This window comes from Caretta caretta, chromosome 6 (assembly GCF_965140235.1).
Source record: "Caretta caretta isolate rCarCar2 chromosome 6, rCarCar1.hap1, whole genome shotgun sequence".
Taxonomy (NCBI): domain Eukaryota; kingdom Metazoa; phylum Chordata; order Testudines; family Cheloniidae; genus Caretta; species Caretta caretta.
In genome coordinates this window covers 5080861-5149609 of record NC_134211.1, presented here as the reverse complement: position 1 = coordinate 5149609, position 68749 = coordinate 5080861, and the positions used below count along the sequence as shown (strand labels likewise).

The window sequence follows — 68749 nt, the reverse complement described above, 5'->3', positions numbered from 1 at the left end:
AATCTGAGTTGAAGTGTAGGCCAGAGTCCCAGGTAGCAACAGTTCAGAACCAGCTGCTACAGACTTCCGATTGCAGTCTCCCTACTCGCGTAAAAGTCATTGTGGAACGGAGTTGCTCTTGTTGAAATTAGAGTGCGTGTGAGCTGAGAGTATTGCAATACACCAGTTGTGGCTGTGTTACTGGCCCTAAACCACTTGTGATAGAGGATCGACAGTGGTCTCTTTCTAGACTGATGCCATGGTGTGATTGATGGGGGGGAGCTCAGCAGTAGTGGCTAGATGCGTCTGTGATGGGGAATGCATATAAGGTTCTACGTAGACCATTTACTGTCATACGAACAACTTCTCTTTTTGGAGGGGGATGTTTGCCTCTAACCTTTTGAACCCCAAATAATTTTTAGGTGACAAATCTGTGGAAGTGTCCTGATCGAGGTTTATAAATTTGTTTCAAAAATCCAACTATGTGTAAACAGTAATAATTCATCAAGACCAGCTGGCCTTCATCCAAGAGTTTTGAAGGTACTCAAATATGGAATTGCAGCACTGCTAACCGGGGTATGTAACACGCTCCCAGCAAACTGGAGGATAGCCAATATAATGTTTTTGAGTGCTTGCACATGTCCATTCCACTGTGTGCCCCAGGCTCAGTTGCTGGAAATGTCCCTCGGTGGTACTAGTGGGGTTGGGTGTGGCACCCCTGGGTGCTGTGTGAGCAGAGCACCATTATAAAGAGCCCAGCTGGTGCCACGGCTCCTCAGTTCCTTCTTACTGCCCCCGACTACCAAATTTATGGCAGTGACTGCTCTCCTTGCTCGGCCAAGCTGGTCTTCGTTTTTCATTTCTTCATATCGTGTATAACTTAGTTGGCGCTTCTCCATCAACGGAGTTCTGTCCGCTGCCTTTGCTGAGGCATGCCTCACTCATAGGGCTTCAAGGCCATGTGTCTCCTGTAACAAGGCTCTGCCTTTGGGCAACCTGCACTGGAGTTGCCTAAACTGCTTGGGTAAGGCTCGCATAGACAATCCCTGTCAGATCGGCCATGAGTTGAAACCTACAAAGGACAGGGAGGCCAGGTTAAAGTGCCTATTGAGGAGGTAGCGCTCAGACCTTCTCTGAGCTGAGATAGTCAGACTTGGCACCAAATACCTCACTGTCCGGGCAGAGCACTCCTCCCGCTGTATGGGAGTCCTGGCATTGTGTGCCATGGCTGATGCCGAGAAAGATGCTAATGGCCAGGGAGGGACGCTGTCCAACTTTGAAGAAGGTTAGACATGGGGAGTAGAGCTGAGTGCAACCACTATTAGGCCACTCTTCTGCTTCAGCATTGCAGGCTGGCATACTTTGACTACAGCCCATTCTCAGGCACTGTTGAGTCTGGTCCCAAATGAGCCATCTGCCCTGGAGGGACAGCAGGGCACCAGGGCCGTCCACTCCAGAGATGTTTCCTGCAGCCAGAGACCTGCTGGCACTTCTTGTGGCACCGTCGCTGGCAGTACAAGTCAGCGGTGCCGGCGAACAGGAGGGAACATATCCCCAGTTGCCATCCAGTTCTGGCCCCCCGCTACCATCTAGAGGGAAACCATCCTTGCTGGACCTGGTGTGGTGCAAGCCTCCCGGCTCCGCTCTCTGGCACCGGTAGGAACCACACCCCCATGGTCCCTGGAGAAAAGCTCATCTGATTCAGAGGATGGGTCATACTTCTCTTGTTCAAGGAGTCACCCTCGTTATCCCTCCGGTCTTCCTTACCCCGCCATGTGCCCCGAGTGCTGGGCTTAGCAGTCAATGGCCTATGCTAATGCAATGGCCCTTTTGGAACCCATGGGGGTTTCCCCTGATGCCAGGGCCCCATCTGAGATGATTTTACTCAGTGGCCCCTGAGGGAAGGGCACCTCTGTCCCACCGGGCAGCACCTGACCCGGACTCTGGAACAGAGCCCCGTTCTGAGCTTCAGGACCCGCATCTGTGCAGAATGAGAGGAGGGTGGTGCAGGCCACCTCCTCCTCCCTGGACAAGGCAGTGACTGGGCCGGACATGTCGCTTCAACACAAGGATAAGGTCCAACAGGAGCTACTGAAGACGGTGACCTCAAACTTAGGCTTGCAGTCAAAGAGGTAGTGAAAGAATCCTCTCACGGCCTGGTCAACATCCTGGCCGTAGTGGGCCCATCTAAAATGGCTCTATCTCTTAATGAGGCCATTATGGACGCTGTGAAAGCCCTGTGGCAAACTTCCGCCTCCCTTCCCCCCCCACATCAAAAAGAGCCAAGAGGAAGCACCTGGTGCCTGCCCAAGATTGAGTTCCTATACTCTCAGCCCACCCCACCCTCCAGGTCCCTGGTGGTCTCTGCGGCCAATGAAAGGGAGGGGCAGGGCCTATGAGAGCGACTCTCATAGCAAAAGACCCCAAGAAACTGGGCCTTTTCAGTAGAAAGGTTTATTCGACTGGGGGACTACAGCTCAGGCTCACCAACCAGCCGGGGTTGCTGGACAGATACGACTTCAACATGTGGGACTCCATGTGGAAGTTCAGAGATTGGCTTCCCCAAGAGTCCAGGCAGGTGTTCTCCTCACTGGTGGAGGAGGGGAAGGCCATAGCCAGGACCTCCTTGCAGGCAGCCCTGGATGTGGCGGACTCGGCTGCCAGGTCCATGGCCTCCTCAGGGGCCGTACCTAGGAGATCACAGGTACAGTCTCCCGGTGGAGGTCCAGCAATTGGTCTCCTACTGCTGCAAGTGCCCATTACGCAGACAAAGCGACACCACCTCCCCGACTGGCATAGAGCCACGGTCGATGTAGTTTGACACATTGCTAGTGTAGACACTGCATAAGTTATGTTGACTCAAACTGTCCTCCAGTAGCTCTCCCACAAGGCCCCACGCTGACCGCTCTGGTCACCACTGTGAACTCCACTGGCTGAAAGCCCCTCCTTCCCCTTTAAAGCCCTGGGAAGTTTTAAAATTCCTTTTCCAGGTTACCTGGCTTGGCGAGCACACCAGCAGCTCGCTGTTGTTTAGTGCAACCGCTCAGCTGACCATGTCTGGAGCCCGTGTAGCCAGCGTGGTCCTGCCCAGAGTAGACAGGAGGTATTGGATCTCCCAGGCCTGTGGGGAGAAGTGGCTACGCAGGCCCAGCTCCAAACCAGCTGTAGAAATGTTGACATCTATGAGCAGATTGCTCAGGGGATGCAGGAGAAGGGGTACGACAGGGACCAGCAGCAGTGCTGCATGAAGCCAAGGAGCTGTGGCAGGCAGACCAGAAGGCCGGGGAAGCCATTGAGTGATCTGGTGCCGAGCCGGTGACCTGCCACTTTCCCAAAGAGCTGCACGCCATCCTCGGTAGAGACCCCACCACTGCCCCTAACAGCACGGCAGATACCTCTGCAGAACCGAGTCACAAGCCCCTGCTGTGAACCGCGAGGAGGAGGTGGTGGATAAGAAATGGAGTATGGGGGATGGGCAACTGGGGATCCAGCTGTGCAGCCAGCCCCAGCACCTGGTTTTGACACCTCTGCAATCCAGCCAGTGGAGCACAGGCGAGCCTCACGCAGGGAACGGAACTTGGGGTAAGTGTGTAGATTAATTTTCCATTATTGGGATGCCCCTTCCCCCGGTAAAGGAACAGGACACAATCTTTTGACTTTTCATTCATTTTACTTGTGCTAGACAAGGTTGTGGTCCAGGGCTGCTGTCTGCTTTTCCTTCGTCTCCAGAGTTAGGCGTGAGGGCGTGCGGAGCAGTTTGCTTACGTACACAGGGATGACCCTGGAACCGTCCTGAGAGATCGCACTGGATCTTCCATGGAGGTACTCTGCAACCCTCGGCCCCACGTTTCTGCGGAAGGCTGCCTTATTTCTTCCTCCACGGTAGGAGACTTTCCAACGCCAGGCCGCGATAACTTCAGCAGGCACCATTGCACCACACGGACTAGCAGCATACAGGCCTGGGCAGAATCAGCTGTACGCTCTCTGCCTCTGTTACCCTCAGGAGCGAGAGATCAGCTCAAGTCACCGTCGCCTGTGGAAAACGGTGCCAGTGTTCGATGCCAGTGCCCTACGCTACTAGAACCATGTACATGAGCAATTCCTGCCTCATTTCCCCTGCTGCCATGGCTGGTGCAGTGACTGGCGCCATGCACAAATAATCCCACACAGGAATGAGAATGTAGTGCGGACAGGGGAACAAGGGGAGTGAGTTCAGCATCTTAAGTTTCACTTTCTGTAGCGCGTGCGCTGACCGTGCTACCTGGGTGTGACGTTGCAGCCTTCTGGGTCTCCCCCTCCACACCAGATGAGGAGGAGAAAGAAGGGGACTCGGGGTGATGTGTTGCAGGAGATCCAGCAAACCAGTGCGGCATCAGACCATGAGCAGCCTGGAGGATGAACCGTGTGGACAGCCTGGAGAAGGAAAGAGTGGACAGGAGAAAGGCCCAGGAGTCCCAGCAGGAAAAGGAGAGGGAGATGCACCAGGACATAATAGGGCCTCTCTGGCAGCAAACACAGATGCTGCAGACTCTGGTGGACCTGCTGATTCAACAATCCTGGACTTGCCTCCCTCTGCAGCCCACTGAGACCTCAAGATCAGGACCTCCCTATTCCTATCAGTCGACCCCAGGGACTATTAAAGACAATCACAGCTTCACATACATGGGCCTGTGAAAGCCACGGTGGTTGAATGGATAGCTGAAATGGACCTGAATGTTCTTTCCCAGCATAAGTTCTGTCCTCTTGTTAAGTGTGTGGTTATATACTGGGACGCTAACCAGGGTAGCAAGTGGTATGATGCTACAACCTGATGTTACTGAAGGATGTGAATGACAAAGGTGTATAAAAATGTGTTTTATTAAGTTTTTAATGTATTTGTTTTAAAATTGCATGTTTGGTGGTGTTTTGGGGTTTTTTTGCACTAATTTTGTTAAAATAAAATTCTGTTACTTGGAACATCTTCATTAGTGCAACACATATGCTACTGAGTGCTCAGCCATTCTGAAGGCGACCAATTACCTATAAGTGGATGTCACACAACTCACACGAACAAGACTGATAGTTGTAATGACAGTGTTATATCTCTGCACATACAGCAATCACCATGTGACTCCTACCAGGCCACAGAAGAGCAGGGCCAGGTAGAGCATGTTACAACAAACACCATACTGCCCTGGCTCACTGTTTAAAATGGTTTTTCAAAGCCTCCCTGAGCAGTATAGCTCTGTATTGAGCTATTCCAATAGCCCTTGTATCTGGCTGTTCAAATTCAGCAGACGGCTGCTCCACCTCCGACCCAGTGGAAATGTTTCCCTCTTTGCTTCACGTACGTTATGTGGGACATAGCAGACAGCTATAACCACTAGGTTATTTTTCTTACTGAGGTCCAATCTTGTGAGTAAACAATGCCAGCGACCCTTCAAACAACCAAAAGCATATTCAGCTGTCATTCTGTACCTACTGAACCGGTAGTTGAATCATTCCTTGCTGCTGTTGACGTGGTCCCTGTATGGCCAGGGAATCAAGGGGTTGGCTGTGTCCCCCAGGGTCACGATTGGCCTGTCCACATTCTCAATGGTAATCTACTGATTGGGAATGAAAGTCCCTACCTGCCGCTTTCAGAATAATCCTGTGAGTTTAAAGATGCGAGCGTCCTGCACCTTTTCTGACCAGCCCACACTGATGTCACTGAAGCATCCCTGGGGATCCACCAAAGGAGGCGATTAATGGCCCGGCACACTTGCCCTACAACGGCCCCTGCAGTGGATTTCCTGACTCCAGATTGATTCCTGACCAGCCAGTAGCAATCCAGCACTGCAAGTTTCCACCATTCAATCGCCACACACTTCTCCTCTGTCAGTACAGGTCTCATTGTGGGGTCGCTGCTCTGGAGGGCAGCTATGCACACGGATCCAGGAATGTGGCCTTGCACATCTGAAATTTCTGCAGCCACTGCCAGTCATCCCAAGCCCACACTGTGATGCAATCCCACCACCCAGTGTTTGTTTCTCAGGCCCAGAACCAGTGCTCCACCATCTGCAGCTGCTCTGGGAATGCCACCAACCACCTTAAATTGGTTGTCCCTATGTCCCCCAGCAAACCGTCTTCCAAGGAATCGTCATGTTCCCCACTAGTTCAGTTCTTCCGGTGGCTCCGCAGATACACCAGGATCATGCACCCTGTGCTTGCAACACCCGTGAGAATAGTGCCGAGCTCCAGGTTTCTGTCAGAGTTGGTGGACAAGCACTCCTGGTGAGTACGCGCACCACCGACACCAGGAGCCAGGTGCGGGGACAGTGTGCCGACGTACCTGAGTCGACATAAGTTTGTAGTGGAGACGTGGCCTAAATTTCCGAGTGCCAGAAGCTGGGACTGGATGACAGGGGATGGATCACCCTACATTGCCCTGTTCTGTTTATTCCCTCTGAAGCATCTGGCACTGGCCACTGTCAGAAGACAAGATACTGGGCTAGATGGATCATTGGTCTGACCCAGTGTGGCCGTTCTTATGGATGATGGTTGCAAATAGGCTGTTCCATGGAATGAGGAGGGTGCATGGAGGGATTGGAGAGGGAGGAGCTTGAGTAGTGGCAAAGGCTGTGTGAGTTGGGAGCGGGGAGGCCAGGACTGGGTAGCATGGGGGCGCTGGGATTGAGGAGCACTGGCAGATTTTGTGGGGGAAGGGGGTAGCTGAGGGCTGGGATAGTAGGTTGTTGCTTGCTAAGCCCCTGTTCCACCCCACTGTACTCCACTGGGCTGGAGATAGAACCCAGGAGTCCTGACTGACAGCCCCCTCCCACATCAGTTTTTGACATTTACTCCTGAGCTACTATCTCTCTCTCCCCCACACACTCCCCCACCGGGACCTTGTTTTTTCTCCCCTCCCCTTCCCTGCCGATGGGAGGCTTTGGCCTGCCAGGGTGGAGGAGCCTGGCTCCAGGTGGGCATCAATAGCTCCAGCTGCTTCTAGCCAGCCGGAGGAGCGGCTCAGGAAGTTGGGTGCACTTCATAAATGGGAGCTAGGGCGGTGGAGCAGGGGGAAACCTCACATCCCTCTGCTGAACTGCCTGGAGGGGTGTCACCCATCTCTGAGTGCCCGTTGATCACTCCTTCCCCCTGTTGCCACCGTTCTTCCCTGCCTTAACCTCCCCTTATCCCATACAGCAATGCTGACTTTTAAATAACCACCATTAGGTTTCAGAGTTAACATAATTTGTCTAAATGGGACAATTTGCCGCCTCTCACTCATGGCTTCACATTTCTGCTCAGGCTGCACTAATACACCTGGAACACTCCTCTTCACCCCTCTCCACACACACACTGCCCGCCTACCCTGTCCCTGAACCCACCTGCCTCTGAGTTGTAGTCCTGGTTGGTTTCAGGCTGTGTCAGTTGTGAGCAGAGGCCTTGGAGTTGGATTTTATTTTAGGAAGCACCACCTGGTGCCTTAGTCTCTGCCCTTACTTACAAGGAGTAAAGTGTTATTCAGCTTGAAACTTTAAAGCTCATCGTTAGTTTTCAAAGTTAACAATGCTATTCAGATGAGCTGGGGTGGTTCACACCTGGTAGATAATTGGCTCAGGCTCTCTGCAGACTCAGGCAGCCATTGCTACAATGGTTACGTTTTCCATTTGGAGGGCGGGAGACATAATTTTATAACAAAGGAAAGCTGAGATTCTGGAGCACAATTCCGCAGGGCTGTGACTTACCCACGTACACAGAGGGACCTGCTTGTAGGACAAATGAAGAAGGCCAGCGACATGCTTTAAGTGACCAATATACTCAAAGGCCAGCAGGGGGCAGCATGACAGAAAAGATGGATGGGAGGGCGCTGTGTGCTTCTAGGCTGTCTCATACTCACAGGCCAGAAGCGACCATCATGATCTAGTCTGTTCTCCTGCACACTGCAGGCCACAGAACCTTACCCCTCACCCCTGCTCAGTCCCGCTCCTAAGCTCTGAAGTCCTGAGTCTCTGAAGTCCTCAAATCATGGTTTAAAGACTTCAAATTACAAAGAATTCACCATTTGCACGAGTTTAAAACTGCAGTGGAAGGCGAAAACCCCCAGAGTCTCTGGCCATCTGACCTGGGGGGGGGGATAATGTTTTTGGCTGCGTGTCTGGATGGCTCAAGGGAATGGGATGTTGAGATATGGAGGCACTGTTTTCCACTCCCTGTTCTTGTGTTATGTCTGTTTTTAACTCCTCGTCCTCAACAGGGACCTGGGGCCTTTCTCCTCTAGGGGGCACCAGCTTCAATCCAGATCCAAGGCCCCACGGGGCCTTGCCCGTCTAAGCCGCTAAATCTAAGGTGACTCCATATTTTCAACGTGCTTCTGTCTGAAATGTGCTCAGCGCCCGGTGAGCTGTCCCCATGCGGCGCAGCTGTTCCCCAGATGTCTCACCCCAGAGGCAACTGCATGTCTGGTCCTTTAAGCCACCAGCCTCGTTAACCCTTCAATTATTGGCAGGGAGGATGCTCTGCCCTGGGGTAATCACAAGCTTCCTGCTGTTGGGGAATCCACGCCCAGCAACTGACCAAGGACTCACCCGGATATAGCCTGGCTGTTTATGTAGCCACGTGATGTGGGCAGATACTAGTTAGCTGCCTGCACGTTCAACCCTGGCAGCTGGGACACCAGCTCATTCCTCAGCTGTCCCCTGGTGACTAAGGGCCAAGTCACAGGAATGTGATGCAGTGCAGGTGACTGGAGGCCGGGTATGAATGGGACAGGAGGACTGGGGACCAGGTCAGAGAGCTGTCGGCTTGCCCAGCACAGGAGTTGCCCAGCCCCACAGGCAGCTGCATCTGAGTGCCTGGTGAGCCATCCCGGTGTGGTGTTGCAGGGCAGCCGTTATCCAGTTGTCCCTCCCCAGAGGCAGCTGCATCTCTGCGCAGGGTGACCCATCCCTGTATGGCAGTCTTCGCTGCAACACTCTGGTAGCAAAGGGCCAGTTCCCTGTACATAGGCTGCCCCTGGGGTGGAGGCGGGAATGAATACATTGGCTTGGTGTGTGCGTCTGGGGGAGCCAGTCCTGGTGCTGCCACCCCCTCCTGCCGGTGATGGTGAGCAGTTACACCATGGGAGGGGGTGGGTGCCATGGGTCATGGGGAGAGTGTCACTGGGGCATTGCTACCCTGCTGGGGTGGGTGTCAGTTCCCAGCAGGGCTGAGATAGGGCAGCTGCTCCTTTTGGGGTGGGTGGGGGGTGTATATCTGTCCCTGCTTCCCTCTAGTGGCTGTGCGGGGAGGAGGGTCCACTGCCCCCTACTGCACTGGCTGGGCATATTTGTGTTTATATTCACCACTGCCCCCTACCCGACTGCAATGTCCATGCCATGCCAGTGCTGTGTGTGTTCTTTCTCTTCTCTGGCTTTCCCGAAAGGGCTATTTGCTCTGAGGCCAATAAATGAATCAAGCTATAAAGATGAATTAAAAAGGAAATGATTCGAGAAGGCAGGGCCTTGCCTCCGATACCAATGATAAGAGGTAGCAGGAAGATTAGAAAATGTACTGAACTGGAAGTAGAACCCAGGAATCCTGGTTCCCAGCCTCCCCTGCTTTAATCCACTAGATCCCACTCCCCTTCTAGGGCCAGGGCTAGAACCCAGGAATCCTGTACCTCTAGCTCCCCCTGCACTACCTCACTCCCCTTCCAGAAACCCCAGCCCTGCTCCTCTAACCCACTAGATCCCACCCCCCTCCCTGAGCTGGGGATAACACCCAGGAATCCTGACTCCCAGCCCCACCCTGATCCACCCCACTAGACCTCACTCCCCTCCGAGGCCTACGGCTGGGGACAGAACCCAGGCATCCTGACTCCACTCTGCGCTGGCCGTGCGAGTTTGTCCAGGGGTGCCCTCTTCAGCCCCCAACCCCAAATCCGTGATCAGTTTTTCCAGCCCATAAACTCCAGCCACCGAAACTCAGAGAGGCCGGGATCTGGGGCCCTGTGTGCGTGTGCCCAGCCATTGTGTGTCACCTGTCCGTGAGAAGCGCTGCAGGAACCTGTATGCATTCATTCCCTGGCAACTATTCATACCCCCATCCCCCTTAGATAATGTCACATTCTTCACAGATCACTGCTTGATAAAAGCCACTGGAGTGCATTCCTGCCTCACTTATCAAGGGCAGCTAAACCGGCTCCAATGACGCTAACTAGTTACCTATTCACCTGTTCCAGACTTTATGCTTGGAGGCAGATAAGAACAGAGACTTCAACCTAGGGACAGCGGTCCAATAAGGCCCCAGAGTGGGGGAAGACATTAGCAGCTGGCTTTGCAGGGTGGGGAACGGGACATAGGGCCTTTCCCCTCCAGGGGGCCCTGGCTCCAATCCAGTCCTAGGCTGGTGGGACTGGCTGGCTTAGGGAGACAGGGAATAGGAGATGTGGCTTTTTCCCTCTAGGGAGAATGGGCTCTGATCCAGCCCCAGTGTGGAGGGCTTGGCTGGGCCAGAGGTAGGATTGTTAATTTATTCCTGGAGGTTTCATCACATGACACAATCTTTCATGAAAGATTAATCTTGGATTCCTGGAGACACCAGGACAATCCTGGAGGGTTGGCAACCCTGCCAGGGTTGGTTGTTGGGGGGTAGGGAAAGGATACGGGGCCTTGTCACATATCCCCCCAGCTTTCCTAAAAGTGAAAAGCTCATATCTAGTTCCCACACACCCCTGAGCCCAGTTAGTTGAGTTGAACGGTGTTCATCTCAGGGGAAGGCGATTTTAACAGCTCATTTAACGACACATTTGCTTGGCTTTCCCCTTACCGATCTGTGCTTTTGCCTCGTGGGCTTTCAAATTGGCTGGATGCCCTGGAAAACCACAAGCACACTCACCACACCCTTGCTGACCTAGGATAAACCCACCCAGCTCATCACACTAGCAGACTGTTTTGGTCTAGAGGAGAAATGTCACCGCAATGGGGTTGCCCCTAATGGTTGCGGTCGCCAGCAAAGTTGCAGTTGCCAAAAGGAGTAGGTGCAATAGATACTGTCAAACTCTAGGGGGAGCCAGGCGAAGGCCCCCAGCCTGCTGCCCACAGCACAGCGCCCCCGAGCGCCACCTGGGAGCGGTGGGGCCAGCCCTGACCTCATAGCTTCATTCACTCCCTGCCCCAGTGTTAAGGTCATTCACACGCTCCAGCCCAAAGGAAGTGGGGTGTGGGGGAGGGTCTGAAGGATCCCCCTCCCCATGGATCAGGGCTTTCATCCCGAGGGCAGGTGTGAAAAGAGCCAACCCACCCCCTGCTGAGCCCAATTAGCACCTTCCCTCCCTGCGCCCAGCCCAGGGGCCCTGGGAAAGGAAGTGCACACATCGCATACACACTGACACCAGCAGCTCCTCCCCCGCCCCCCCACAGCATTCACACACACACACACACACACACATCCCATTCATACGTACACACTGCATTCACACACACGTCCAATTCATACACACACTGCATTCATATCACACACTGCATTCACACACACACGTCCAATTCATACACACACACACTGCATTCACACACACGTCCAATTCATACACACACTGCATTCATATCACACACTGCATTCACACACACACGTCCAATTCATACACACACTGCATTCATATCACACACTGCATTCACACACACACGTCCAATTCATACACACACACACTGCATTCACACACACCTCATTCACACATACACACATCCAATTTCACACGCACACACTGCATTCATACACAAACACACATACATCCCATTCATACACACACACTGCATTCAGACACACACTGCATTCACACATATCCCATTCACTCACACCATTCATACACACACACTGCATTCAGACACACACAAATCCAATTCATACACACACACTGCATTCACACATACCCACTCATATATACACATTGCATTCAAACACACACACATCCAATTCATACACACACACACACGCATTCACACGCACAGATATCCCATTCATACATACATACTTCATTCAGCCTCCATTCATACATACACACTGCATTCACAAACACACACACCATTCATGCATACACAGTGCATTCACACCCCCCCATTCATCCACACCCCCATTCATCCATACACCCCTCAGTCACACACGCATCCCGTTCATACATACATGCTACATTCCACACCCGATTCGCCCGCCCACCCAGCTTCCCCCACTCCCTCCCCAGCACAGTGCGAAGGGCCCAGCGCCCCAGGCAGCCTGGCAGGGCTGTGGAAGGGGGATGGAGGGCCTGGCTGGCCTGTCAGTAGTGACCCTGCCCATGCAGCGGGGCCCCAGCCCTGGGGTGCTGATGAGGTGAGCGGGACATGGCTCACGTGCATCAAGGCAGGAAACAATTTTTCCCTTCCGGCCCAGGAGAGTGAGTCAGCCTCACATTAATGGATCGTGAAAACAGAGCCAGGAATGTCCCGGGACTCACCGAGAGACCCTACCATAACAGAGGCGTCTGATGGGAGTCCCCACAATAACAAGGTGGCATGTGCAACGGAATGAGAGACCCTACAACTACTGAGCAATGTGTGCAAGGTACTGAGAGACCCTACAAATATCAAGGCAGTGTGTGCCCTGCAAGGGGAGACCCTACAATAACGGGGGGGGGTGTGTGTGTGCAATGGGATGAGACCCTACAACAAGTGAGCAATATGTGCAGTGTAGGAGGAGACCCTACAATCATAGAATATCAGCGTTGGAAGGGATCTCAGGAGGTCATCTAGTCCCACCCCCTGCTCAAAGCAGGACCGATCCCCAATTTTTGCCCCAGATCCCTAAATGGCCCCCTCAAGGATCGAACTCCCAACCCTGGGTTTAGCAGCCCAATGCTCAAACCACTGAGGTATCCATAACAGAGCAGGGCAAGGAGAGACCCTGCAATAACAAGCATGTACAGTGCAATGGAAAGAGAAACCCTACAACTGAGCCATGTGTGCAGTGTAAGAGGAGACCCTACAATAACAGCGGGGGGGCGGTGACCGAGCGGCCGGAGCGGGGCCGGGGGCGGGCCCGGGCGGGAGGTGGATCCCGGAGCAGCAGGTTGGGCCGCTTCCCTGGCACGGGGCGCCGTGAAAAGGGGAGGGAGCGAGCGCCGCGTCCCAGTGTCCCCGCCCGTGTGGAGACAGCGCACCTGCCCGCCGCTCAGCTCCGCCGGCGGGACCCCTCGCCGCCCGCCCAGGAGATGGGGGCGCCCCTGGGGGCGCTGCTCTGCCTCCTCCTCAGCCTGGGTGAGTGCGGGCGGGGCCGCTCGACCCCTGTCCTCCCTCCCCCTTCTGCCTCTCCCCAACCCCCCCTTGTCTGGTTCCCCAAACCCCCCTTCTGCCTCTCCCCAAACCCCCCTTCTCTGGTTCCCCAAACCCCCCCCTCTGCCTCTCCCCAAACCCCCCTTCTCTGGTTCCCCAAACCCCCCCTTCTGCCTCTCCCCAACCCCCCCTTCTCTGGTTCCCCAAACCCCTCTTCTCTGGTTCCCCAACCCCCCCCTTCTGCCTCTCCCCAAACCCCCCTTCTCTGGTTCCCCAAACCCCCCCCTTCTGCCTCTCCCCAAACCCCCCTTCTCTGGTTCCCCAAACCCCCCCCTTCTGCCTCTCCCCAAACCCCCCTTGTCTGGTTCCCCAAACCCCCCTTCTGCCCCTCCCCAAATCTTTTTCTCCCCCCTCCCCAAATCTCTTTCTCCCCCCTCCCCTCTTTCCTTTGCTCCTTCCTTCTCCGAGTCCCTCTGTCTGTCCCGGTCTCCCAGCTCAAGGTCCCAGCTCCTCCGAGGGCGCTGCGGGGCTGGGACCTGGGTGGGACTGGGTCTCGGGGCGCCCTTTGGTGCCCCAGGGCCATAGATGCTGGAACTAGGGGTGCTGGTTGTGCTGCCGCACCCCCTGGCTTCAAGTGGTTTCCATTATATACAGAGTTCAATGGCGCTCAGCACCCCCACTATGCAAATTGTTCTGGGGAGGAGCGCAACGTGGGGCTGAAAATCACCTGTGTGTGGGGCGGGGGGTTATGGGTGAGTGGGTCTGTGTGATCCTGTATGTGGGGTGGGTGTTGTTGTGGGTGTCTGTGTGATGCCCGCGTGGTGTGAGCCATGTGCGGTGGGGTGAAGTGGGGTGTGTTCCTATGTGTGATGCCTGGGTTGTGTTACAGGTGTGGTATGCGCTGTGTGTGTGTCCGGTGACATTTGTGTACTGTTACAGGGGTGGGTGGGTGTGTCACGCAGTGGGTATGCGCATTTCTGCAGGATGTGTGGGCGTTGTGTGGTGGGTGGGTGTGATGCGAGTGAAAAGCACCTGCCAGTTGATTGGTTTGAGGATTTGTACATTCCTGCAGGGCAGGTTTCCCTGGTCTGAGTTATCCAGGTTTTTGTGTGTATGTGTGGGGGGGAATGGTTAATCCTGATTTAGGAAACGGTTTTGTCCGGCTGGAAAGGTTTGCATGAAATCAGAAGCCAGCAGGGCTCCTGGGGTCTGTTCCCAGCTCTTTTGGAGGAAGTGAACTCTAACGGTTAGAGCAGGAGGGACTAGCAGTCAGGACTCCTGGGTTCTATTCCCAGTACGGGGAGGGGAGTGGGGCCTAGTGGGTTGGAGCAGAGGGATATGGATGAAAGGCCCCATTGCCAGACCTCCTGAGCCTGCCAGTCCCCTTTGTCTCCTTGTACAAACAGTATTTGGGAGACTGTGAAACTCCCTAAGGTTCACCTGAAACTCCCTGTAATCAGGTTTCAGAGGAACAGCCGTGTTAGTCTGTAATCAGACACTGTGTGAAAGGCCCTGAAACCCAAGGCACACCAGCAAATGGCCCATCAGCCCCTGCATTGTGTGAGTGTCTGTGGTCAGCTTGGGTGGCACCTGGGCTGTAAACTACAGACATGAACACCTGACCTCCCCCTCCAACCCCCCAGCAGGCTATGTCTACTCCTCGTTCTGAATGCAGCAAGCAATAGGGCTCTGGGTGGCCAGGAACAGGGAATGGGCCACCGGGCCTTGCCCCGCTACGGGGCAGTGACTCTGATCCGGCCACAGGGTGGGGGCAAAAAGAAAAGGAGGACTTGTGGCACCTTAGAGACTAACCAATTTATTTGAGCATAAGCTTTCGTGAGCTACAGCTCACTTCATCGGGTGCATCCTGTGGCTGGCTGAGTCTTGGGGGCAGGGGATGGGACAGGAGGCCTTTCTTCTCTAGGGGGTGCTGGCTCAGATCTGGCCCCAGGGAGGGGGAACTGGCTGGCTCGGGACAGGGAGCAGGGAATGGGAGATGTTCCCATGGCTGAGGTATGTGAGCAAAGGTCTGTGTGAGCCTGGCCCCCGTCCTAGGGTTACACAGAGAATCCAGCCTTCTGATTTGCCCCCATGCCCAGTGCAAGGCTGTGGCTCCCTGGGGTAACGGCACAGAACGTAGTGGAGGTACAGCCTGTGGGTTGGGTTGGGTCGTGTCTAATGTTGTCCCAGGGCTGAGCCAGGCTCCCACTGCCCCTGCCAGTGTCTCTGAAGCTGGCTCAGGTTCCTCTAGCAGAAGAAGTAACGAAGTAACCTGTCCTGCAGGTCTGGCTCTATATTTAGCCTCTCTGCACAGGCTGGAGGAATGTTGGGCGGACAGACAGCCACAAATACCTATTGGTCCATGACTGGGTCCCAGGCTAATGCAGGTCACTTGAGGTGATATTAAATCCAAAGCACCCTCTCTGTGGGGAGCGAAGAAGATGGGTGTATGTGGCCCATCGAGCCCCTGGCTGAGGCTGGCTCTTGTGGCCTGCTGGGAACTGGGCTGAGACCTGTCAAATTCGCTTCACCGAATGGGACATCAGGTTGGGTGGTTTTAGAGCAATACGGGTCCAAGCAGGCTCCCCCTAGAGGGTAAAGGCCCCGTGTCCCATTCCCCACTGCCTTGAGGCAGTCAGTTGCTCTGCCCTGGGGCTGGATAGTAGCCAGCGCCCCGTAGAGGGAAAAGTCCCTGTGTCCCGTTCCCCTGAGTCAGGCAGAGCCTTGAGAAGTGAAACTGACAACTTGCCTACTCGCGGAAGAATCTGGAATGACGCTGGCAGACCAGGGCCCTCCCTCTGAACAGGGAGCAGTTTCTGGGAAAGGAGGTGGCACGGGCTGGGAGACAGAGACAAGGCCAAAGGGAATAACCCTGCCAGGCTGCAGTGACGCGGCTGTATCACGTGGACAGCTCGGAGAAACCCAGGGGCCTTGGTTTTCCCGGCTCAGAAGATGGCGCTCTTCCCTCCGTCTGCTAGGACTCCTGCATTCTAGCCCTGGTTCTGGGAGAGGTATCTAGTGGGTTAGAGCACGGTGGGCTCGGAGTCCGGACTCCTAGGTTCTACCCTTGGCTCTGGGAGGGGAGTGAAATTTAGCAGGAAGAGCTTAGCTATGACTTGATTGCTATATATCTTTATTATTGCCTACTGTGTGGGCCCTATCCCGGAAATGGAGATGCCCCTTTCCCAATTATCCCTGAGATGCTTCATTTCAGTGGCCCTGGGGCTGATGCATGTTGTCCTGGGATGCATTCCTGATGGTGCCTCTTTTTTTCCTCCTCTGAACAGGTGTACAGGAGACCTCCGGACAATCAGGTAAAGATCTGGCTCGGAACGCGGCCCGTATGGACAGCTGGTCGCTTTTCTCCTCCAGATCGTTTTCCCACAACCCGCCCTTCAGTCATGTCTTCAGCCAGTGTCATTTTCCTCGGTGGTTATTTGTGTGGCCATGTGTCAGCATCTCTAGGGGATATTTGTGTTCAGTATAACCAGCCCCCATAGTGATGGGAGGAGGATCTGAGCCCACCATCTCCTGCGTTTAAGGCATGAGCTGCTACCAGTGAAGCTAAGGGTGAAGCTAACTTGCAGCTATTGTAGGCTCATTAACCTCATATGTGAGCCAGCCGCTAGCGGGAATGATGGTGCCCCCCAGAGGGGAAAGGGAATGAACATCTATCCTCCCTTAGGGGTCAGGTCTACATTAAAAAGTTAGGTCCACCCAGCTACCTCCACCAGGGACGTGAAAAATCCACACCCCGAGCGACATAGTTAAACTGACCCAACCACTGGTATAGACAGCACTGCGTCGACAGAAGGATTCTTTCATTGACCTAGCTGCTGCCTTTCGGGGGGGTGGATTAAGTACAGCGATGGGAGAGACTCTCCCATTGGTCTAGGTAGCGTCTACACCACTGTAGCGTTTCAAGTGTAGACACGCCCTTCGTCTGGGTTACATCTGTGTTGGGAAGTTGTGGTGAAGAGGGTCTCCAAACTTTTTTGATGGCAAAAATTGAGTTTTCAACAAACCTTTTTTTTTTTTTTCTTCTTCAAAAAAGTCTGTTCTCGACAGAAAATGTAGAGGTGTTTGTGGACAAGCTGAGCAACCAAAACCCCAAAACAAACAAAAATATGTTTGGGGCTGAAACGTGGGCTTCACAGGTTCTGTTCCCAGCTGGGAGTGGGGTCTAGTGGGATGGAGCGGGGGAGCGGGGAGTCAGGACTCCTGCGTTCTATCCCCAGCTCTCAGAGAGGAGTGGGACCTAGTGGTTAGCCTAAGGGGCTGTTTCTGGTTCATTCGCTGCTGCTCTGCTCCCCTGCAGGAACATGTGGATCTGTTTCCATGGGCCGGATTGTGGGGGGCACAGATGCGCAGGCCGGGCAGTGGCCTTGGCAGGTCAGCCTGAATTTTCAGAGTGTTCATGTGTGTGGCGGCTCCCTCATTTCCCCCCAGTGGGTGATCACCGCAGCACACTGCTTCCCACCGTAAGTACAGGGCACGGAGGGGGTCATCTGGGCTGGGCCAGGCTCTGAGTGTTACCGGGGTCAGGGGGGCTAGTAAGGAGAAGCCTGTATCTTCCATCCATTTCTGACCCTACATCTGTTTGACTCTGTTTCTATGGACAGACTCCCAGCTGCCCCCACTCTCCTACCAGAACCAGAGTTAGAATCCAGGAGTCCTGACTCCCAACCCCTGCATCTCTAACCACCTAGACTCCCCTCCCAGAACGAGGATAGAATCAGAACCCAGGAGTCCTGATTCCCATATCCGTCCCACTCTAACCCACTAGACCCCACTCCCAATGTGTGTGTGTACCTCTACCCTCCACAACATAGAATCTGCCCCCGCATGGCATGTTTCCTTGCCCCTACACTGCTGCTATCTAAGGGAGATTCCCCATTAGTTGAAGCTTTCTGCAGCCTGAGGTGCTGGCTTCTCTTCTTGCTGAAGGCCTATGTCTCTCTCCCCTACCTTGCAGGGAAAACCCCATCGCCGACTATGAGGTGACGCTCGGAGCCTTCCAGCTGTCCAACCTCCTGGCTGACATCGTGGTGGTTGGGGTGGAGCAGGCCATCAAGAACCCCGACTACACGGATGAGGGCTCCGGCGGGGACCTTGCGCTGGTGAAATTGAAAAGGCCCATCTCCTACACGCGTAGCATTCGCCCCATCTGCCTGCCGTCCGCTTCCGTCAGCTTCCCTAGCGGCATGACCTGCACTGTGACTGGCTGGGGGAATGTGCTTACTTCTGGTGAGTGAAGGGTTAACACAGCCACCTCTGGGGCGAGGCAGCTGGGTAATGATGTCGCACCTGGGGATGCAGCTGTGTCTGGGGTGGGGCAGCTGGATAACAGCGGCCAACAATTTTGGAGAGGAAGTGCAGGTGAATTGTGTGTTCAGTTGACACTGCAGGGAGGATTCTAGGGCCCGACCAGCCCCCTGAACCTCGCTCTGGGATCTGGACTCACATCACTCCCCGCTCCCCACTAAGCCTGGCTTAGAGCCTGGGCTGCTGTGGAGTGAGTCTCTTGGCCCATTCCCCACACCACAGCGCCCCCTGGTGGCTCCCTTTCCCCCCACCTGAGTGAGGAGTCAGCTGCCCACCCGGACTTGGCTGATTTCTTTCCCCCCATGCAGTCAGCCTGCCCAGTCCCAAAACCCTGCAGCAGCTGGAGGTGCCCCTGATTGGGCTGGAGACCTGCCGCTGCCTCTACAAGATCAACGCCAACCCAGCGGATACCCACGTGATCCAGGACGACATGATGTGTGCGGGCTACGCCGAGGGCAAGAAGGACGCCTGCCAGGTGAGCGGGGTGCTGGGGGTCCATCTGTCCATGGCACTAAGGGTGGGGCTACTGGGAGTCAGCGCTGGGTACTATGAGCACTGGCCCAATGACTGGGCCGTAGATTTCCTATCTCTTCTGGGCTTAGGTGCCACTCCTTGACCTTTAACCTCAAGGCCCCCACCCCCACTCTGCCAGGCTCCACCCACCATGGCTAAGCTTTGTCGTAACCAGCCAGTTGTATCCCACTTCACCCACCAATCCCCCTCCTAATGCCATTTCCCTCTCCCCACCCTGTTCTTCCAGGGTGACTCCGGGGGACCCCTGTCCTGCCGTGTGGGCAGTGCCTGGCTGTTAGCTGGGGTGGTGAGCTGGGGGGACGCGTGCGGGTCCCCCAACCGGCCTGGCATCTACACCCGCACCTCGGCCCACACAGCCTGGATTAAACAGATCATCCCGGCGGTGGAGATGAGCGACGTGCGCGTGAATCAGGAGCCAGTCTCGGAGGAGGGGCTGTGCCCCAACACCACCAGTCGGCCTGGCCCCTATGATGGCATCCAGCCCCATCCTGACTGGCCCCGGCCAATCTCCCCCAACAAGCCACTGGACCACGCTACCTCCCACATCCTCGCTTCCAGCCTGCTGTTCTTCTGTCTGCTACTTCATGTACTCCCTGCCCTATAGCGCCCCTACTCTCAAGGTCAGCTCAGCATGAGACCCCACCCCCGATGGCAGTCCAGGGGCATCCTGCCCCCCTCCCAAACTGAGCAGGATGGTCCCAAGATTTCAAAGACTTGGTTTCCCGCCCCATCCCCTTATTGTCCCCGTTTGTGTCCTGTGTTGTGCTGCTCTGTCACGACCAGGGCACCGAGCTGGCAGCAGCCCTGTTCATGGCAACGTCATTTCTGCCTCCGGTCCTGCAGACACCTTAAGTTTTGGCCAACAGGGTCCTGCAAACCTCTCCCAAGCCTCGCTCTGGGATCGAGGCTCACGCCAGCCCCTGAGCCTCGCTCTGGCATCCGGGGTCACGCAACGCCTCCAGCCTCGCTCTGACCCCCCCCAGGGCCCCACTCTGGGAGAATCAGGGCCCTAGCAGTAGGCAGCTCCCCGACCCCTGTTCCCAGGCCTGGTTCTGTCACCACGACACCGCCTAGGGCAGCCTAACAAGCTCCCAATCTCCCTCTTCCCACCCTGATTTTTCCAGGGCGACTCCGGGGGACCCCTCTCCTGCAAAGTGGGTAGTGTCTGGCTGCTAGCCGGAGTGGTGAGCTGGGGGGATGCATGTGGGGCCGCCAACCGGCCCGGCGTCTATACCCGCGCCTCAGCCCATGCTGCCTGGATCAAGGAGACTGTCCCAGAAGTGGAGCTGAGCGACGTGAGGGTGGATCTGGAGCCAATCTCTGAGGAAGGGCTGTGCTCCAGGGCAGCTGCTCATCTCCTGGCCCCCTGGCTGCTCTGCTGGGCCTTTCTGAGCCTGGTCCAGGCTGGGTAACCCCACCCTCGCCAACTCCCAAGTGTAGAGATGCAAGGGCGGGAGGGGAACTTGGGGGCACGGGATCCGCCACTGTTGTCATAGTGACTTGGTGGCAGATACCCCAGTAGAACTGGATTTTGCCCCCTACTTCCCCTCCCCACAAAGCTATTTTCAGGGTACCTGCCCTGGCAGCCCTTTGCCTGTGGTTGTCCCCAAAGGATTGTGGGAGGAGGCAGATTGGCCCCAGAAGAGGGGTGCTCTGGGAAACGTTCCCCTCGTCCTTACACCTGTGTCACGCAGAAACAGCCGGGTTTCAGTCCTGGCGTGAGTCAAGCCGATGGGCTCTAATGTGACACGTCTGGCAGGACACTCTTGGCTCCTTAACGTCAGCCGAACCCCCAGGGCTGGGCCAGGTGGCACCAGCAGAGCTGGTTTTTCCACCTCTGGAGAGTCACTGAGTGAGGGCAGGTTCTAAAGGGATCAGAGTTCATCACACGCGTGAGCAAGGGACTGTTAGCACATGGGACTGTGTCTGCCTGTCTTTTATCTGGGGCATAAGGCCAGACCTCCTGCTTGTTCTAAATCGGGTGGGGTATGGAAGGGCTGTTTGACTCCAGATGAAGCGTTTAATAAAGAGGGTATTAGCCCTGTACTATGGGAAAGGCTCTGTTGTTTCTTTAAAAAAAGGGTTTTGTGCTGTTCTAACCACTAAACCCTGCTCTCCTCCCAGAGCCGGGGCTAGAACCCTGGCATCCAAAGTGAACAGAATGCTGGGAATAATTAAGAAAGGGATAGATAATAGGACAGAAAATATCATGTTGCCTCTATATAAATCCATGGTATGCCCACATCTTGAATACTGTGTGCAGATGTGGTCGCCCCATCTCAAAAAAGATATACTGGAATTGGAAAAGGTTCAGAAAAGGGCAACAAAAATGATGAGGGGTATGGAACAGCTTCCCTTTGAGGAGAGATTAATAAGACTGGGACTTTCCAGCTTGGAAAAGAGGCAGCTAAGGAGAGATATGATTGAGGTCTATAAAATCATGACTGGTGTAGAGAAAGTAGATGAGGAAGTGCTCGTTACTACTTATAACACAAGAACTAGGGATCACCAAATGAAATGAATAGGCAGCAGGTTTAAAACAAATAAAAGGAAGTATTTCTTCACACAACTCACAGTCAACCTGTGGAACTCCTTGCCAGAGGATGTTGTGAAGGCCAAGACCATAACAGGGTTCCAAAAAGAATGAGATAAATTCATGGAGGATAGGTCCATCAATGGCTATTAGCCAGGATGGAGTCTCTAGCCTCTGTTTGCCAGAAGCTGGGAATGGGTGACAGGGGATGGATCACTTGATGATTCTCTGTTCTGTTCATTCCCCCGGGGCACCTGGCACTGGCCACTCTCAGAAGACAGGACACTGGGCTAGATGGACCTTTGGTCTGACCCAGTATGGCTGCTCTTATGTTCTCCCAGAGCTGGGCCTAGAACCCATGAATCCAAGCTCCCAGCCCCGCTTCCCACCCAGAGCTGGGGCTAGAACCCAGGTGTCCAGACACCCAAAACTCAGTTATAGGAGCCCTGCCCCACAAAGCAAAGGATGGGCCAAATCTGGCTAAAGCTTGTTTGCTGGCCAAGAGGTTGGGTGTTGGGAACAGTTAATCCAGGGCTGGGCAGTGCTAATATACTCGGTGAATCCGGGTTGGACGCGCTCCAAGGAACCTGCTGGCAGGGTCAGGGAGAGGTGCCTCAGTGGGGAGGCACCTGCACTGAGCAGGCTGGGTGTGGGGAGGTTTTAACTCTTAGGGGAGTGGCTGGGACAGAGATGGGGAGGCTGAATACAGCCCGGAATGAATTTCTGTTTGGCCTCCCTCACTGCCAGGATCCCTCCAAGCCTGTGCTTCCCACCTGCCTGGATCCCTAGCCCAGCCTGTGTGCCCTAGTGCTAGGATCCCTCCCTGATCCCCCTCAAAGCTTGTTCTCCCCACACTGTGCACCTGCCAGGATTCCCCACCCCAGGGCAATCCTGCTAAACTGCACCATACCCTGTGTGTGACCATTCCCAGGCAGACTTCCTGACAGACATGGGTTGTTCACACTTTTCCTTTTTATTTATGAAAAATACACTTCTTAAAACAGAAAAAAATACACCTGTAGGCAGCCAGTAAGAGTGCAGGGAAACTGTGGGGACTGGCTTGGGGGCTGTCGGCGCCAACCGTTCCCCCACGCTCCAGCCTCCCGGCAGCAATGCTTACTTGCACCTCCAGCTGGTGGCACCAGCCTCGGAATTGGAGGAGTGCAAGATTGGTGCTGAGGGAAGAGGCCCGAGACAGTATCCTCTGTGTATCCTTAGACTGGGGTGTCCCAGCCCTGGGAGAATCCCATACACATCTGCCCCATGCAGAGCTTGGCTTTGTGGGGGTGGGGGTTCAAGAACTGACTTGAGACCAGCCAAACTCAGCAGACATTCCTCCAGTCCCTTGTGGGGATCCCAGGATCTCTGGAATGGGAGATCAGGGAGGGATCCCAGCAGTGGAGGAGGGGGGACAAGAGAACTGGGACAGAGATGCCAGTAGCAGGAGGGGCAGGTGGCGCACTGGATGGTGAAGGGAATCCTGGCCTAAGGAGTGCAGGCCAAAGGGGCAGGTCAGGGGGAAGAACCCCAGCAGCAGGGTGGCAGCTGGGGCGTGAAAGGTTCCAGAAGGGACCCAGCTGAGATCCTAGTGGGGAGATGCCCACATCAAGGAGGCCTAGCAGAAGGGGCATCGTCATGGCCAGAGTGGGCTTTGCCTGCAGCAGCTGGGGCACATCGGTGGCATATGTGTGTGGGCTGGTAAGTCAGGGCTATGGCATTCTGCTCCCCCCCTCCCCGAGACCCCGGCTCAGGGCAGGAGGGGCACGGTGGCAGAGCTAAATGTACGTTAGAAGGGACTCTCACAGTGCCCCTGCCCTGTTCCAGCCTCCTGGTGCAGCTGTCCCAGTACCTTCCCCCAGTGCCGCTTTCCTATCTTGCAAGCCCAGGGGGATCAACTGGACAGGGAATGTTTGCCCAGCAGAGAACACACAGTGCCATCCTGCCATTAGCAACCCTGGGCATCTCTTCCCCCTCCCCTGCCAGCTGAGTACCTCCTCCTGCCCCAGACTCAACTGCTGGCTGCCCAGCAGCCCACCAGGGACAAATTAGCCAGTCCACCAAGGTGATATTGACCAGGGTGCAGCACGCAACTGACTAGCGGGGCAGCAGACACTGGCAGTGGTGCGAGGAACCCCCTTTACTAGTGCTGTTCGGGAGGGCAAAGCTCAGCCGTGGGCCTATTCTGCCATGCAACGCTCAAGGGAAATGAGATGCGACAGGACAGGACACCAGCCCTGCTCAATCGCCGCTGGCCTAATGAACAATGTCCAGCCCTTCCAGCTGGTTGTTTGCTCCGGTGCTCTGTGGTCAGGCGGGGTACAGACCAGATCCTCATGTGACTGAGGGGTCATTTGGACTCCTGTGTCCCACCGTTCCTTCACTTCTTGGAGATCTTGGCCTGCTTGTGTTTGGGGGGTGCCCACTTGAGACAGATGGAATCCACTGAGGAGGGAAAAAGGGGAGGGGGTGAGTTTGCCAGAATCTATGAACATCCCCACCCTCCATTGCTTTCAGGCCAGAAGGGCCCGTCCGATCTCCACTCAAGCACCAGCCAGCAACTCTCAGCCTGTTACCCACCCCTGTGTCAAACCCAGCAACTAAAGCACCCTCAAGAAAAGCCCCTAGCGTGGACTGGAAGCCATTAAGGAACAGACATTTCACCATTGCCCTGGGGAGTTTATGGAGGGGATGGCATGACGCTGCCTGCATGTAGCCGATCCGCAACTGCTACCAGCAAATATCCCCAATGGCCAGTGACAGGACACTACATGGGGAGGTCTCTGAGTTACTACAGATAATTCTTTCTGCCTGGTGGGTCTCAGTCACATGCTCAGGATCTAAGGGATCATCATATTTGGGGTCGGGAAGGAATTTCCCCCCAGGTCAGATTGGCAGAGACCTGGGGTTTTTCGCCTTCCTCTGCAGCTTGGGGCACAGGTCACTTGCTGTTTTAAACTAGTGTCAATGGTGGATTCTCTGTCACTTGAAATCTTTAAATCCCGATTTGAAGACTTCCGTGACTCAACCAGAGGTTAGGGAGCTATTATAGGAGTGGGTGGGCGAGGTTCTGTGGTCTGCGATTTGCAGGTCAGACTAGATCAGGATGGTCCATTCTCAGTGTAAGTTGGTTCCAAAAGTTCATATCTGCACTGTTAAAAACTGGTTCCTTATTTCAAATTGGAATGTGTCTGGTTTTAACTTGCAGCCCTTGGTTCTTGTTCTGCCTTTCTCCACTAGATTAACGAGCCTGTAAGCACCCGGCATTTTCTCCCCAGGGAGGTACTTTTACACCAGGATCAAATCACCGCTTGGTCTTCTTTCGATAAGCTAAAGAGATCACGCTCCTTACGCCTCTCACTTTCTCCAGCCCTCCATTCTTTTTAGGCTCTTTAAAGGCTGCTACAGGGAAGTGGTGGACTCTCATTAAGGCTGCTGTATAAATGCACTTCAAGTAGAGGTTTATTCCAGTGATTTTATAAAGAACCCCAAAAAATACTCTCTATACAAACCCTCAGCCAGTTACCATAGGGAAGCAAACTGCACCCGTGGGAAAGCAGTCGGTGTTGGAACACAGTGGAAGCACGCACCCAGATCTGAGCTCTGGGGTGAGGCAGCTGGGTAACAGCAACACTGCAGGGGCATGGTTCACCCGGCACTGAAATGCAGCCATCTCTGGTGTGGCAGCTGTTTAACAGCCGCTCCACAACTCTTCAATGGCATTAGGGGATTCCAGGATAATCAGTGTCTCTTGTCCAGTTTCCAAGCAAAATTCATCCTCTTCTTCCTCCTTCAATCCCACTTTGTCATTTCAAGCCCAGAGGTAGCTGGGTGAGCTGTGCAGCGTTGCTGTTAGCCAGCAAGTCCCACCCCAGAGTGGTCGCACTTCAGTGAGGGGTGTGCGATCCCTGCATTTGCAGCTGGCGAAGAGCTTGGAGCTTTCCCTGGGAGAGAGGGAAGTGGAGATCTGGCTTGCTGAGAGTGCCGTTTTCCCAGCCTCTGGTTACATAACCCGATGTGCCTGTCTTCTGCCCTTGGGAAAACAATGTCCTGCTTCAAGAGAAGCCCGAAACCTGAACGCAGCCAAGGAATGTTCAGTGGGGTGTGTATACCCTGGCCTCTAACAGGGCTGCATTGTGTTTGGGCTTAAGGACTGGTTTGTGTGGAGACGAGTATGAACTTATGAGATTCTTTAGAATCATAGAATCTCAGTGTTGGAAGGAACCTTAGGAGGTCATCCAACCCCCTGCTCAAAGCAGGACCAATCCCCAATTTTTGCCCCAGATCCCTAAGTTGCCCCCTCAAGGATTGAACTCACAACCCTGGGTTTAATGCTGCTTTGCTGCTCTCTGGGCCACCGCACGCAGAGTAGAAACATGCCAGGGACCTCAACAGCCTTTCCAAAGGGGGCAATGTTCCCTCCAGGGGAAAAAGCCCTATGTCCCATTCCCCACCCCCAAGAGCCAGCCAGAGCCCCCCAAGCTTAGGGCCGCATCAGAGCTGGTGCCCCCTACTGGGGGAAAGCTCCTTGTCCCACTCCCCAGCCAGTCGCCCACCCTTGGGTGGGATCAGAGCCAGTGCCCCCCAGAGGGGAGGGACCCCATGTCCCATTCCCCACCCAGTACCTGTGATGGGAGGCTTCTTGTACTGGGCGCTCTTCAGATGCTCCTCCACGAGCTTGGGCGTGACGCAGATGACGTGTTGCCCCTTCCAATACTTCACCATGTTGAGGGACTGCAGCGTGCTGATGATGTCGTTCTGAGTGATGCTGGTCATCTGGCTGCACAAGAAAGGGGGGGGCAGAGGCGTCGGCAGCAGCTGTGGTACCAGGGTGGGGCTGAGTGCTAAGAGGGAGGGCTGGTTCAAGGCTTGGATGGGAGAACACAACTGCGGGTGTGGGGCTCAGTCAGGGGTACGAGCCCCTTGCAGGCAGAGCGGGCCCCAGTGCGGTGCTAGGGGGCGCTGTACTGCGCTGCAGAGAGTGGGGCGGGGTTCAGCAGGGGGCGCTCTCCCCGCTCAGTCAGGGCTGGCCCCAATGCAGCACTAAAGGGCTCAACGGGGCGTGCTCTCCAATCCGAGTCCCTGGTGCGGTCTGCCCCCCTGCCCCCCTCACCTGAGGTCTTTGATGGACAGGGTCCCTCGGAAGTCCCTCAGGATCTCCAGCAGCACCCAGGACCAGTAGCTCCGGTAGCTCAGCTTGCCCAGGTCCGAGAGGGGCTTCTCTGGAGAGCCCACCGTGCTTTCCAGCTTAGACAGCTCGTAGCCTATGGGCATGGAGAAGGGGGTGGGGAGAGATCAGAGCCCCCAGCCTTGGCATGCAGGGACCCTACCCCATTCCCCTCCAGGAACTGTGTGAGTGCAATGAGGTTGGGGGGAGAGGGGCGTCTCAGGACAGAAATCATCCTCACCCTGTGCTGCTGGGATCTCCTATAGGGGGCAGCAGGGAGTTCACTTCCTGGCTGCCCAAAAGGGAAGCCAGTTACTCCCATTCGAGAACGTACCAACTCATTGCACACATGGCCGACAGCACAACAAAGGCAGACACCAGGGCTACTCACTGAAAGCGATGAGAAACTTGCCATAGCCCCGTCTTTGGTAGGGGGGCAAGGTGAGGATACAGGCCACGTTGTTCCCGTCTGGAGACTCCTTCTCCTGAGCACAAAGAATGCACAGACACAGGGTTACCGCAGAGCCACATCGGAGCTCCTAGGAGTGGGGGAGGACAGGGCAGCGTACCGAGGTGGAGAGGGGCTGGGCACAGACTGGCACAGGAGGGGGAAAACAGTTTTCCACATCTGGGCTCAGAGATGACTCAGATCTGTCCAAAATCGCTGCAGAATGGGGGAGGACTGGTGCAAACTGACAAAAGGTTGTTCCGATTCCCAATCCGCTTGACTCCCATCCCAGGACTGGGGATAGAACCCAGGAGTCCTGGCTCCCAGCCCCCCTGCTCTAACCCACTAGACCCCACTTCCCTCCCAGAGCTGGGGAAAGAAAACAGGAAGAACTCAGCTCCCATGCTCTATGCTGGCCTCTCAGCATGGGCTCCAGGCTGTTACCTTGGAGAAATAGCCGACGATGTGGGCGCCCTGCCTGTCGACCTCGGTGAGGATGTAGAAGACAAAGGGCTCAACATCAAAGTAGAGGGTCTTGTGGTCTAGGAAGAGCTTGGCCAGGAGACACAGGTTCTGGCAGTAAATCTGAGCACGGACGAGAAAAGCAATCATCAGACAGCACAGGACTTGCCCAGCTTGGGGCACCAAGGACAAACAGTGAGCCACAGGGAAGGAGTGGGAGCCCAGAACGGGGGAGCCCTGGGGAGCAGACCGCTGGGGATGATCCTGTCCTGGGTGGGATGGGTTCAGGTGGGCCCTGCCGGAGAGACTGCATCTCTGCTGGGGAACCGAATGTCAGGGGTGCTCCTGCCCCGGGTGGGGACAGGCTAGACAGGCCCAGATGGGGAGTTCTGATCTATAGCCCTGCAGCCTTTGTTTGGACAGAGACGTACTGGGCTCCTCGGAGAAGGACAAAGGTCCCGTGGTAGCAGGGAATTCCCCAGTGGCCACACATGGGATGGCCAGCAGCACTGCCTCACCTTGTGATCTTTGCCATCCACTTCATAGACAGAGATGTTGTTCTTCCTGTAGATCTCCTTCCCCGGGGGCTGCCTCCACTGGCATTGGCCCTGAGACGGAGAAACTCTCAGACGCTGGCCAAGCCAACACAGTGCTGCCGGTGCCCCTCAATCCCCACACGCAGCCCCCTGCTATGCCAGCCCTGGGTTAGTTCCCCCACCCAAACCCTGCCCCCACTCTCCCCAGCCCCTCGGCTGCCCCTCTCCCCGAACAGATACACCATTGCCCCTCAACTCCAGCCCACAGCCCTGGGCTCCCCCCCTCCACAGCTCCGGCAATACTGCGACTTGGTCCTTACTTACTAGGTGGTACCTGTAGCTCTTCTCGAACTTCATGTATTTCAGGCAGTACTCGCAGATCCACAGTTTGGGCTGCTTCCCATAATCCTCCGGGAAGGGTGAGAAATACCAGGCGTCGATCTCATAGTGGCCGATGTGGATCTTATCTACGTATTTCACCTTGGTGATCTGGGATTGGGGAGAGGGAGGGAGGACACTCCCGGTTAGTGATCAGAGCAAGGAGCCAGGGTCCTGTCCATTTAGATGCCAGGCCATGCCATTGCCCCAGGGGCACTCACCGCCTCATGCTCCTTCTCCAGGGCAGCTGTGGTAGGATCCATCTCTGCATACGTCTGTGGGAAAACAGCAGAATATCAGGTAACTTCTCTGCTGTAGCACAGACTTTAGTTGAATCCTCACTGAATCTTCCACCCCTAGCACTGCACAGGGTCCAGGACTGACTGCAAGAGGAGAGCACCCCTTACTGAGCCCCCACAACCCCGATCCCTGCCACACAGCACCCCCTGATGTACTTACCTTCTGAACATGGTTGATCTCGTCATGTTTGCGCTTCTGGTTGCGGGTGATCTTACGCTCGGGTTGCTCTGACAGCTCGTTCATGTACTGGTCTGTGTTTTTCTGCACCGCATCTTTGACTGTCTTGGTGAGGGCCAGCCGGTTCTTATCTACCCACTCATCCAGACGCCGGTTGACTGTGGTTAGGGTTGGGCAAGGGGATAGGATGGAACCTTGAACAAGTCTATCCAGCCTCACGGTGCAGAGTGACTTTTTCACCACGTCCCCAAACACTCAACAGCTGGTCACTGGAACCAAGCAGTCCTGACCCCCAGGTGTTTTAGCCCTCTGGAAACCACACCCCTCCCAAAGCCAGGCAGCCTAGACATACCCTTAGATCTCAGATGCTACAGAAGAAAATCCTGCAACGGGGAGTTCTGCAGGCTAATTCTCCATCAATTTGGGGGGTATGGGTGAGAGACTCATTTTAAAGGTGAAAATGAGGCAGTTACTGAACATAAACTACGGTGGGAAAGGAATTAACACCGCCACAATCCTAGGCACTACCGTAGTGCGCCTAATAAATAGCCACCTACATTGATCCCTCCCCCCAGGAACAGAAAACTCAGGGCTGCACTCACATCCGACATAGTGCACGTAGTATTCCTCCCGAGCCTCCTGCTCGTTGAGTCGTGACTGGATGACCTCGGCCGAGTCTGCAAGGCAATCACCAGGTTAGCACCAGCCTAGGTGCTTGTGGAGAGCAGGAACCGGTTAGGCGCAATGATGTATGTCCTTGAAAATGATAACCCCGTTCCGCTGAAGGGTAACCAAGTACTCTACTCAGGGCATGCCCCCCTGGCGGGGGGAAGAGCATTCTTAGTGCGGAACAAGAGCGTCCACCCATGGAGCTAGTAGGGAATAATTGCTGCGCTTTAAATTTACACTCTGGCTTATTTTGCAATAGCTTCCCCATGAAATCTCTGTGCAGGCATGTCCTAAATCTCACAACTGCTTGAAACAGGGGATGCTTAAAATCCGTTTATACTGGTGTAGTGAAACAGGGGTGGGCCTGGGACATATTGCGAGGGGAAGGCCTTATGCCAGGTCCTGTGGGCACATGGCTGGGTACAGGGGCAGGGGAGGTCTGATGGCAGGTGGCCCTGGGGAACAGAGAGATCAGCGAGAAGTATCACAAGAGGGGCAGGTCTCTCACCCCAGGTCCCCTCTGTGCACCAGCACAGGGATGGGGAGAGCTAGAGGATGGCGGGGGAGGGCTGGAGGGGCTCACAGCAGGGGCCATGGAGTGGGGGCGTGGGGTGGTGCTGAGGGGAGGGGGGACAGGGCGAGGGTCGGGGTCTGGGGGGATTGTGAGGGGCAGGGTTTGGGGGGGGACTGCGAGGGGCGGGGTCGGGAGGGGTCGCGCCGCGGGGGGGGGAATCGCGAGGGGCGGGGTCGGGCCGCGGGGGGGGTCGCGCCGCGGGGGGGGGGAATCGCGAGGGGCGGGGTCGGGGGGGGGGAATCGCGGTGGGGAATCGCGAGGGGCGGGGTCGGGGGGGGGGGAATCGCGGTGGGGAATCGCGAGGGGCGGGGTCGGGGGGGGTCGCGCCGCGGGGGGGGAATCGCGAGGGGCGGGGTCGGGGGGGGGAATCGCGGTGGGGAATCGCGAGGGGCGGGGTCGGGGGGGGCCGCGGGGCGGGGGGGGGAATCGCGAGGGGCGGGGTCGGGGGGGGTCGCGCCGCGGGGGGGGGAATCGCGAGGGGCGGGGTCGGGGGGGGGTCGCGCCGCGGGGGGGGGAATCGCGAGGGGCGGGGTCGGGGGGGGTCGCGCCGCGGGGGGGGAATCGCGAGGAGCGGGGTCGGGGGGGGGAATCGCGGTGGGGAATCGCGAGGGGCGGGGTCGGGGGGGGCCGCGGGGCGGGGGGGGGAATCGCGAGGGGCGGGGTCGGGGGGGGGTCGCGCCGCGGGGGGGGAATCGCGAGGGGCGGGGTCGGGGGGGGGGTCGCGCCGCGGGGGGGGGAATCGCGAGGGGCGGGGTCGGGGGGGGGTCGCGCCGCGGGGGGGGAATCGCGAGGGGCGGGGTCGGGGGGGGTCGCGCCGCGGGGGGGGAATCGCGAGGGGCGGGGCCGGGGGGGGCCGCGGGGCGGGTCTCTCACGCCAGGTCCCGTCCGCCCGCCGGCACAGGTAGGTCTCCCCGATCTCCACGGTGACCTCGGCCTCGCGCAGCGGCCCCGGGCTCGGGGGCCGGGGCCGGGGCCGGGCCGCTCCGCGCCCGTCGGCCTCCCGCTCCTCCTCGCCGCCCGCCCCGCGCAGCGGGTCCAGCCCGGGGGGGCTCCCGCCACCTGCCCCGCCCTGCTCCGCCGCCATGACAGGCCGGAACTGCGTCACCGGAAGTGACTTGGGACAACAAACCGCCCCCCCCCCCCGCAGCCTGCGCGTGGCGGGCGCCCGGAGGTGACGTTTCGCCCGCGTCACGTGACCGCGGCCGCCGAGGGGAGAGCGAAGGGCCTGGGAGGCGCCCTAGTATCCCATCATGCCCCGCGTCCCCGCCGCCGTATCCCTGCGGCCCCCAGTTTCCCAGCATGCACCGCGCCCCATCCCTCACCCCCGTGTCCCTGCGTGCACCGCGCCCCACCCCCCAATATCCCTACGTCCCCCAGTATCCCAGCATGCACCGTTCCTCCTCGCCCCATCTCCGTGCGCCCCAGTTTCCCAGTGTTCACCGCCCCCCCGCCCCCGCATCCCCCAGGGGTTGCCGACTTTCTAATCCCACAAAATTGAACCCCCCCAGCCCGCGGCCCCGCCCCCACTCACTGCATCCCCCCCCCCGGTGGCTCGCTCTCCCTCCCCTTCCCTGGGCTGGGGCAGGGGGTTGGGGTGCGGGAGGGGGTGCGGGCTCCGGGGTGGGGCCGGAAATGGGGGGCTGGGGGGGCACAGGGTGGGGGCACAGGCCTACCTGCGGCCACTCCTGTCAGCAGTGCAAGGAGGGGGCTAAGGCAGGCTTCCCGCGTGTCCGGGCCCTGCGGACAGGGCTGCGCCCTGGAAGCAGCTGGCAGGTTCAGCTCTTAGGCGGAGGCGCGGCAGGCGGCTTTGTGCCACGCGGCTCTCGCCCGCAGGCACCCCCCCTTCCCCCCCAGATCCCACTGGCCGTGGTTCCCGGCCAACAGGAGCGTGGAGCCGGTGCTCGGGGCGGGGGCAGCGCGCAGAGCCCCGCGGCCGCCCCCCCCAGCCGAGGCGCCAGACCTGCTGGCTGCTTCCTGGGTGCAGCATACTGCTAGGACAGGTAGGGACTCGCCTGCCTTAGCTCCACAGCACCTCCGTGCTGACCAGAGCCGCCAGGGTCCCTTTTCGACTGGGTGTTCCAGTCGAAAACTGGACACCTGGTCACCCTAGTATCTCAGCATGAATTGCTCCTTGTCCCAGTGCCCCTCCGTGTCGCAGCATGCACCACTCCCCATTGCCCAGCCTGTGCCCCTCCCTGTCACCCCATCCCCCTGCATAGAACCCAGGAGTCCTAGCTCTCCTCCCACCCTGCTCTAACCCACTCGACCCCACTCCTCTCCCAGAGCTGGGATAGAGAACCGACAAGTCCTGATTCCCAGCCTCCTGTGCTGCAACCCTCTTCCCGTTCCAAAGTGCCTATAAAACACACTCCCAATCCGATAAGGATTTTGAAATATATATGATTTATTGAGGTTTTACGTCAATGAAAACGTTATCAGTTAATCAGGAGTACAGTCAACACAAGACAATCACAGATAGGGAGGAGAGAATCTAGGACAGGACACAATAAAACTTTATTCCAACATAATGACTCAAGTACGTGTATAAAATTGTTGGCTTCTATCCATGGACCAGCAAACAGTATATCAGAACTAGCTACAGTGAATCTTTTATATTACCGTAAGCATAGTCTTTAGGCCTTTGATTTGTGTTGCCAACAGCTATGGGTATAGTTTGGCCAATAACGAGAACATCTGTTTGGATTACATTTAAATTCACAAAACTAAAACCCACAAGGCTGAAATTCACAAAACAGAATTAGGATGATCCAAGGCTATAGCCCAGTATTCCTAGAATAAACAATATGATCCCTTACTATGTGACCACTGGACAATGGCCCACTTGAGCATAGCACTCGGCCAGACAACACCGGACTGTACGTAACACTAGGGATGTGCATCTTTTTTCCATCATAGCCTCAGATGCAAGGAGGTAGTAATTTGAGTCACTGTCTATTGACCCTAAATAACATCATAATTCATCCATATAGTGTACTGAATGCCCTCTAGTGGTAGGTCTATTTACAGTACTAATACTTCTATCGTGCTTATAAATATTAACTAATAAAAACTCAGGTCAGTAGTGTTATCACCCTATTTAAGAGTGGGGAAACTGAGAGCGAGGAAATTACTTGTCCCCTAATGGTCAGCAGGAGAGATAGCAATAGAACCCAGGTGTCCTGACTCCCAGTCCTCTCTGCTCTAACTAGACCACACACTCCACCCTTAGAGGAGAAGAGACACCAGGAATACTGGCTCCCAATCCTCCTTTTAAGGCTTGTCTATATGGGGAAACTGACCAGAATCTATGTGGAATAAGATCCCCACATGGCCACTCTATTCTGGAATAATTAGTGAGCTTCTGAAGTGGACCACTTTCTCTAGAATCAAATCCCTCTTCTCTCAGAACAGAGAACCCACACAGGGAGCTACTGCAGTCAATTTGCCAATGGAGATACGCTCCTCCTCTCATCTGCTGCAATGGATGGACCCTGTTACAATGACTTGGTGCAATGAGGTTAATACTGAGGAGGGAAGTTTAGACTTTAATTCCCCCCCGCCCCCGACCTCCCTGCAACTATTTATACGTCTCAACCTTAGCACCCTATCAGTGCAGGGTTGGTATTTTACCAATACACACAAACACACAACTAGTGCATACAAACCAATATAACACAGCCAAGAGACCGAGAACACTCCCTTTGGAACTGTTTAGAGTCTACAGTCTGTTAGTCGCCATAATGGAAGGGTTCTCAATTGTATAAAGTGAAGCCTACTCTAAAGATCTTTCATCTAGTGTGACAATAACTAGTGTGTAGACTCCCAGCCTGGGAGCTCTGACCCAACCAGGGGAGTCATGAACAGGTGTGTGACCACCATGCCCTAGATGGGAGGGGAATCCCAGGGCAGTCTTGCTGTGGGAAAGGTTCCAACACACTGAATTAGTATCTCTTAGGCTGGGAGCATCTTGCCTCAGCTAGATTGGAACCACTAACCTGGAGGTTAGCTCTGGTGATGTCCTGGTAGCTTAAACCAAGGCTCACCATAACATCAGTTTTCAGCTACTCGCAACCTCTTTCCCAACAAATTCCCAAATACACAACCACAGCTGGGAACGGAACTCATTAGTGCTGACTCTTGGCCACCCTGCGCTAACCCACCAGACCCCCCCCCCCAAGAGCTCTGGGTAGAATCCGAGTCCTGTATACCAGCCCACCTGCCCTACCCCCAGAACTCAATCCCCTCCCAGATCCAGGAAGAGAACCCAGGAGTCCTGCCCACCTGCTCTAACCACTAAATTCCACTCCCCTTCCAGAGCCATGGATTGAACCCGGCAGTCCTGACTCTCAGCCTCCCTGCCCCAGATCCCACTCCCGGAGCTGCAGGAAATCAAGAGGAGGAATTCCCGTGCTCCAAGACAGGAGGCCCGAGGAATTCCCGTACTCTAAGTCAGGAGGACGTTGACCCCACCCAGGGTCAGGACAGCCACAGGCTCCTCCCCCTGGTGCAGCTGCTGGTGGCGGGTGAACTGCTGCTTGTAGCGGAAGCTCTTCCCACAGGCGCTGCAGCCATAGGGCTTCTCCCCAGTGTGGATGCGCCGGTGTTTGACCAGCTTGGAGTTGACGTAGAAGCCGCGCCCGCAGTCGGGGCAGCGGAAAGGCTTCTCGCCGGTGTGGATGCGCTGGTGCTCGATGAGGGTGGAGCTCTGGCTGAAGCGCTTGCCGCACTCCGTGCACTCGTAGGGCCGCTCCCCGGTGTGGGTGCGGTGGTGGGACACCAGGTGGGTCTTCTTCTTGAAGCGCTTGCCGCACTCCCCGCAGGCGAAGGGCTTCTCCCCGGTGTGGGTGCGCTCGTGCTTGATGAGGTTGGAGCTGAGGCTGAAGCGCTTGCCGCACTCCCGGCAGCCGTAGGGTTTCTCGCCCGTGTGGGTGCGCAGGTGCTTCACCAGGTTGGAGGTGCGGCTGAAGCGCTTGCCGCACTCGGGGCAGTGGAAAGGGGTCTCCCCGGTGTGGGTGCGCTGGTGCTCGGTCAGGGCGGAGCTGCGGCTGAAGCTCCGCTGACACTCCGGGCAGGTGAAGGGCTTCTCGCCCGTGTGGGTGCGCTGGTGGCCCAGCAGCGTGGAGCTCTGGCTGAAGCGCTTGCCACACTGGCCGCAGACGAAGGGGCGCTCGCCCGTGTGGATCCGCATGTGCTCGATCAGCACCGAGCTCTGGCCGAAGCTCTTCTCGCACTCCGTGCACCGGTAGGGCTTGTCTGCTGGCCGCCGGGCGGCAGAGTGGGGAGGTTCCAGGATGCCCAAAAGGTTGATGAAGCCCGGCTCGGCGCAAGCGTGTTTAATCCGTCTCCTCCTGGGAGGGTCTCTCGGCTGGTGCCCCGGGACACAGACCTTGGGGGACGTCCCACGTGGCTCTGCTGAACTTGCTGTCCCAACACCTGCCAGAAGAAGGATTAACAGATTATCAGGATAGAAGGGATCACTGTGATTATGTCTTCCGACAGCCAGCAAAGCGCTTGGATTGTCAGCTCTTTGGGGCAGGTACTCTGCTCTGTGTCTTTACAGCATCCAGCACAATGGTTCCTAAGCACCACTGTAATACACAATGTACTGCACCTAGCCCCGGGGGGGGGGACCCCTGATCCACGACTGGGCTCATAGGGGCTATCGTAATACACCTAATAAATCATCACCATCATCGGTGATCCCTTGATTCAAGGATGATCTACACAACCTGCTCAACAGCTGGGGAAAGGCATTCCTACCCTGCACCAGGAAGAAAGGGGATGGCAAAGGGGTATAAGACCCTGATCAACAGGGACCAAATCCTGGATAGACCTTTCCCCAGAGGAGAGTCTGGTTCTGCCCCAATATCCCCTCTGAGTTTGGGGGGCGGCGGGGGTCCTCAGGACAGGCAGGAGCCTACCCTAAGGTCCTGAGCCAGACAAAAAGGGGGTGGGGGAAGCCTTGCTGGGGCCGCAGCTTTTCCCTTCTCCCCCGGACCCTGTGAGCCGGTGTCACTGATTCATCACCTGGGCTCTCCCTTTCCGCAGAGCCCCGCAGAGCCGGGCCACGCGGCTCAGCCCCGCGCTCCATGGGGGCGACCGGGGCAGGCTCCGGGAATCCCGCTCAGCGGGCGAGTCAAGGCGGCAGCCGGGGCTCCCCGCAGAGACCCGTCCATCGGCTCAGCCCAGCGTTCCAGGGGGAGCCCGGTGATGATGTCATAGCCCCGGGGTCACGTGACGAAGCGGAAACCGGGCGGGGGGAGAGCAGCTGTTGCTAGGAGACAGGCCTGGAGGGCCCCTGTGTTTTGGTTCCTGCAGGATACACTGTTCTTAATAAAGATGAGCTGTTGCCCCATTGTCAGCTGGTATCCCAGCATGCACCATTCTCCTCCCCCCCCCCCCAGGGTCCCCTCCTCCCTGTTACCCTTGGCAGCATGATTTGCCCCTTATCACCACCTCCCAAAGCTGGCAGGGGAAATCATGTATCCAAGCCCCCCCTTTTCTTTAGTTGTGAGTTCCCACTCCCCTCCCAGAGCTGGGACAAGAACCTAGGCAGGACTCCTGGCTCCCAGCCCCGCCCTGCTGTAACCCACCAGAGCCCGCTCCCCTCCCAGAGCTGGGAGAGAACCCAGGAGTCCTGGCTCCCAGCCCCCACTGCTTTAACCCCCCAGACCTCACTCCCCTCCCAGAGCTGGAATAGAACCCAAGAGTCCTGGCTCCCAGCCCGCCCCCCTGCTCTAACCCCCCAGACCTCACTCCCCTCCCAGAGCTGGAATAGAACCCAAGAGTCCTGGCTCCCAGCCCGCCCCCCTGCTCTAACCCAAGAGAGCCCGCTCCCCTCCCAGAGCTGAGAACAGAACCCAGGACTCCAGACTCCCAGGCCCACCCCAGCTCTAATCATTAGGAACCACTCCCCTCCCAGAGTGCGCCACTTTCACAACACACTGCAAGACAAAGCTGACATTTCAGGGACTTTCACATTTATTTTCGGTGACAGTCTACTGATGTTTTACAACAAAGAAAGAAAACAGTAGGAGTTAAGCAGGAATACAGTCAGTACAAAACAACCAGACACAAGAGCAGAGAACCTGAGTTATGTCTGCCAAAACAAAACGACACAGTAACATTTGATTTAATGAATCAAGAGCATCTCTGACACAGAAGTCCTACAGTAGCCAAGGCACAGAGAGATTAGCCCTAGTAGTATTGACAGTTAAAGCTAAATCTCCTGCGTTGTTATCATAAGCCTCTGAAGTGGTTCTGGAGTTAGATTGATTTTAGATTCATATAGTGGATGTTTCATGTATGTAGTGTTGTCATCTCTTGTGATTTTATTGCAAGTCTCACAATACTTGTTGTTTTTCCTTAGCATCTCACCTCCTGAACCCATCTGACTATGTGAAAAATCTCAGGTTTCATTCCAAAAAATAAGTTTCTAGCCCTTGTGGTTACAGAGAAAAGTGTGAAAAGGCGGCCTCTAAAGGCTCAAAGAAAGCAAAGAAAACGAACCACAAATTTTTCATGTTTTAAAAAAGTCATGATTTTTAAAGCCCGTCTTTTGGGGGATGGGGGGAGGGAGGACACTGATTCATGGACTTTGAACACATAGGGTTGGCAGTACTGCATGTGCAATCTGGCTAGCCAATAAGAAGTCAGCATAGTTTACATGAAAATTCACAAAAAGAAAATCTGTTACATTTAAATTTACAAAACAGAATTAGACAGAATGACCCAGACTTATGTGGTCAGGTAAGAGCTCCCTATTATCAAATTAAACAATGTGATCCTTTATTACATAATCATTCAACACTGGGTCATTTCCCATGGCATTCTGCTAAATGATACTATGTGCTAAATCACTACCACAATGGATATGCGATGCCATTTAATATCAGGTTGCCATTTGTGTCACTGCCTATAGACCCTAAGTAATGTAGCAATTTGTCCATGTAGTGTTTGGAATGTCCTCTAATCGCAGGTCTATTTACAGTACTCTTTAGTTTAGGAAATGCGTGTTGGACTGTACTACCCAGAATATTTAGTGAGGAACTGGATGTTCCTGTGATTTGAGAATGAAATATAAAGAACTGTGCATTGCATGGATCAAATCTCAAGGTCTCCACGTCTGATTCTGCTCTCACTTACACGAGTGTAAATCAGGAATAACTTAGTTGAGATAAGTCCTCTGAAGTCACACTGCAGGTAAATAACAAAACTGGAAATACAACATAGGAATCTTTATCCTGCTACCACCTAGCTCTAACCACCAGACTCTATTCCCTTCCCAGAGCTGGAAATAGAATCTGCGGGGCCTGAATTCCCATCTTCCCCTCACCCTTCCAATTCTAGTCACCACTCCCCTCCGAAAGCCGGGAATTGAATCCAGGGATCCTGATTTCCAATTCTCCCTCCTCCCCCCACTGTAACAACTAGATCCCACACCTCTCATCAAGCTGCGATCAGAACCCAGGAATCATGATATCCAGTCCTCTGCTCAGACCACCTCTCTTTTCAACATGTTAACGGAAGGACCCTATTTAAGTGTCTATTCATAATGAGTAGAGTTAATATTCAGGATCAAAAGCTTTGCTTTTGAATGTCAACCTGGCTTCTGTGCGAGAATTAAAATCTCAGCTCTCAACATTATCTCAAAGTAGGGCTGTTAAAACACATGAGAACTAGTCTATATGGCAATGTAACACCACAATCAAGCACCTAAGAACGTTGTCTTTATAACCATGAAGAGTCTAATATAGTAATCCCTCTTAATACAGGGGTTTGAAACCATATACAGTAAAGCCTACACTAAGAGTCACCTCCTATCTACCTACCTACCTCTGTGATCATCACTCCAGAATCACAGGGCTAACTCTTGTCGGAAGCAACCTCTTTGAATTATCCCTAGTTTACATTTTGCTTTATTAAAAATAATATTGAGTTTATATTTGGGTGTGAATTTAATCCCAGGTAAAGGTGCCCTGGGAGACTGGATTCTCTAGGCACGTTCATAGGAGCCTGGGAAGTGGGAGATGGAGCTTGCCCAACACACACACCCTGTGCCCCTCCCGCTGTGCCTCACCCTGCCCTGGAGACTGGATCCTCTGTGTACTCCCAGAATGGGTTCAACCCTGCCTGAAGGGATGTCTTGAGAGGGGAAGAGGGGAGAAAGAGAAAGGAGCTTAGTCCCCGTGGTCCATTCAGTCCTCAGCCTTTCTGCTGGGGCTAAGGATTAGTGCTGATGATTAAGGGATGTGGATGCTCGCCTGCTGGGAAGCAGACTGAGGCTCAGCAAACTTGTTTCATACAGGGGTCACTGGCATGCTAACTGCAACTGTCCTAGGCTGATTTGCATTAGTGACCTACAGGCTGAAGGTTTAGGAAGGCAGCTAAGAGAGCCAATAGGTGACCTCAACATTCAGGCACTCCCCACTACAACCCTTCCCCCCATTCAAATAGAGATTAATTTCCAAGCTTTACAGGGAAAGAAAAAAAAAAGGAAAATAGAGAGACATCTGTCCAGATCAAATCCATCTCCCCGTAATTCACAGGCTCCCTTGGCTCTCACACGGCATCAGCATCCTCTGCCTAGTCATGCACCACGTTCTTAGCCTGGTGGGACACAGAACTAGTGCAGTGTACAGGCAAAAACCTTTATACTTGCTCCATCTTGGCAGGTGCCTGTGGGTTTGTCCAAAAAAAAAAAAAATAAAATAAAATAAAATCATAGAACCACAGGGTTGGAAGAGACCACAAGGGTCATCTAGTCTAAACATCTGAGACAGGAAGATGGTTTATTTCCCCCAGTGGCCGATGTCTAGAAGACAAGAGGACACTTGTCTTAACATATCACTCCATCTAATTTCCCAGGAGAAGCAGTGAGTCTCCTGGCCTCTCCTGAGCTCCTGGGGATCCCAGTCCAAGCTGGAATCTGAAATGCTCCTTCTGCCCTCTGCCTCGCTCCCCGCAGCTTTGTGAGCCTTGGTCACATCCTGCTCCAGCCCCATGTTTGGATGAAACAAGACGAAATGGAGGGCACCGGACCGAAGCTCTTGGCATATCCCCCCGAATGGGTAGCACAGGAACACACAATTCCCTTGCGCCTCATATTGCGATACCGCCTCTGTAAGGGGCAAAGGTGAGTTCGGCCCCTTTTCAGTCTTTAACCTTACTGCCAACAAGGGAACTGTTAAGTGCCAATGTAATGGTGATTTTGTGGCAGACACACCCACCCTGCTAAGAACAAGACTGAGACCCAATCGACTGGTTCCATGTAAGGGACTCTGACACCATCAAATGGTGATGGCTTCAGGCCACGCTACCTACGCAAGGTCCCCACCTCTTGCAATAACTAGAATGTCCATTTCACAGGATTTTTTCCCCACCCAATCTCTGATCTTTCAGACATTTGCTCCTTTTGCAGTGGCATGAGGCCTCAAATGCCAGTCCAGATCCTGCAAGAGCTGGGGCTGCCAGCTTTAGGACTTGCTGTTCACAGTCTAAGGGTTTGTCTACACGAACATTTAGTTTGTGGCAAGCTGAGTTGTGAATCGACTCCACACTAGCCTGCTGCAGACTAAATGTTGGCAGAAAGTCTTCTTTGAAATTGGACTAGATCAAAGTGCATTAATGAACTGTTAATATGTGTCAGTAGGGTCCACAGGGACAGCTAGTCTGTGGCTGGCTAGCACAGAGTAGACTGACACCCCGCTTGCCGCAAGCTAATTGTAGTCAAGACCTAAGGAACAACAGCCTTCCAATGGTCTTAGCCTGCTTTGTGGGATTTCCTCCGCTGTATTGCCAGGGAATGGCAATAGAAAGTGACATTGTTAACCTGTGGAATTCCCTGCAGCAGGATATTATGGAGGAAAGTATCTCACTAAATCATAAAAAAAAAAAAAAAAAAAAAAAAAAGGATTTAATGTTTGTAGGAATAAGAATAGCACCCGCAGTGACACTGGACAGGATAAACACTGAAATGTCAAGGACATTTTACCCTCATGATCCACCATGGAAGCCGAGAGCCAGTTGCAGTCCGGAAGGAACTGCTTTCTCCCTCAGTGGTACACAGCACAGTGAAGTGCGTTCAACATTTCCTTTGCAGCATCTAGCATTGGCCACTCTTGGAGGTAGGATACTGGACCAGATGGACCATTAGTCTGAACTGGTGCCACAGTGATGGGTGTGGGAAATATTGGGCTAGATGCGTCCGTTAGTCTGACCCAACATGGCAGGGAGTAGGGGGGATATTGGGCTAGACAGTCCCATTGGGCTGACCTGGGGGAGCAAGGAGCTGAATGGGAAACTTTCAGTTATTTTGATCCACCAGGAAAGGGGGAGGATACTGGACTAGACAGACCTATTGATCTGATCTGCAGAAGCAGGGAAGGGGGCATATCAGGTTAGATGGGCCCATTAGTCTGATGTGGAATAGCAAGGAGTGGGGATACAGGATTAGATGTAGGAAAGCAGGAGGAGGAATACCACATTGGTCTGCACTGGAGTGGCAGGGAGTGTTGGGGGTGGAATGCTGAGCTAGACACGCCCATCAGGAATTCCCATATTCTTAAAACAGGAATCAGAGAAACTCCAGCTGCAAGTGAATCAGAGCCGGGCCGAACAGCTTAGAGAAACACACGTCAATTCCAGCTCAGCGCTCGACCCAACAGAGCTCAACCACACGCTGGCTCTAGTCCCTGATCTCCCTCATCCCCGGGGTGGGCGCTTGCCTGCTTTAAACAGTCTCCGTGATCTGTATGAGTGGGGCTGCCGCAGCCCACGGCCCCAGGGTCAGGACAGCCACTGGCTCCTCTCCCTCCCCCTGGTGCAGCTTCTGGTGGCGGGTGAACTGGGGCTTGTAGCGGAAGCTCTTCCCACAGGCGCTGCAGCCATAGGGCTTCTCCCCAGTGTGGATGCGCTGATGCTTGATGAGGTTGGAGCTGACGCAGAAGCACTTCCCGCAGTCGGGGCAGCGGAAAGGCTTCTCGCCGGTGTGGATGCGCTGGTGCTCGATGAGGGTGGAGCTCTGGCTGAAGCGCTTGCCGCACTCCGTGCACTCGTAGGGCCGCTCCCCGGTGTGGGTGCGGTGGTGGGACACCAGGTGGGTCTTCTTCTTGAAGCGCTTGCCGCACTCCCCGCAGGCGAAGGGCTTCTCCCCGGTGTGGGTGCGCTCGTGCTTGATGAGGTTGGAGCTGAGGCTGAAGCGCTTGCCGCACTCCCGGCAGCCGTAGGGTTTCTCGCCCGTGTGGGTGCGCAGGTGCTTCACCAGGTTGGAGGTGCGGCTGAAGCGCTTGCCGCACTCGGGGCAGTGGAAAGGGGTCTCCCCGGTGTGGGTGCGCTGGTGCTCGGTCAGGGTGGAGCTGCGGCTGAAGCTCCGCTGACACTCCGGGCAGGTGTAGGGCTTCTCGCCCGTGTGGGTGCGCTGGTGCTCAATGAGGGTGGAGCTGCGGCTGAAGCTCTTCTCGCACTCGCTGCAGGTGAAGGGGCGCTCGCCCGTGTGGATCCGCTGGTGCTCGATGAGATTCGAGCTCTGGCTGAAGCTCTTCTCGCACTCCGTGCACCGGTAGGGCTTGTCTGCTGGGCGCCGGGGCTCCAGAATGCCCAGCAGGTTGATGAAGCCCCTCTCACGGTGCGCAGACCGGCGACGCCTCATCTTCGGAGGGTTCACACGCAGCCTCCCTGGTCCACCCTGGCTCTGGCAGGCTGGAACAAGCCCCGGGACTGTCCCACACGGCTCCACTTCCTGCTGAGGAGTCTCCTCATCCTCACTTGCCGCCCTGTCACCTGCTGAGAGAAGAAGAGAATTAAACCACAGTAGGTAAGCGTGGAAACCAGGACTCAAATCCATCCCTGCAGACTGTGGATTCTGCTCCAATGTCACTCAAGGAAAGGATGGGACAGGCTCCTACCTGGGATCAATCTAGATGGGCACTGAAAGCCGTCACTTTAAATTGCCTCAGGCCTTGGCCTGCTGTGAATTCCATTCCTACTTCCACTTGCCAACAGCCACTTTTAAGAATCATTGTGGAAAACCAGAGTGAACCTGCTACAGCATCCAAGGTATCATCTATTTAAGGAATCCTTTGAAGTGGTTTTCTATCATTCACACAGAATCTGATGCTGCCATGTTTATTTCTTAACCAGCATTATGGGTGAGGCCCAAGAACTGGTTGAAGGCTCAGTTATGTCTTCCTGATACATTTCTTCAGTGGCTTTTAAAACCTCTTCCCTTTTTGTTTCTGGTAAGTGGTTAGGTAGCTGTTAAATGTCAATCTTGTGGTGGACCAAGGCAGTACAATCTATATCTTTGTAGAATCAGAACAATTTGATTCCTAACCAGAAAGTCTCTTAGACCATTCTGCTGCTAGTCATTAAAATGTACAGCACTGCATTGGAACAAGGTCAACAGAAACTCTGGGAAGGTCTACACTTGAGCCAGGATCAACGAGATCGATCCACCGGCTGTCGATTTAGCAGATCTAGTAAAGACCCACCAAATCAATTACAGATCGCTCTCCAGTCGATTCCTGTACTCTACCCTGGCAACATCCGATGGGAGATTTTCTCCTGTCGACCCCCTGCAGTGTAGACCCTGTGGTAACTTGACCTAAGGGACGTAGCTGGAGTTGCGTAGTGTAGGTAGACTTACCACGGTAGTGTAGACATAGCCTCTGGGAGCTCACCTTCACCCCTTTCTTCCTATACCAGCATTTACTCGATCTACATGTTCTCATTTTGCCACCATGGGTCCCTTTTTGTACTATTTGCTGTTTGTCTGAAACATTCATTCAGCAAATGAACAGAGATCCATTTCTGCTTCAGTTCCACAAGAACTATAGCAGCTAAAATTCCCCTTGGGTCTCAAAGCAGGTCTCACTACTCCCTATCTTCCCCTTGCTGGAAAGCTACCACCACATGCAGCTCTTATTATGATTTTTAGCCCCTCAAGGTAAGACAATTTGCTAACAGCAAACCAGTTGCTTACAAACAATTTGTTTCACCTGGGCCACATCTTTCAAGGGAATTTCTACAGAATGAATTTGTAAGACAGCTTTCCTGGTATTTATTATAGTAATTAGCCATAATGAAATCCAAACCAACTGTCAGATTATCCACTCTATTGGCTATTCACTTCTTGCTCAAATTCCCAAGGTCCAGTTTTCAAACCCAGTTTTCTCTACTTTTGGACTGGTGCATGTTCCCCAGTCTCTGTCTCCATTTTGGACCACGTAGCTGGTTCAGTTTTGGATCCTATATTCCGTAACATGGTTAACACGTCTCGTCTAACAACTGTTATCTTTGAGCCAATATCCATTATTCTTATGCATTTCACAGGTCTTATTACATATTCATACGAATATGTAATAGGATTATATCACACGTTCATACTCCCATTGTTGTTGTTTAACTGCCCAAATCTTAGCACACACTCTGGAGCTGATCCTTGTAGTTCCAAGCATTGCCCCTTCATCTTGGTGCTTCCAGTTTCCCAATTTGGATGATGGACTTTCACTAAGTGCTTGGGACGCTCAGTTCCGTCTTGCCTTAAATTTATAACACTTCTTTTTGTGGGTAATTTTTTTTCCACAAGTTCAAGCATTTAAATGAACTGCTACCCTTCATTTTTGCAGTATTACCAATTTCCATTGGTGTACAAACTGGATTGAACAACTTTTTCAATCACTCAAAAATGTCATGAACCAGATTAGAATCCTCTGTTCCAGCAGGCACATTAGACACAGAGCTGTACTTACAAAGCTCATGGAAGCATCTTCCATCTTCCGCTCTAGTTGCTGCTTCCTGGTTTGCTGCAAGGAAAGATTCAAGTTCTGTGGCAAATTCCACAGCCTCTCTGAGCATCCTTGGCCTGCTTTTGCTGATCGTGATCTGCAAGTCCAAGTCCATCGCTAATGTATCCTGAAAGGCCTCACTGGTATCTGGGTAAGCCAGGAACACAAATCTCTGCAAGTCCTCTGTCAGCTCAGGTGGAGTTTCTTCTTTCCCTCTTCTTCTAGCCCTTAGCTATGCCCTGGCTGGCTCAGATCGATGGCTAGCCCCAAACCGCATACCAAGGGCTTGTACCAAATCTGGATAACTCAGGCTCTTCTCTGGGGTAAGTTCTGCCGCACCATCAGAGCTGGACCACTCAAGTCCTTGCTGTAGTTCATCTCTGTTAGCATGTTCCAAGCTGGCCGTAACTTCCTTGGTCTCCTCTATTTCCTGAAAAACCTTTTGGTTTATGATAGTCAGTTTGCTGATCACCTCACTGATCTGTCTTGCCAGTCTGGAGTGGATGTTTGGTTGCTGGGCTTTGAAATCTGCTCGAACGTGTTGTAACTGCTGTACCAACAAAGATACTATCCTCGAATGCAGGTCATTTCTCAGTCCTTTCTGGGAAACCTCTAGATATTGCTTCAATTTCTTCTGAGAAGTCTCCAGCTCCTGTTTTAGGTCTTGTTTTAATTCCTTCTAGACATTTTTGATTTCTGCAAGCACCTCCATTATCTGTTCCATCTTGTTTTAACAGGAATACAACTCACAATTTCTCTCCTGGAAAATTCATCCATTCACACCTGTGTGGCCCCTTTGGCCTGACCAGATAGACAATATTCAAGGTTTTGCCAGATTCCATTAGGAGGAGAAATTGATCATATGAGTCAGGTATATTCTTTAATTTAATCCACTTTGTTTACAAAGAATACACATGAAGTCTTGTTTCCCTGAAAACAAACAACAGTAGGCACTTTCCTTGCTCACTACTTCCAAGTCTGCTCCTCTAGTCCGTTCAGTGTCATGCATATAACTTCTACTCTCCCTAGAATCATAGAATCATAGAATATCAGGGTTGGAAGGGACCCCTGAAGGTCATCTAGTCCAACCCCCTGCTCGAAGCAGGACCAATTCCCAGTTAAATCATCCCAGCCAGGGCTTTGTCAAGCCTGACCTTAAAAACCTCTAAGGAAGGAGATTCTACCACCTCCCTTGGTAACGCATTCCAGTGTTTCACCACCCTCTTAGTGAAAAAGTTTTTCCCTGTCAGCTGGCTTTCCACCTCTCTCTCACAGAGCTAGCCAAACAAACCCCTGGCCACTGCGTTTACCACCAATCCCAGGGACCACTCAGCTCAGCCCTGCTCAGGCTTCTCCATGCGGTCCAGTGCATGCAAAATTCATTATTTATTTTCTTAATTTAATTAATTGTAAAAGGACTTTAAAAAAATGTATTAGCTATGAAAAGAAATAATCTAATCCCCCTGAGTTGTTTGTTTAATTCCACTTTTTTCAGTGTGGGAAGTAAGATTGCAGGCTACGGTAGATGGGTAAAGGCAGCTGCAGCTTTTGGAGAGTCAGTGGAATAAGAACACTAGCTGGATGTTTCTGTTAAAATGATCAGCAGTGAAATGGTGAACAGTCTGAATAGTTAAATTGCCATTGTTAGGTTTCAGAGTCAATGTCCCTTTGTAATGAATGGGGCAATTCACAAACACACAGTTGTTTCATGTTGTCGACAGGGTCAGGTAGACATCACCGCATCAGTACAACGGGGTTTGTTTTTAAGAATTTCTTTGCAACTGTACGAGTGACAAAAAAAAATTGGAACCTGAAGCATGATTTTGTGTCAATGCATGGACGCCATGGCAAAGTAATATAAAGGGGCCTATGCTGTGAGTGCCAGGAGGCTAGGACACCTGCTTGGGTGATACTTAGTGAGATGAGATGAGAAAAAAACAGAACCAGGGAGGCACCCAGTGGCTTTGCAGGGATCCCAGCTTTCCTCTTCACTCCCGGACAGTCTCTGAGCCAATGTCACTCATTCCTCACCTGTGTGTGTCTCTCTCTGGGTCTCCCTTTCTTCGGAGCCCTGGAGATCCAGGATGCACGGCTCTTCCTCTTGCTCCATCCAGGAGATCACAGGATGTTCGAGGATTGGAAATCCTGCTTGTGGGGAAGAAAATAGGTGAAATCAACATCCATCGAAAGCTGTACAAGAAAGGAAACAAGCTCCACCAGAATAAGGACTTTAATACTGGTATAACTTCATTTATCCTAGAGGGTATACGGATATAATTATTTCAGTGAAAAAAAAAATCACACTACAAACCACAATAGTTACATCAGTACAAAATCTGTATGTAGGCTAGGCTTTAGACAGCAAGTTCTTTTACTATATGCATGTACAGTGTCCTGTACCATGGTGCCACGTTCTCAGTTGAGGCTTCTAGGTGTTACTGTAATGCAAATAATAGTGATGATAATAATAATAATTAGAGCCGACTGGATAATATTTACTAAAAAAACTAGCTGGCTAATTTATCCCCCATCAATTAGTGGAAAAAAATGATTGCCCACTCTTTGTTTTTCATTGTGTGACTAGCCCTCAAATATCCAACCAATTTTCCTGTTCGCCACCACAGGAATTGCCAAATTCATTTCAATTTCATGTACCAGATTTACCTTCCTTTATTGATTCTGGGTCAAATGGACCGCGTTTTTCAAGTCAGAGGAGCTAGACTCTGGCGTTGGGATAGGATATAGAGATAGCCCAGCATAATAAGATCTGGGGATGGAGATATGGAGAGAGGTAGAAAGAGAAAGATGTGTATGGGAGAAGGGGTTTGTGGGGGGCAGAGAGTGAGATGTATGGAGCTATATATATATATGGGGGGGTGTATGGGAGAAGGGGTTTGTGGGGGGGAAAGCATGAGATGTATGGAGCTATATAGAGGGCGGGATGTATGGGAGAAGGGGTTAGTGGGGGGCAGAGCCTTAGATGTACTTCTATATATATGTACAGAGCTATATATATATATAGAGAGAGGGGTGTGTGGGAGAAGGGGTTTGTGGGGAGCAAAGTGTGAGATGTACAGAGCCATATATATATAGAGAGAGAGGGGTGTGTGTGGGAGAAGGGGTTTGTGGGGGGCACAGCGTGAGCTGTAGGGAGCTATATATATATAGAGGGAGGGTGTGGGAGAAGGGGTTTGTGGGGAGCAAAGTGTGAGATGTACAGAGCTATATATATAGAGAGAGAGAGGGGTGTGTGTGGGAGAAGGGGTTTGTGGGGGGCAGAGTGTGAGATGTACAGAGCTATATATATAGAGAGAGGGGTGTGTGTGGGAGAAGGGGTTTGTGGGGGGCAGAGTGTGAGATGTACGGAGCTATATATATATAGAGAGAGAGGGGTGTGTGTGGGAGAAGGGGTTTGTGGGGGGCAGAGTGTGAGATGTACGGAGCTATATATATAGGGGGGGGGTGTGTGGGAGAAGGGGTTTGTGGGGGGCAGAGCATGAGGTGTACAGAGCTATATATATAGAGAGAGGGGGTGTGTGTGGGAGAAGGGGTTTGTGGGGGCAGAGCATGAGGTGTACAGAGCTATATATATAGAGAGAGAGGGGGGTGTGTGGGAGAAGGGGTTTGTGGGGGGCAGAGTGTGAGATGTACGGAGCTATATATAGAGAGAGAGAGGGGGGTGTGTGGGAGAAGGGGTTTGTGGGGGGCAGAGTGTGAGATGTACGGAGCTATATATATATATACACAGAGAGAGGGGGGTGTATGGAGATGGGGGGCTGTATGGCGCGAGAGAGGGGGGCGTATGGGGTGGGCGAGAGAGAGACAGGGTCTGCGGGGTGTGTAGGGGGATGGAGGGGTGCGGGGGGGGGGTGCGGTGCGAGACAGAAGCACTGGGACCTAGGGACAGAGGGAGGGATGGGCGGACAGGCAGGCACAGAGAAGTCTCCCCCATCACAGACAGCCCGGCATAAACTCTGCCCCACGCACCCCAGCAGCAACCTACCCTGCCCCCCCCCCCGGGGGAGCCCGCCAGCCCCCCCGCCCCCTTCCCGGACAGCCCCCTGGGCGAGTGAAAAGCCTCGCGCCGCCGCTGCCCCTTCACCCGCCGCTCTGAGGGGCGCGGGGCTGGCTGGGGGGGGGGGGGGGCGGCTGGGGAGACGCGCGCGCGCCGAGCCCGTCCCCGTCCCCCCCCCGGGGCCAAGGCGTCTCTCACCCGGGCGCCCGCAGCCGCCGCTCGGCCCCGCCCCGGGGACAGGAATCGGCTCCGCCGGTGCCCCAGGAAGGGCCTCCCCGGCAACATTCCCCGGCCCGATGGTTCCCGGGCGGGCAGGCCCCTTGCAGCAGGGCCCCGCTCTGCCCGCTGATCTCTTCAAGGGGCCCCGCCCGGCGACCCAGCCGCATGGGCCGGGGGGCTCCTTCGCCTGCCCATCCACCGCCCGGAGCTGGGCCAGCAAGGCCCCTCTGCCGCGTACCTGGGCCGCAGCGGGCACCGATCGGGCATCGGGAAGCATAACGCTCGCAAACCAGGGGGAGAACACGTCGCCCTCGCTGGTCGCTCAGTAAGAGACCGGCACCAGGCAACTCTTCAACAACAAAACCTCCAAAACCAGACTCCAGGGGGAGGCTGCAGAACTGGAATTAATTTGCAGGCGGGACACCATCAAATGCGGCTTGAATAAAGACTGGGAGTGGCTGGGTCATTACACAAACTGAAAACTATTTCCCCATGCTACGTTGTCCCCTACTGTTACTCACACCTTCTCCTCAACTGTTGGAAATGGGCCATCCTGATTATGACTGCAAAAGTTTTTTTTTTTCTCCTGCTGATAATAGCCCACCTTAATTGATTTAGTCTCTTAAAATTGGTATGTCAACCCCCATCTTTTCATGTTCTCTCTCTCTGTGTGTGTGTGTGTATATATATATATATATACACACACACACACACAATCTTCCTACTGTATCTTCCACTGCATACATCTAATGAAGTGGGTTTAGCCCACGAAAGCTTATGCCCAAATAAATTTGTTAGTCTCTGAGGTGCCACAAGTACTCCTCGTTCTTTTTGTCTTATCTAGGTGGCTATTACCCCCCCAAGCCCTGTCCCGATTTTTCAACTTTGCTGTCTGGTCACCCTACCTATACTATAAAATTAAGCAAAAAGAAAAGGAGTACTTGTGGCACCTTAGAGACTAACCAATTTATTTGAGCATTAGTCTCTAAGGTGCCACAAGTACTCCTTTTCTTTTTGCGAATACAGACTAACACGGCTGTTCCTCTGAAACCTATAAAATTAAGTCAGCTTAATTTAAGGCTGCGTCTACACTGCTGTAAGATCTGCCCTGTAGCCGGCGGGAGAGAGTGCTCTTAGCCACATAATTAAACCACCCCTACGATCCGCATTAGTTATGTCTGCGGGAGAAGCTCTCCCATCGGTATTGCGTTGTGCTCGCTACCTCTTATGCCGGCGAAATGTGTGTCGCTCGGGGGTGTGGGTTTTTTCACACTCCTGAGTGACGTACACTTTGCTAACAGGTGGTAGTGTAGACATGAACAGGAGAATATTCACTGGGAGGGTGGGGAAGCACTGGAATGGGTTACCTAGGGAGGTGGTAGAATCTCCATCCTTAGAGGTTTTTAAGGCCGGGCTTGACAAAGCCTTGGCTGGGATGATTTAGTGGGTGTTGGTCCTGCTTTGAGCAGGGGGTTGGACTAGATGACCTCCTGAGGTCTCTTCCAACCCTAATCTTCTATGATTCTATGATAAGAACATAAGAACGGCCCTACGGGGTCAGACCAAAAGTCCATCTAGCCAGTATCCTGTCTTCCAACAGTGGCCAGGGCCAGGTGCCCCAGAGGGAATAAACAGAACAGAGAATCATCAAGTGATCCATCTCCTGTCGCTCATTCCCAGCTTCTGGCAAACAGAGGCTAGGGACACCATTCTTGCCCATGCTGGCTAATAGCCATTGATGGACCTATCCTCCATGAATCTATCTAGGTCTTTTTTGAATCTCTGCCTAACATTCCGCAGTAATTACATCATTTGTGTGTATTTACTTTTTGCTTCTTGTGTTGGCAGTACACGTCCTCACTAGGAGCTTTTGTATTGATTATACTGTCAGCGTGGGGCATTGTGGGATGGCTTCTGAAAGGCAGCAACAGTTGGTGTAAGCAATGCAGTGTCTACACTGACACCGTGTCAACCTAATTACATTGACATTGACTCTATGCCTCTCATGGAGGTGGAGTTATTAAGGGTGTGTCTACAGCACAAAATTATGTTGACCTAAGTTACGTCAACATACAGCCACTGCAGTAATTAAATCACTTTTGCGTGGCCACACTATGCTCCGTGTGTCAGTGGTGCGCGCCCTCACCAGGACTACTTGTCTCTATTATATTGTCAGTGTGGTGCATTTTGGGCAGTTTCTGAGAGGCAGCAACAGCTGATGTAAGCAATGCTGCGTCTACAGTGACACTTCGTCGACCTAACTACATTGACGTAAGTGCTATGCCACTCGTGGAGGTGGAGTTATTAAATTGGTGTAGTGGGCGAGTTACATAGGTGGGAGCTACATTTTAGTGTAGATGCTTCCAGACTTAGGTCAACATAAGTTGCCTTACATTGACCTAAATCTGTAGCATAGACCATGACTAAGTTGACGTAGCGGGGCAGTTACATTGGCAGGAGCGAAATTTAAGTGTAGACACTTCCATAGTCAGGTCAACGTAAGCTGCCTTGCATCGACCAGGCCTATATTTCTATCCCTCATTTGAGGGGAGGTTAAATCAAAATAGGATGTTCTTAATCTGAATTAAGAGTGACCACACACAGAGATTTACACTGAAATAACAAAAAGCAAGCAATTTCAATTCCAGTTTGTGTGTAGAAAAGCCGTGAGAGGTTGACAATTGGATGCTGCAGTCACTGCTCCCTGAAATACCAGAGAGAGATGGATTAGAAAGAAATACACTAGAATGTGGAAATGTAGATAGATAGATAAATGCTGTAGGGATATGTATGGAGGGAAAGCGAGCAGCTTCCTAGGCTTTCGAAGTTGTGCTGGTTTTTATGTCTGTTTTTAAACCAAATCACAGTGTGGATACTCTTCATTCTATTTAAACCTGGCTTCATATCAGTTTATCTTAATTCAGTAAGGAATTAATTTAAACTAAATATATATATATATATATATATACACACACCAGGTTTAGATCAGATTAAGAGGGTCCACACTGTTTCGCATTGGTATGAGGCCTGGTTTACACACCGTTTTTGTACTGATTTAACTATTTTGGTTAGGGGTAACATTTTTTCATTCAATGAAATAGTATGAACCCTAGTGTGGATACATTTATACAAGTATAACTGCATCTTGTATCTGTATATCTTATTCCCTTGAATTTACAAGAATAAACTATACTGGTATAAAACATTTATTCTGGAATAACTGTACCCACTTTAGGAAGGTGTACTACTTTAACTAGTCTGATTTCAAACTGATATAGTTAAAGTGCTATAAAAACTGTGTAGACAAATGCTAAACCAGTTTTTAAACTGGTTTAAATTTAAAATTTAAATTAAATTTCAACTGATTTAAACAGGTGCAACTTTGGCCTTGTCTATATGGGAACTTTCTTTTGATATAAACTAAGGTGTGAATTTCAACCAGAATGGTTATAGCAGTATAACAGACCATGTGGACGCTCTGCTAATGTCTTCCATTGACCTAGCGAATGTCTCACGGAGAAGTGGATTAAACTACATTGATGAAAACCCCCCTTCTGTCTTGTAAGAAGCACCTACATTAGTATGGTACTACAGAAGCACAGCTATACTGCCATGGTTGTGCTGCTGTAGTGTAGACATAACCACTATCTCCCTGAACAACATTAGCTAAGTTGATAGAAACTTCGTTCTGTCAACATAGTTGTGTCTACACTGGGGGATTTGCTGGGGGATTATGTTGGCTGCGAGTGTGATTTTTCCACTCTCCTAGCTGATATAGCTATGCCAACATATCTATTTAGTGTAGACCAGGCCTTTTATTCCAGAACAAGAGTACTTTTTTCAGTTTAGCTTATGCTGCTTGGGAAGAAGTGTAAACTGAACCCCCCAAAAAAGTCACTCTTATCCTAGAATAGGGCTTGGTGTACACTTAAAAGTTTTGCTGTTATAGCTTTATTTCATTTTGGGGAACTGGTATATAAACTGTACCAGCAAAAGAACTCTTGTTCTGCAAACCCTTTCTCGTGTAGACAAGGCCTAAGGCTTTGCCTATACCGACACTTTCGTCACTAAAACTTTTGTCGCTCAGGGGTGTGAAAAAACACCCCCCCCCCTGAACAACAAAAGTTTTAGCGATGAAAAGAGCCGGTGTGGACCGTACTTTGTCGGCAGGAGCCGCGCTCTCGTCAATGAAGCCACCGCCCCTCGTTGGGGGTGGTTTTATTTTGTAGCCAGGAGAGAGATAAAGAACGGCCACATAGTGCACCATACAATGGCGTGGCTGCAGTGGTGCAGCTGAGTCTGTTGTAAGGTGCGCAGTGTAGACATAGCCTTAGTGTCCACACAGGGGGTAATACCGGTATAACTACAACTGTGTAACTATATCGTTATAACCTTTTCCCTGTAGACAAAGCCTTTGAATGTAGACAAAGCCTTAAGGTCTGGGAATGGAGACAGATACATGCTTTCATTATGTGTATTTGAATTGTACGTGCAGTTAAATTGAGGAATCAGTTAGATCCGTTCACTCTGATATATTGTTTCTTTCCCCCTCCCTGTGTGGTCTGCTTCACCTCCATCTGTCTCCATTTCTCACTAATTCATTTTCTCTGCATTTTGTTTTTCTCTCTAGAGTTCTCTCTTTTCTATTTCTGGAAGAATTCAAACTCTCCCCCAATTTCCTTTTTTAAAAATGTAGACAGAGCCCTCTCGGCTCCTCTTGTTTTGGCCTCTTTCCTTTTCCTCTTGTTCTGCCCCCCCCGCCCCCCCAGTTTTGCATCTTAAGATGCACCCAGGAACCTCCTCATCCCCACTATCCCACCCCGATATATCCTGCTCAGGGACTCCCCCAATATTCCTCCTCGAAAGCCCCTCCATTACCCTCCTTTATGGATTCCCGATACTGAACCCTCTGACACCCCTAAATATACCCTTCTTAGGGTCTCCCCAATATCCCTCTCAAGAATTCCCCAATATTGACTTCCCAGAGACACTTCCAATATTTTCCCTGGATGGATTCCACCAATATCTGCCCTCATAGATCCCCACATATTAACCTCTCAGAGATACCCCAATACCTCCCCGCATGGACTCCCCCAATACTGACCCCTCTGAGACACTTCTTTAAGCCCTTCCCCACAAATCCCACTCAGGGCTTCCCCCAAAATTCCCTTCTCAAAGACTCCTTCACTATCCTCCTTCATGGATCCCCTTATACTCACCACTCTGAGACCTCAAACATACCCTCCATAGGCCCCCCCATGTCTCTCCTCCTGCACCCCCAAAATAAACCCCTCAGGGACAGCCTAAATAGCTCCCTTAGGGCCCCCAATACCTTCTCCTCATTTACTCCCCAACATAGACCCTTCAGAGCTGCTAAATAGCTCCCTTAGTGTCCCAATATCATCCGCTCATGAACCCACAAAACAGATCCCTCTGAGAGCCCCAATATTCCCACTCATGGACCCCCTGAGAGGTTACCCCAGTGTGTCCCCCCCAGTCAGCCCCCTCTTGACCCCAGTGACAGTTGGGGCCATTACTGCCCCTCCCCCCTCTGACTTGCACTGCAGGAAGGAGTTCCACAGGGCAGGGGAGGGGCAGTTTAACGGTTTTAACTGGCAAGGGTGGGACCTCGGGGGAGAGGGGAAGGCCCCTGAGGGAATATTGTGGCCCCCCAAGGGGGGGCTATTGGAGGGTCTCTGAGGAAGACATTGGGGACCCCTTCAGATGGGATTTGGGGGTTGTTTGAGGGGGTTAGGGTCCATGGGGGAATATTGGGTGCCCCTCACTGGGGATATTGGGGGCATCTTTGAGGGGTTGGGCACTCAGGGAGCTTTTGAGGGGGGGTCTCTGAAGCAGATATTAGGGATCCATGGAGGATTGTTGGGGGTCCTTAGTAGGGCTAGGAGGTCCCTCAGGAGAGCTTTCAGGAAGCCCTCATGTGGGTATTGGGGTGGTCTTTGATGGAGGCATTGGAGTCTCTGAGCGGAGATATCGGGGGCCACTCAAGGTTCCTATCATGAGGTCTCCCAAGGTTGTATATTGGGGTGTTTCTGAGAGAGATATTTTGGGGTGTCTCTGAGGGGGATATCTGTATGCAAGAAGCACTAGACTCACACAACAGTGTAAAGCATAGGGTCTGGAGGGGAGCAGGATGCAGTAGTTACAGCAGGGGGCTGGGAAGGGAGGGAGTTGGGAATCAGGACTACTGGGTTCTACCCCTGGCTGTGTCAGGGGAATGGGGTCCAGTGGTTAGAGGGAGTCACGACTCAGCCTCAAAGATAAGACTTGTGGCTTTGTTGGACAGAGCTTTCTCCCCAGCCATCCCATGACTGTGACACTCACACCCTGACCATGAACCTCACTGTATGCAAAACAAAATGCAACTCGGTGGCTTGATTTAGCAACCAAATGAACCACCACAACAAAATCTGAGGGGAAGAAACGTAAAATATGTAAGATGCACGGGAAAAAAATATACACACTTGGATTGTGTTCAGAGCTCAACTGCGTAGGTGAGTGTAATATAAAAACTCTGGGTTCCATTCCTGCCTCTGAAAGCCGGCCTGACCCCGCCAGTCCCTGCAACATCTAGGAGATATGGGGATTGGGAGATGGGGCTCTTGAACTCTAGGGCACTAGTTTTAACCCAGCCCCAGGTTGGGGGGACTGGTATGCTTGGGGGGAGGGGGAATGGGATATGGGGCTTTTCCCCTACTGCGTACCAATCTACCTACAGGTTGGAAGGGCTGGCTGAGGGAGCAGCAAATGGGATACGACCCATTCGCCTGTCCATCACCAGCCTCTAATGTAACTCTAAGCTGGGAGACTGGTTAGCTGGCTGAAGTAGGGAATGAGATCAAGGGCCCTTTACCACAAGGGCCCTTATTCCAGTGTTTCAAATCTCCCATACAGCAGTTGGGGACTGAAAGCTGTTCCCACTGGGAAGTCATTTGTTGTGAAATGAGTACAGGGGGCCTACTTCCTAGCAAAACAGGAGTCCACATCTCTATTTCCCCCCTACTTGCAATCAGGCTGAGGCACTGAACAGGCCACGAGCGCTGAACTCCCCTTTCCCATGATTGATGTCCCTCAAGGGCAGGCCTGAGGCGTGGTGGAGCAGAAATTTTCCCTGCTGCTGCCAGGCTGTACTGTCTCTGGGCGTACACACAGGATTCACTCTCCAGGGTCTGCCTTTCCCCAGCGCTAAATGGACCATAAAAATAACAACGGTAAGTAACAACTGTAAAAATATCTCTTTATTTGTTCAAAAATAGGAATGGTGGAAATCTGTGGTCATCCCGAGCAGGGAAAGGCAAAAGCCGTAAGATGCCGAGACAGGAATTGGAGCATGGCAGGAGTGGCAGAGAAAGGTGTCTGCGATGCTTCTGTGATCTTCATTGTTGGCCATGGGCATGTGCAGAGAGACCCCGGTGGGTGGCAGGATCATGAGTTTTCTTTCTTTCTGTGTGGCAGGATTTGGAGCTCTTTAGAGGGAAAGTGCATTTTGTTCTCTGGGCTGTTTTCTTTTTCATTAGATTCCCCTGTAGGGAGAATTTGGTAGGAAGTGATTAGCAAAGCATTTTTCATTGTGCAAACCACGAAGCACTTTGGAGTCATAAAGTCATAGAGTTTAAGGCCAGAAGGGGCCACTGGATCATCTAGTCTGACCTCCTGCTTATCACAGGCCACCAACACCAGCCAGCACCCAACAACTGTCATTAGACCAAAGTATTGCAGCCCTCAGGAGACTAGACTATTATATGCCAGAGGCAGAGAATAGAAGGGATTGAGATGCTCCAGTGCCCGAGGCCCCTGCAATGACAGGGAAATTATTTAAGTGAGATGTACCCAAATAATCAGGTATATCCAGAACAATCAGATGCACGCATACAAAATGGGAAATGACTGCCTAGGAAGAAATACCGCAGAAAAAGACCTGGGGGTCATAGTGGATCACAAGCAAACAAGTCAACAATGTAACATTGTTGGAAAAAACAACAATAAAAACCATAATTCTGGGATGTATTAGCAGGAGAGTTGTAAGCAAGACACGAGAAGTAATTCTTCCGCTCTACTCCGTGCTGATTAGGCCTCAACTGGAGTGTTGTGTCCAGTTCTGGGTGCCACATTTCAGGAGAGATGTGGACAAATTGGAGAAAGTGTAGAGAAGAGCGACAAAAATGATTAAAGGTCTAAAACAAGAGCTATTAGGGAAAATTGAAAAAATTGGTTTGTTTAGTCTGGAGAAGAGAAGACTGAGGCGGGGACACAATAACTGTTTTCAAGTACATAAAATGTTGTCACGAGGAGGAGGGAGAAAAATTGTTCTCATTAACTTCTGAGGTTAGGACAAGGCCTTGACTGCAGGGGTCTGGGCTAGATGACGTCTCGAGTTCCCTTCCAGTCCTACGATTCTATGATAATCCTGGCAAGTCACTTGTACTCACACACTGCAGAGGAAGGTGAAACTTCCCCCAAGGTCTCTGCCAGTCTGTCCTGGGGGAAAATTCCTTCCTGACTTTCTCTATGGTGATCAGTTAGACTCTGAGAATGTGAGCAAGAACCAGCCAGCCAAGCACCTGAGAGAGAGAATGTTTGATTTCGCCTCAGAGCCTGGGCCCTCCCCATTCCGTTTTCCATCTCCAGCTTTGGCCATCCCTGATGCTTCAGAGGAAGGAGATAAAAAAAACAACAACTCCAGAATACATTGGGATGGGGTGTGGGGGAATGTCCCTTCATGACTCCTGCAGGAGACCGTTTGAAACCCTGAAGCACGAGCTTTTTAGGAGCCAAAAATTAGGGAACTGTACTGAAGTGCAGCCACCTCTGGGGTGGGACATGCAGCTAAAAACCAAGTACACAGCAACACTACACAGGGATTGCTCATGCAGTGCTGAAATACGGCCATTTCTGGAGTGAAACTGTTTAACAGCCACATGGCCATGCTATAGGAAAGAAGTGAAGGAGAAGCCTATATTTCGGGGAAACTACAGGAAGAGTTTAAGAAGTCAAAATGAAAATTCCTGAGCTGGGATCTGACTGGGAGCCTGGGCTTTCAAAAAAGTGTCACAGGATTTTTGTATGGCCACGGGTGATCAAAGTCTTGATTTTAAATCTCATCACACAAACACCTGCAGAAGCAACCAGCCTTTAACACTAAAGGAGTATGGTCCTCAAGAGTGGGTAAGTAAATAAACTTTTTTGGGGTCCATTCAAAAGCATCTGGCTGTCCAGATTTGGCCCATGGTCCACCTATTGACTACCCTGGCACTAGAAGCTTGAACTAGGACAACCTAAGTATTTTCTCACCGTTTCCAAAACTTCACATGCGAATAACTTTCTGAACTAACAACGGGCCAGCTTGGAACTGGTACCACCTTGAGGGGAAATGACCCGGTATCCTATTCCCCAACACCCATAGCCACATATTCCCCCTGCCCTGGGGCAGGATTGGAATTGACACCCCCTAAAGGGAAAAAGCCCCGTATCTCATTCCCCAACCCCCATAACCAGCCAGTCCCCCGATCAGGGGCTAGATAGGAACTGGCAACCCCTAAGGGCAAAGACCCCATATCCCATTCCCTGCTAAGCCAGCCAATACCCCTGATCTGAGATTGGATAGGAGCCAGCACCCTCTATAGGGAAAAGTTTCTCAGAACCCAGCCAGGTTTCAGAGTAGCAGCCGTGTTAGTCTGTATTCGCAAAAAGAAAAGGAGGACTTGTGGCACCTTAGAGACTAACAAATTTATTTGAGCATAAGCTTTCGTGAGCTACAGCTCACTTCATCGGATGCATCCAATGAAGTGGGCTGTAGCTCACGAAAGCTTATGCTCAGATAAATTTGTTAGTCTCTAAGGTGCCACAAGTACTCCTTTTCTTTTTGAGAACCCAGCCAGTTACCCTGCTTTTAGCAGAGATGTTCCCTGGAGCAGGGATCAGCTTGTCAGCATCGCCCTCTTGAGGCCTTCTTCCTCCCTCCCAGAAATCGAAAGTGAAAGCAACAAAGCCTTTGATGAGCCAGAGGTGGGCAGAAATTACGCTGGTTGTGGGCCCAATCCGGAGTCAGATCCCCTCACCTCTTATACCCCCTCCAGCCTGGCAGCCAAGTGCCTCTGGTTGATGTCCTCCAGCACCTGCTTGGCCATCTGTATGGCTCCCGTCTCCAGGTAGTAGCTGATCATCAGGCTGCATACATCTAGATAGTCTGCCCGCTCCAGCCGACCCCGTGGGATGTTGCTGCAGCCCGAGGGCGGCTGGGCCTGGTTCAGCTTCACCTTGAACTTCTTGAAGTCCATCTCTTCCAGCTCCTCCAGGACATTCTCCAGCCGGTCCCGTGCGCTCATTCGTATTGCAGTGGCAGCCAACACAGCTTCGAAACTCTCCTTTTTCCTCCTCCTGTGTCTCCTCCCCTGTCTCCTCCCCTAGCCACAAGGCAGGGCAGCACTGAGAACCAATGCTCTGAAAAGCAAATGATTTCCTGGAATCCAGGGCATGTTGGCTTTCTGTAATGCGCTCCAAATCCCTGTGGAAATGGCACCATGTACCTTATCAGAGACTCATCAGCCCCTTAGGGAGCTGGGGTGGGGTGGGGTTTGAAACTGCCTTCCTCCTTTGCCCTCTCTCTTTCTGACTAGTTAGCCTTGGCAGACTCTGTGAGCTATCTGAGCTCTTTTAAAGCTATCCGCTACCCAGACTGATTTCCTAGGGAAATGTGATAATTTAGGGTTTGATGCTAATTTTTTGTTTGTTTGTTTTTTACCCAGGGGAGCAAAATGTACAGGCACAAGCTGAACGTTTGAAAAGCAGCTCCCTGGGTAAAACGTCTTCCCCGGGCTGAGTGGGCCACAGAGATTGACTATCCATCTGATGGGCACACTGAGAGAGAGAGAGAGCGTGTGTGTGTGTGTCTGTCTGCATGCACCCATTCTGCAGGATACACAGGAGTGTCAGGTATCCAGAGCAGGTTGAAGTGCATGGGCAGGGGAGGGTGTGGAGTCCTCCCCTCTGCTGCCAGGACTGCACCCACTCTGGGTGACCAGATAGCATGTGTGAAAAATCGGGACAGAAGTGGGGGGATAATAGGCGCATATATAAGAAAAAGCCCCAAATATCAGGACTGTCCCTAAAAAATCAGGACATCTGGTCACACTAGTGGGGACACACTGGGGGACTTGTTCACACACAAGAGCTGTACCTTTTAAACTATACTGGTATACTTAAACCTCACTAGTGTTGGGAATGTTTTATCAGTGTAAAGGCGATTGCAGTGGTATTGTTTATTCCTGTATGGGAAGGGGAATGTATAACTGCATCCACGCTAGAGGTTGTACCAGGATAACTATTTTGGTAAAAAATCACCCTCCTAACTGAAACAGCTAGCCCCCCTCAAAATCTTTGAGTAGACCAAGCCTCAGGCTATGTCCACACTATGGACCTTACTGCGGCACAGCTGTCCCGCTGCAAGGTCTCCCGTGTAGCTGCTCTGTGCCGGCAGGAGAGAGCTCTTCCGCCAGCGTAATTAAACCACCCCCAGGGCGACGATAGCTACATCAACGGGAAAGCATCTCCTGCCAACATAGTGCTGTCCGCACCAGCACTTTGTCAGTGAAAATTTTGTCGGTTGTATGTGTGTTTTTTTTCACACCTGACCGACGAAAGTTATACCCACAAAAGTGCTGTGTAGACATAGCCTCAGTTTCCAGGGTCCACCAATCTGGTGCTAAAACTTGCGAGAAAAAGAGAACAACAAGGGGAAACAATTTGAAAATTTTAATGGTTTTGTATTCGAATCAGAGAGAGAGAATTCTTTGGGGATCCTGGGGCTCGGGAAGGTGAATGAGGAATGGCCCAGTGACCTGTGCTAGCTGTGGTCTGTCACAGCTGTTGCTGAAAACTGCTGCTGTCCCATTCATGTACTGGCCACTCTCAACTCTGCGTAACTTGTAAAATCCACAGCCCTTCAGAACAGCCTTATCTTCCCCAATTTTCCCTAGGTACTAGGCTCACTACACTGGCTTTGATCCTTGCAGAGCAGAAAAGCATAAGGAAGGTTTAGGAGAAAGAAGAAAGGAAATATACATAATTAGCATCTGAGAGGAGCCCTCACTAGAACTTCTCTGTGTGTATTGATCTGAACTGCTATCCATTACTTTGGTGTGAATCTGGAGTGACTCCATTTAAGTCAACTGATCTAGGTTATACCAGGGCAAAACTGGAGTGACACTACTGAAGTCAGTGATTTCAGTTACACCCTTCAGAATCAGGCCCTAAACCAACTACTGCTCTACAGTAGATAATTCAATTACATTCTTCTCCCATCTCCCAGATCATTTAGCAGCTTTTTTACTGACACTGCGAGTTTGAGGGTTTTCAGAGAGAGGAAGTATAGGACCCTTGGCAGTGATTAACTTTCCATAGAGATACAGGTGTCCAAAGCACTTTTGCCAGCAAAGCCCTGGGGAAGGAATATATGGGAACACACTAATAAGGGTATGTCTACGCTACCCACCGGATCGGCGGGTAGTGATCAATCTATCAGGGATCGATTTATCACATCTAGTGTAGACGTGATAAAAATCGATCCCTGATCGCTCTGCCGTCGACTCCTGTACTCCACCGCAGCGCGAGGTGGAAGCGGAGTCGACAGGGTGCGGCGGCAGTCGACCCCGCGCCATGAGGACACGAGGTAAGTCGACCTAAGATACGTCAACTTCAGCTACACTATTCTTGTAGCTGAAGTTGCGTATCTTAGGTCGATCCCCCACCCTGCAGTGTAGACCAGGGCTAACTAACCCATCCACTATGCCACAAGAATGATTACAGGCCTAGAAAACATGCCTTATGGTGAAGACTCAAGGAGCCTGTGATAGGATACACTCCCCCACACTGGTTCTGAGAGGGCTGAGGTGGGCCAGGCAGGCCCTATCAGCCAATTAGGTAGCAAGATGAGGGAATTAAGGGTGAGAGGAAAGTCCTAATTAGGAGGAAGCTCACCTGAGCAGAGATATGCAGGGCTAGAATAAACTCCGGAAGCTGGCCACAGTAAAGGCTGTTGCGAGGAAGTTTGTGGTTGCCTTCTGGGTAGTAGAGAGGGAAGGAGGGAACCCAGGGAAAGAGTAGGTCCCTGGGGGCCTGGCGGGAAGGGAATCCTGAAGACAGTAGGGTGGAGAAGAGCACATTGTGGGAAGCAGCTTTGGGGGGAAAGCAGCAAGGTTGGTGACTGAACCCTGGCTGTGTGTTGTAGGGTCCCTGGGCTGGAACCCAGAGTAGAGGATGGGCCTGGGTTACCCTCCCTGCCACGGGGCGTGGCACCAGCAGGATAGTGAATTGGAAGACTGCCTGGGCCATTGTGGGAATGACAGTGTGAGAGGACTTCTGGATGCCACTGGAACAGAAGAAACTTTGAAGGACACTACCCTGGAAGGGGGGAACGCTGAGCACCCTCAGGGCAGAGTCATAAAGAGGCAGCAGTAGCTCCTACAGCAAGAGAGGGGCTGCAGACTGAGAGAGAGCAATAGCATGCAACTGCAGGAAGGAACGTAGGCCTTGCAGAGCTAATCCCCAGAGCGACCAGGAAGAGGCATTCTCCTGTGGTGAGTAGAGCACCTTGCCACGGAGCCTCATCTAGTTATCTTAACAAAGAGGGGGTTAAAGGGTGACTTGATCACAGTCTGTAAGTTACTAGATGGGGGACAAATGGGCTCTTCACTCTGGTGGACAAAGGTAAAATATGGCTGAAAATTGAAGCTAGACAAATTCAGACAGGAAATAAAGTCTCCATTTTTAACTGTGAGGGTGCTTAACCATTGAAACAATTTGCCAAGGGTCATGGTGGATTCTCCATTGCTGGTAATTTTAAAATCAGAATGGGACGTTTCTCTAAAAGATCTGCTCTGGGTCAAACAGGAATTATTTTTAAAGAGGTTGTATGGCTTGTGTTATACATGAGTTCAGACTAGACGATCACAATGGTTCCTTCTGGCACGGGAATCTATGAGACAATAGATACAGCAAAGGGAGGCTCAAGGAGAGATTACAGAGAGGTAGTGGGATCAGACTCTGGAGGGGGTAGCATTAAGAACTGGGTCACGATAATTTTTTGGGATGTGAGAAACAGCCTGGGCTATTTTTACCCATCGAAAGATGTGGATTCTTAAATGTAGAACATCAAGTTCCGCTATTAAAGTGGCAGTGTCCGATAGTAGAAAGATGGTTTATAAATATAGAACAGTGGGTTAGAACTTGTTCTCGAGTTAGAAGTGTAGAGTGGCAGTTTCTAAATTTCTCTCTCCCTGTTTTCTTTTCTCTACCTCTTTTTCTCTGTGCTCTCTTGTTCTGATCCCCCCCCCCTCGTTCTTTCTCTATTTCTCTCACTATGTCTCTGTGCCCTGGTCTCTTTCCCCTCCCAATCCCACTTTAGCCAGCCTATACGCAGTGGAACCAGACCTGCCCACCATGACTCCTTTGCGCTATGTTATTCCATCATTTGGTTTATCTGGAAGCTTTTGGTGCCTGAGCAGAGACAGGAGCTGTGGCTTGCAGCTATAGGTGTAGTTTGACTTCTGTGTGTGTGTGTGGGGGGGGGGGGGGGGTTGACTGGCTGGCAATTCATGAGGGCCAGATTCCATGCATGCCCACTGGGGCACCTTTTCAAAGTCTGCTGCAGTTTCCACGGTAAACATCTGATGAAGTGAGCTGTAGCTCACGAAAGCTCATGCTCAAATAAATTGGTTAGTCTCTAAGGTGCCACAAGTACTCCTTTTCTTTTTGCGAATACAGACTAACACGGCTGTTCCTCTGAAACTTTTCAGATGTTGTTGTTTCTTTTGGGGGGGAGGCAACTTTAACTATGATTCCAGGGGCTACTTAGGCAACTGAAAACTCTAGGGTTGTGTGTTTTCTTTGCAGATAATTTCTCAGGTATTATCTGACAGGAGCACTGTATTTAATTCTTATATCAAGAAAGATTTAAATAAATATTAGACCCACTCAGCTCTAATACTAACATGTTCTGACATCTTGTGGCAAGCCACTTAAGAGACACTGGTTAGATTTAAAATTGTAATGTCTATTCTTACTCAGATACTCTTACTAAAGTCAGAAGGGACCATTGTGATCATCTTTCTAGTCTGACCTCCTGCCTGCTACAGGCCACAGAACCTCACCCACTCGCTCCTGTAATAGACCCCTAACCTCTGGCTGAGTTGGTGAAGACTGTGGGCAGGTCTACACTACAAACTCTGCTGGGGTGCTTTGAAGACGATGCTCTAAGCCTAGGGGAGAGAGCTTTCCTGTCGGCGTAGTTACTCCACCTCCGCGACTGCCTACAAGGGGAGGCTAAGGTATGTGGATTTTTCTCAACCCTCAGCGATGTAGATATACCGAAGTATGTGTGTGGTGTAGACCTGGCCGGAGTCTGCACTACAAGCTGGGGGTGTGATTCCCAGCTCACACTGACACTCACTAGCTCTCTTCAAGCTAGGGTGAGAAGAGATCCCAGTGCAGCATGGACGGCAGCAGCCGCAGAGGCAGGGCTTAGCCGTGCTGAGCACCCGGGTACCCATTGGGTTCAGGCGGGTTTTACTCGGAACAGCTGAGCGATGCCTAAGCTGCCCTGGCTACACTACTATTTGTACTCCCGCTCGCTGGATGAGCACTAGTGCGAGAGTGTGTGCACCAGCTGGGAATCACCCCCCCTAGCTCAGGGGGGTCGACGTCGCCATTGAGTGCCGAGGCAAATGACTGTCTGAAAGACATCCTATCTGCAAGCCGTTGGGCCACAGTGAGCCTCACCAAAGGCCACGTGTGTGAAGCTGTGTATCATTCCCTCCCCCTTGCTATAAATGCCACCATGTGGCTCAGACCTGGATGGAGACTCGGGGGCTCAGGGGTTCTTCCCTGGGAAATAACCACTCAGTACAGTTTCCTGCCCTGGCAAAGATTTTAAGATATTTCAGGAGAGGGATTTTATGCAGCACATATGTACTACACACTATTATCGGTTTCAGAGTAATAGCCGTGTTAGTCTGTATTTGCAAAAAGAAAAGGAGTACTTGTGGCACCTTAGAGACTAACCAATTTATTTGAGCATGAGCTTTCGTGAGCTACAGCTCACTTCATCGGATGCATGCCGTGGAAACTGCAGCAGACTTTATATACACACAGAGAATATGAAACAATACCTCCTCCCACCCCACTGTCCTGCTGGTAATAGCTTATCTAAAGTGATCATCAGGTTGGGCCATTTCCAGCACAAATCCAGGTTTTCTCACACACCCCCCCCCACCCCCATACACACACAAACTCACTCTCCTGCTGGTAATAGCTCATCCAAACTGACCACTCTCCAAGTTTAAATCCAAGTTAAACCAGAACATCTGGGGGGGGGGGGGGGGGGAGGAAAAAACAAGGGGAAATAGGCTACCTTGCATAATGACTTAGCCACTCCCAGTCTCTATTTAAGCCTAAATTAATAGTATCCAATTTGCAAATGAATTCCAATTCAGCAGTTTCTCGCTGGAGTCTGGATTTGAAGTTTTTTTGTTTTAAGATAGCGACCTTCATGTCTGTGATTGCGTGACCAGAGAGATTGAAGTGTTCTCCGACTGGTTTATGAATGTTATAATTCTTGACATCTGATTTGTGTCCATTTATTCTTTTACGTAGAGACTGTCCAGTTTGACCAATGTACATGGCAGAGGGGCATTGCTGGCACATGATGGCATATATCACATTGGTGGATGTGCAGGTGAACGAGCCTCTGATAGTGTGGCTGATGTTATTAGGCCCTGTGATGGTGTCCCCTGAATAGATATGTGGGCACAATTGGCAACGGGCTTTGTTGCAAGGATAAGTTCCTGGGTTAGTGGTTCTGTTGTGTGGTATGTGGTTGTTGGTGAGTATTTGCTTCAGGTTTCGGGGCTGTCTGTAGGCAAGGACTGGCCTGTCTCCCAAGATTTGTGAGAGTGTTGGGTCATCCTTTAGGATAGGTTGTAGATCCTTAATAATGCGTTGGAGGGGTTTTAGTTGGGGGCTGAAGGTGACGGCTAGTGGCGTTCTGTTACAGGCCTAACAAAGAAAATAACAGAACGCCACTAGCCGTCACCTTCAGCCCCCAACTAAAACCCCTCCAAAGCATTATTAAGGATCTACAACCTATCCTAAAGGATGACCCAACACTCTCACAAATCTTGGGAGACAGGCCAGTCCTTGCCTACAGACAGCCCCGAAACCTGAAGCAAATACTCACCAACAACCACATACCACACAACAGAACCACTAACCCAGGAACTTATCCTTGCAACAAAGCCCGTTGCCAATTGTGCCCACATATCTATTCAGGGGACACCATCACAGGGCCTAATAACATCAGCCACACTATCAGAGGCTCGTTCACCTGCACATCCACCAATGTGATATATGCCATCATGTGCCAGCAATGCCCCTCTGCCATTTACATTGGTCAAACTGGACAGTCTCTATGTAAAAGAATAAATGGACACAAATCAGATGTCAAGAATTATAACATTCATAAACCAGTCGGAGAACACTTCAATCTCTCTGGTCACGCAATCACAGACATGAAGGTTGCTATCTTAAAACAAAAAAACTTCAAATCCAGACTCCAGCGAGAAACTGCTGAATTGGAATTCATTTGCAAATTGGATACTATTAATTTAGGCTTAAATAGAGACTGGGAGTGGCTAAGTCATTATGCAAGGTAGCCTATTTCCCCTTGTTTTTTCCTCCCCCCCCCCCCCCCAGATGTTCTGGTTTAACTTGGATTTAAACTTGGAGAGTGGTCAGTTTGGATGAGCTATTACCAGCAGGAGAGTGAGTTTGTGTGTGTATGGGGGTGGGGGGGGGGTGAGAAAACCTGGATTTGTGCTGGAAATGGCCCAACCTGATGATCACTTTAGATAAGCTATTACCAGCAGGACAGTGGGGTGGGAGGAGGTATTGTTTCATATTCTCTGTGTGTATATAAAGTCTGCTGCAGTTTCCACGGTATGCATCCGATGAAGTGAGCTGTAGCTCACGAAAGCTCATGCTCAAATAAATTGGTTAGTCTCTAAGGTGCCACAAGTACTCCTTTTCTTTTTACACTATTATCGGGCTCTCCCTCTGAGAAAGGGACACAGGTTGGGGAATCCTGGCTAGGGCATCTTCCCCTATTAGGTGTGGCTCTTGCTGCTCCACCTACAGAGGGGAGAGGTTAGGAGCCACAGAAACAAGTCCTCCCAGAAACCACTTCCACCTGCTGCTCCCATTTCATTTTCCTGTCTGGTGAGTTTTCATTTCAAGCGTGAAGGGGGAGCTCTCCTTGCGCTTTGTGCAGAGAAAGGGGAGCTGAGGGGCTCCAGGCTACCCACTGCTTTAACCCCTGATCTCCCTCCCCCAGCATGTCACTCATTCATCCATGGCACGTGCTGTTCATCCATGCACTCTCTGAACCAGGCCACTCATCCAGGCCGCCCAACCAGACCATCCACCAACCCCACCACCCGCTCATGCCATCTGTCCTCCTCCACCATCCTTTTAATCCATGCTCCTATTCATGCATCCCCACTATCCTCTCACCTATAGACATTTTGAATGAAAAACAGAGCAGACAGTTACATCATCCTTCTCAGACTGGGAGGCACTTCTAGCTTTATTTGTGGACATAGTTTCTGGTTTTCCATTGTATAACAAAATATAAACATATATATATATATATATATATTTAAAAATATAGTTTGGGCAAAATCCCCTTTAACCATGTTACAAGGAGGAGGGTGAAAAATTGTTCTCCTTAACCTTTTGAGGATATGACAAGAAGCAATGGGCTTAAATTGCAGCAAGGGAGGTTTAGGTTGGACATTAGGAAAAAATACCTAACTCTCAGGGCAGTTAAGCACTGGAATAAATTGCCTAGAGAGGTTGTGGAATCTCCATAATGGACTTTTAAGAGCAGGTTAGACAAACAGCTGCCAGGGAAGGTCTAGATAATACTTAGTCCTGCCATGAGTGCAGTAGATGACCTCTCGAGGTCCCTTCCAGTCCCCCCAAACAAAACCACCTTTCCAAGAAAACAGGCCCCTGAGTTCTTGGCAGCTGGTGAGGAAGGTGGTAAGACGAAGTCAGAGCCTTGGCAGGAATTCTGAGGTTGAATTTGGTCCAGCACAGCGATCCTTTCGGTAGATACTTGAATGAGATCTTCTTGTGGAAAAAGACCGATGTTCTATACACACCGCAGCGTACGTCGGTATGAGTTATGCCTCTCAGGGGCGTGAATAAACCACCTCCCCGAGCGATGTAAGTTGCACGCACCTAAGTGCCGGTGTGGACAGGGCTATGTTGGCAGGAGAAGCTACTGCCGCTAACTCCTGTCCACTTACAGCATCTACACTAGCCGGGCTACAGTG

General features: G+C 52.3%; 5 protein-coding genes across 11 annotated transcripts in view; 1 reads left to right on the top strand and 4 right to left on the bottom strand.

The window, feature by feature from the left end:
• Positions 1 to 12365: 12365 nt before the first annotated feature.
• PRSS8 (serine protease 8) lies at positions 12366 to 21138 on the top strand. Of its 4 annotated transcripts, XM_048853801.2 has the most exons (7): positions 12366 to 12516; positions 16511 to 16537; positions 17542 to 17704; positions 18199 to 18470; positions 18857 to 19023; positions 19309 to 19702; positions 20207 to 20294. In XM_048853801.2, exons 1-6 carry the CDS (start codon positions 12468 to 12470, stop codon positions 19684 to 19686), a joined length of 1056 nt encoding a protein of 351 aa, XP_048709758.2. In that variant the 5' UTR covers positions 12366 to 12467; the 3' UTR covers positions 19687 to 19702; positions 20207 to 20294. The 4 variants fall into 4 exon arrangements, with proteins under 4 accessions (XP_048709758.2, XP_048709757.2, XP_048709760.2 ...); XM_048853800.2 differs by having other exon boundaries at positions 19309 to 20297; XM_048853803.2 differs by lacking the exon at positions 19309 to 19702 and having other exon boundaries at positions 12370 to 12516; positions 20207 to 21138.
• Positions 21139 to 22569: 1431 nt separating this feature from the next.
• On the bottom strand, positions 22570 to 31432 carry KAT8 (lysine acetyltransferase 8). Of its 4 annotated transcripts, none has more exons than XM_048853786.2 (11): positions 31197 to 31432; positions 29683 to 29757; positions 29063 to 29238; positions 28825 to 28878; positions 28550 to 28714; positions 28208 to 28297; positions 27672 to 27812; positions 27171 to 27264; positions 26726 to 26876; positions 26238 to 26456; positions 22570 to 24057 (listed from the first exon to the last, which is right to left on the bottom strand). In XM_048853786.2, the coding sequence occupies exons 1-11, from the start codon at positions 31405 to 31407 to the stop codon at positions 23793 to 23795; spliced, it is 1641 nt and encodes a 546-aa protein (XP_048709743.2). In that variant the 5' UTR covers positions 31408 to 31432; the 3' UTR covers positions 22570 to 23792. The 4 variants fall into 4 exon arrangements, with proteins under 4 accessions (XP_048709743.2, XP_048709745.1, XP_048709742.2 ...); XM_048853788.2 differs by having other exon boundaries at positions 23853 to 24057; positions 26238 to 26392; XM_048853785.2 differs by lacking the exon at positions 22570 to 24057 and adding an exon at positions 24067 to 25556.
• A 1275-nt stretch (positions 31433 to 32707) lies between these two features.
• Positions 32708 to 49549, bottom strand: LOC125638286 (uncharacterized). Its single transcript, XM_075129192.1, has 4 exons — positions 49323 to 49549; positions 47141 to 47254; positions 42124 to 43106; positions 32708 to 35571 (listed from the first exon to the last, which is right to left on the bottom strand). The coding sequence occupies exons 2-4, from the start codon at positions 47217 to 47219 to the stop codon at positions 34768 to 34770; spliced, it is 1866 nt and encodes a 621-aa protein (XP_074985293.1). The 5' UTR covers positions 47220 to 47254; positions 49323 to 49549; the 3' UTR covers positions 32708 to 34767.
• A 7028-nt stretch (positions 49550 to 56577) lies between these two features.
• Positions 56578 to 59777, bottom strand: LOC125638287 (apoptosis-associated speck-like protein containing a CARD). Its single transcript, XM_075129189.1, has 2 exons — positions 59420 to 59777; positions 56578 to 56884 (listed from the first exon to the last, which is right to left on the bottom strand). The coding sequence occupies exon 1, from the start codon at positions 59684 to 59686 to the stop codon at positions 59423 to 59425; it is 264 nt and encodes an 87-aa protein (XP_074985290.1). The 5' UTR covers positions 59687 to 59777; the 3' UTR covers positions 56578 to 56884; positions 59420 to 59422.
• An 8180-nt stretch (positions 59778 to 67957) lies between these two features.
• LOC125638280 (apoptosis-associated speck-like protein containing a CARD) overlaps positions 67958 to 68749 on the bottom strand; it is a 5765-nt gene continuing 4973 nt past the window's right edge. Inside the window, exon 3 of the mRNA XM_048853826.2 lies at positions 67958 to 68749. This exon is cut by the window's right edge and continues 1667 nt beyond it. The gene's annotated coding sequence lies outside the window, so the exon portion shown is untranslated.

Bases quoted from the DNA above. Each gene is read 5' to 3' on its own strand.
- LOC125638286 (XM_075129192.1), bottom strand. From the start codon at position 47,219: ATGGAGCAAGAGGAAGAGCCGTGCATCCTGGATCTCCAGGGCTCCGAA. The intron at 43,107-47,140 runs GTGAGGAATGAG...TTCTTCTCTCAG, and splicing joins CCAGAGAGAGACACACACAG to CAGGTGACAGGGCGGCAAGT. The intron at 35,572-42,123 runs GTGGCTGTCCTG...CCAGCAGACAAG, and splicing joins AGGGGGAGGGAGAGGAGCCA to CCCTACCGGTGCACGGAGTG.
- LOC125638287 (XM_075129189.1), bottom strand. From the start codon at position 59,686: ATGAGCGCACGGGACCGGCTGGAGAATGTCCTGGAGGAGCTGGAAGAG.
- KAT8 (XM_048853786.2), bottom strand. From the start codon at position 31,407: ATGGCGGCGGAGCAGGGCGGGGCAGGTGGCGGGAGCCCCCCCGGGCTG. The intron at 29,758-31,196 runs GTGAGAGACCCG...ATTGCCTTGCAG, and splicing joins GCGGGCGGACGGGACCTGGC to ACTCGGCCGAGGTCATCCAG. The intron at 24,058-26,237 runs GTACTGGGTGGG...TTCCCTCCTCAG, and splicing joins CAAGAAGCCTCCCATCACAG to TGGATTCCATCTGTCTCAAG.
- PRSS8 (XM_048853800.2), top strand. From the start codon at position 12,468: ATGTGCAACGGAATGAGAGACCCTACAACTACTGAGCAATGTGTGCAA. The intron at 12,517-16,510 runs GTACTGAGAGAC...TCCTCTGAACAG, and splicing joins TACTGAGCAATGTGTGCAAG to GTGTACAGGAGACCTCCGGA. The intron at 17,705-18,198 runs GTAAGTACAGGG...CCTACCTTGCAG, and splicing joins GCAGCACACTGCTTCCCACC to GGAAAACCCCATCGCCGACT.